This window comes from Pistacia vera, unplaced genomic scaffold (genome assembly GCF_008641045.1).
Source record: "Pistacia vera cultivar Batoury unplaced genomic scaffold, PisVer_v2 Contig506, whole genome shotgun sequence".
In the NCBI taxonomy this organism is placed as follows: Eukaryota; Viridiplantae; Streptophyta; class Magnoliopsida; order Sapindales; family Anacardiaceae; genus Pistacia; species Pistacia vera.
The window spans coordinates 512,043-584,110 of NW_022196342.1; the positions used below are offsets into that span (position 1 = coordinate 512,043).

Here is a 72,068-nt window from a genome sequence, read left to right on the forward strand (position 1 = left end):
GTTAATTAAAAATGTCAAATTGATCAAACGGGTCAAATGTTTTTAAGTCTAAACTCGAACATGGCCCATTGAAACAAGTTACCAACGGCCTAAACCATTAAGCCATTGTTTTCCTATCCAAATAATGACTTAATGACACTTTTCTATCCACAGACTTTTAATTACAATTTATTAACCAAATTTATTCTGACGACAAACAAAGAGAAACTCAGTCTTGGTTGTTGGAAATTTTGAAGAAGGGGTCGATGGTGTTGGTGGTGCAAGGTTGGATTTTGGTGGTTGGGATTGATCGAAATTTGACTTGAGAAGGGCGACACACAAACCTTGATCGCTTGATTTTTGGTGATTGATGGGCAGTGGGTGTAGGGTTTTGAGAGGTTTTGGTGAGTGATGATCGAGAAAGAGAATGTGTAGTGTAGGGTTGTAACGATGTCGGAATGAAACGGAATATAAATTTGGATAGTAAACAATAATTCAAAATATAAGAACTTACAATTACATTATCATCAAAAGTATCCCTTACTTTTCAAAATTAATCACAAGCTATCCGTTAATATATATATATATATATATATAAATATATATATATATATAATATATATATTATATATATATATATATATATATATATTATATTGTCAGCTCCCTCCCAGGTATTCCCTATCCCGTTGGATCTGGGTGCTCCGGGGACTCAGGATCTCGAGAAGAGGGAGAATTATTTATTTATTTTGAAAACAATTTATAAAAATCCATTCATAGACTTTAATGACGTAGTACAACTTAAGTATAATTATGAAAGTGTAAACATTAGAAATCAGTTTACATAAAAACACTGTATCAGAGTGTTCTAACATGTGCCACAATCATGCCGATAAACATGCGTCTGCGGCAAACCGAAAGCGTATAGTATGTGTCTCACGTACCCTAATGCAAACCTGAGAGGAAAACATAAAACAGTGAGCTAGGAAGCCTAGTAAGTGTGGAATACAATTTATAAATAAAAAAACTTCAATCTTAAACTTGCATGAGAGAACACTTGCACATCACGTATCACCTAACCATTCCCTTAGCAAAAACCACACCTTCCTTTTATTATTTCCGGACACGATGAATTCTTGATTTGTATCCTTGTACAAACTTCCCCATTTTCCATGGATCATCGAATTATTTTCACGACAACGATATGCCCATCATCAAGCTGAGTAGGCATTTCCCAACACAAAACCACCTTACTCACCCGAATGCCACCAAATGTCCACAATTTCACCCAGCCTATACCCACGGATAATCATAATTCCACCCCAACCTCTACCGTTAGATATTCATAAATTCCACCCAGCTATACCTGCTCTATTAAGGTTGAGTGTGCTCTCGTTGGAGAAGGTGATACATAGAATAACGTGAAGGTGAGTGAAGTCGCCCAAAGAGGGAAAGGGCTACCGTCTGGTCAGTGTAGATAGAGTAAAAGCCGTCGTGGATGGTCGGCTCTTGAAGGGGGTGAAATGTTAAGATCCCACATCGTGATCTCACACCCACCAAGTGTGGTACTTAAGCCTAGGGGCTCTCCCACTATCAGGCCGTATTTTGGGTTGGACTCTCATTTGGGCTTGAGTTCTAACGTAAAAGATTTCAATATATAACTATTATAGAATATGTTCTATAAATGGATTCAGGTTATAAAAGAAGGAAATCAGAGAAGAAAGAAAAAATTTATGGGCCATTCTTCTCAATGAAGGCTTTATGTAAGCAAAAATTTTTGGGCATGTTGGTTCATGGATTGGATGGCAAAGAATGGAGTGTGATTGAGACAGAAAAGAAATGAGAATGAACTAAAATTACATTATTTGTTAGTGATTGTTTGGGCAAAAACCGTACGGACCTCGTTACGCCTAATAACAAAATAAACATATTACAGCCCAATGCCTAGCCCAATGCCTTAGCCCAATTTTGTGTGGGCCTACGCTTAAATTATCTTGTCGATTGACCATCCTATGAGATGACCCAATTTGTGAGAGAACATTCTATGGGCCAACTCGTTCTACGAGCTAGACCACACCATGAGTCGCCCTCTCTATGAGTAGGCTACTTTATGAGTTGGGCCTCTTTACGAGCAGGGCACTCTACAAACTGGGCAACTTACTCTTTGGGCCACTCCAAGGGTTGGGTTTTTCTATAAGATTAAGCTAGATCAGGCTCTAACCCTTAGCCACTTTCATCCAAATAGGAATCAAAATCCTATCACCTTCCTAGTTCATTCAAGATCCAGTATCTTACATGAATTAGTACTCTTGAACTGATAGAGGCAAGAAACAAAACTTCTCCTAATTCAGACTCTCATACCAAGTAGGACTCAAGTCCTACCAGGACTCAAGCTCTCTTGAGCTCCTATATAACAAAGGTCAAGCCTCTCATTATGCATGCAAAAGATGCTATAGCTTTAGCTCAAATTCTGCTCTCAAGAATCGTCGTCTTTCCTCGCGTAAAGCTGAGTTCCGACTAACTTTAAGTTGTGCTCCGACCACTTGTGTTAGTACTACCCTATCACAGTACGGCAAACCCTTTCTCGCTCTCAGCTCTCACTAAAATGCCTTCAACTATGCTAACTTGAGCATCAGAGTGCCTAGACAGACACCACACCAGTGTCCACCAAGCTTTCATGTTCGTTCTTTCTTTTGTGCAAGTCATACGATATCAGTGGCTCGCTTCTCACAAGATCCATCCCTTCCGAATCAACCATAGATTTTGCCGTCTACAGTGACTGGTGCAAAAAATGTGTAGAGATTACCCTACCCGACAAGACAGTCCAGTGAGACTTCGCATTAGGAATAGCATATCCAGTGGTGTATAAATGATGAAGATAGATGATCAATGATTATAAATAATAGATAGAATTGATAAAAAATATCTTAAAGGAAAATTTGGACATAACTTACCATCGGAGAAGGCAACAATCTGAATTGTGGCATTATTCAAACATCCTGCTAATAGGACTAAAAAGTTGTACCATAACTCTAGATATAGACAATAACAAGCCAAAATTATTTATACTAGCATTTAGAAGTAAACTATTAAAATAATATAAGATTTACTTTGTATGAATGAAACTAATATATGCACATATGTACTTACCATATCATCACACCTGATGACGACAATGAGAGTTTACTGCAGGAATCAAATCAGAAAAAGCAGCTAATATGAATCCTCTCCATGTATTTGAGCACCAACGCCGAAATAAAAAACTCTCAAATATCACTAACCAAGTTGTTATTATTTGGGCAGCCATTGCACCATAATCTCCAAGTTCAGTGTGGCGACGAATAGCCATGATAAACGAACATGAAAAGTGATAGAGGACAGATATATAGCCATCCCATAATCATGTTTTTGAGCTGCAATTGTAAAAATGTTGGATTGTAAACAAAAACGTATGCATAGATGATCGATAGAATCAAAGGGAAATATCTCTGCTTTATTTGATACGTCCTCTTCCTGACCAAGTGTTTAAATCGGTGTTGCGAAGATAAACACAGGCAGTGTTAGTATATATATTAGTATCTTATAATATCCCTAGAATATTGTTAGTATATATTTAGTATCTTATATATCCCTAGAATATATAATTATTCCCGTAATTAAGCATAATTCTTGTATTATGCTGGGTATAATCTTTCCATATAGTGTATTTCCTTATTAACTGGCCTTCTCCACTAATATAGAGGCCTCCTTTGTATAGTTTTGACACATAGAAATATACAATCATATGATTCCTCAAAACTCTCTTTACTTCAACATGGTATCAGAGCCACTCTTTATCATCCTGTTCGTGCAAGCCGTTTCATTGATGTCCTTCGCACAACCTTGGCTTCCCCACTGACAATTTTCTCGATACGCTTTCGCATCGCCTCCTGAATATTCTGCATGTCTGACCACGCGCTAGGACTGTAAACGAGCCGAGCTGGCTCATGAGCCGGCTTGGCTTGACTCGGTAAAAGCTTGTTTAGAGCTCGACTCGATAAGGCTCGGTTCGACTCGACTCGAACTTGGTTTGTAATCGAGTCGAGTCCGAATACAGTGAAGCTTGACTCTGCGCTCGCGAGCCTGGTCCGGCTCAAGTAAGCACTGTACACCTACGCAGGTGCTTTGGTGATTTTAAACTATTAGGTATTAAACTGATATTTCCAGTGAAAAAAGTTTAAAAAATGACAGTATCCCCCCAAAGTGCAAATTTGAAATACACGATACACCAAAATAGGCGTCAATTTTAGCTCCCAATCCCAAATCGCAAACAAAGACCCCCAAATCCCAAACGTGAACCAGACACTTTGAAATTGGTAATCTCCGTCGCCATCTCTGATCTCGGCAACCGAAAAAGGAGGCCAAACACTCTGAACTTCCAGGTTTGTTTGCTGTGCCCCGTTGCCATCCCTAATTGTCTTACTCTGTGCCGTTAAAATTGTTGCCATTAGGAATAAAGATTTCTGTCCAGGTTATTTGCATCGAGGGGATTTGATTTGTGGGGCTTTGAGGAGTTTTTGTTTCTAGGGTTTTTTGTTATGGCGAGAAAATGTGCGAAATGGGAATGATTTATTGTTCTGATATTGTATTTTGAGGTTATTTGGAGACAGAAAGCTCATAAATGAAAGTTTAGGTATTTGGAGGGTGATATTCTGTGTTGGTTAGATTTGTGTTGGCTTTGTCGTGTGTTTGGAGAAGATGATGATGTGTGTCTCTGTTGCTGAGGATAAAAAATTGTGCAAGAATTTATTAACTCATTTATATTTATTTTTGATGCAAATGCACCCTGGGTAAAGCTTTAGGTTTCTGTTTATCAGCCTAGTTGGATCAGTTTCCAGTTTTGCGAAAACCAGAACAACATGAATTTTGTTTTAGAATTATTTAGGAAAGGATACGCATAGGAACAACATGATTTGGCTATCATTAAACCTCTTTCCTTGATGTGCATTTGTTGATGTGCATCCATCCATTGATTTGATGTGCATTTGTTTCATTTCACTTCACGCTTAATAGTGGTAATGCTTGGTTCATGATACACACGAGAGTATGTAATAATTATGGGAGTTTGGTAGACATAACTTTACTTTTTAATAATTGATAAATATGTTTGGATTTGTAAATCACCTTCAACTTATGTAAAATATATGAGTTGGATTGGGTTCGCTTGATTGGTTATATTTAGAATAAGTGTATATGTGAGAGAATGATGCGAAAAGAATTATGGGTAATTTTAAGTATGCTATTTTATTTCTTTCATCAGATTAAATTTATAGTAAAGCCCACATGGAGGGTAGCTTAATGTTGATGTTTATTAATAAAGCCAGCATTTAAGAGTGGTGGTGGTTGGTGTTTAAAGGAAAGAGGTTTAATGATGGCCATATCATGTTGTTGCCTTTCCTCTTTCACCAACTTCTACTATTCTGCCCTTTTCTTTACCTTTTCCTTTTTCAAAGTTGTCCAGCAAGAAGCTAACATATAGTTACAAATTTTTTATCTATTTTTTTGTAAAAAGGACTAAAAAAGAGATCATAAAATGTTACATTTCATAAGAAAATACCTCCCCAAAGCCCCCTTCCCAATCATATTAATAACTCAAAATCATCAGCACCCATTTTATGCCTCTGAAGGCGCATGTATTCTGTTTCCTTCTTCTCAAGAACTTAAGAAGGTTGAATATTTGTGAATGATTGTGGTGTTATTAATTAGACTTGTAACAAAATGATTTCTTAAGCATATGAAATTAGTTTAATGCTTTTCAAAAGTTATTTGCCTGGTTCTGATAATAGAGATTGGATAAAATTTTGAAACAAATCTCTAGGTTTAGAAGGAAGGCTGGGGCTTGCATTTCTGAATCAAATGACAACCCTTTTTAAGCTGCCTTTTTACAACAAGAATAGAGCAGTGTTAGGACTCTAAGTACTAGGATTTTTTGTTGGATGTGCCATTAGGAATAAAGATTTCTTGTCCAGTTATTTTTCCAGTTTTTGAGTTGTTTTAATTCAATTAGGGTCAACTAGGTAATTTACCTCACTCCTATTTCAACATGGAAAAGGAGAATGGGTATGAACAAATGTTTGGACTCCAAAGTTAATTCTAACCCATTAAAAATATAATAGATTTTTATTTTTTTTTTTCAAATGATATTATATTTCATTATAATTATTAACTTTATGATATGTCTAACGATAGTGGTTATTCATTTTCAATTGTAGGTATGGCATTGGGAGACAGTTCCTCAAGCACCCTACATTGGATGACATCGACGATTGTGTTAAGGTAAAAGTAGTCGATCGGCGTAACATTATGAAGCACAGGTGGTACAGAGCAAAGTGTGAGTAGCCCAGAAAATATTGAGAGTGACCGTCCACTAGAGACGAAGAAGAGCGAAGACATCAGTTGTGTGGTCGAATTTATAGAGGTGGTTCTCCGTAGTGGTATGGAAGAAAGAGTGCATTCATTGTAAAACAAAGTTGAAAATGACTGCCAGTGAAGACAACACAATTCAACAGCATTTGAAAAGGTGTGCAAGAGAACAACTCACTTGAGGCAACAACAAATAAATTTCCCCCCTTCCAATTCTCATGGTGGCTCTAATCTCCTGCCTGTCTACGGGGCCAATTCAGTATGCTGAAGATGAGGGAGTTTATTGCACATTGGTGCTGATGCTAAGCATCCATTTTCTATTGTGGAGGAGAGGGGTTGACAACATGATGAAATACGGGATTTCTGAATGGACTCCGATATCGTAATACTTGTAAGAATGATTGTATGAGAGTGTTTGAAAGTGAGAGGCAGTAGAAGTTACTGACCCTATTGAAGGGTGTTAGGAAGATAAGTCTAACCACAAATCTATGGCATTCAGGCAACCAGAGGATGGAATACATGGTTTTGATTGGGCATTGGATTGATGATAATTGGAAATTTAATAGACGGGTGTTGAACTTATTCATTCCTTCCTCCCCGTTCTGGTGTGCCATTGCTGATGCAATTTTCAAGTGTTTGATGGACTAGGAATGAAGCTAAGGTCCACACGATATCGGTGGATAATGCTTCAAGCAATGATGTTGTAGTAAAAGTGTTGAAAGATAATTTCCAAGCTGCGGGGAAGCTCATATATGGGGGCAGATGTTTCATGTGAGGTGTTGTGCACATATCTTGAACCTGGTTGTTCAAGATGGTCTTTATCAGACTAGACACATTGAGGACATCTGTGATACCGTGATGTATATCAATTCATGGAGAGGACTAAAGGTGTTTGCAGAGATTGTTCAGCAGCGCCGATTGCCATTTCGCAAACTTATTCTTGATTGCCAAACGTGATGGAATTCAACATATGATATGTTGACAACGGCAATGAAATTAGGCATGTTTTCCCTTGTTGAAAGAGAGGGATTTGAGTTATCATTATTGTCTCAAGGAGGAGGATTGGGATGAAGTTGAGAAAATTTGTTCTATTTTGAAAGTGTTTAATGATGCATCGAATCTGATATCGGGGAGTGATTATCCGACATCAAACTGTTTCCAAAACATGTTTGTACAATAAAATTATGTTGGACAGTAAGAGTCAAGATGGAGATGGTTTATTAGACCATGATTGGAAAATGAAAGAAAAGTTTGACAAATATTGGGGAGAATGTAATCTATTGATGGGTGTGGTGTATTTAGACCCCAGACTGAAGATGAGGGAATTGAATGGGCGTTCCCTAAGATGTATCCTCAGCCTGAATCACGGAAAATATGGATGTTGTTCGAGATGCCTTGCATGAGGTATATAGGGAGTATGTTGATGCCAGTAAAGATTGACAGCTGCCCGCGCGCTCTACTCTACAGGGGTGCAGTTCAAGAGGTTGGTGAGGGGTTAGGGGCAGCGGCAGAGAGGCGGATGATTGAGATGATTTTTGTGAGTTTCTGGATGTGGTTGAGACGTGTGAGCCAATCAGTTAGACTGTTACCTGGGAGAGGGATGCCATAAATGTGTTGGGGACGCTACGATGTTTGATGCTTTGACCTGGTGGAAGGCTAATTCAACAAAGTTCCCTATCTTGTCTACCATGGCTCGTGATATTAGCCATTCCTATTACTACGGTTGCTTCTAAGTTTGCTTTCAGCGCTAGCAGTAGGGTTATTAAACAGTACCGATCGTCGTTGGCCCAACACGGTGGAGTGCTCTTATGTGGATGTGATGGAGCAAGATATTGAATGGGGTGAAGAAAGGAGTAAAGTAGGTTACATACTTATATTGAATATTGTTTTTATTAAATTTAGTTATTACTTTATATTTATACTAACTAAACTTCAATTACTCCTCTTTGTCATTTTCAGGAAGTGCAGCAACCGTTGGAGATCAACCTTCCTATCCCGTAAGTTCTTGGATTCAATGCATGGTTTGGCTATGGTAGGAGGCATGCATAGGTAAAACTTTTATCCTTTGTTTTGTTTCATGATTATACATATTTTTTCTTGTCATAGTTACCTTAAAAAATACTTACTAAATTGACATTTTCTACAAGCAGGGGAAATTGTGGTTTCGTCAAGACATGCCTATTGAGCACTATTGGTGGATAGTGATTTGATGGTGGACTGTATTTGTACTCTTAGGAATGTTATTCTATATATTCAGAACTGTTTTTTGATTTTGTAAGGTATAGGCATTTTGTAATGTTCGAAACTGTCATGGTTAATTCAACATTGGATGTAAATATGAAAGTTTTACGCAGGAAGATTGCTGTAAAAAGGGGAACTTAGCTCGATCAAACCAGGATAAATGGTGGTTTGATCGAGCCTTATCGAGCTCGAGCTTGATAACGAGCTTGCGAGCCTCTTATTGAGCTCGAGCTCGATAAGGTTTGCGAGCCGGCTTGAGCTCGACTCGAACTCGACTGAGCTCAAGTTTGAGTCCCAATTCTGAGGCGCCAGGCTTAGCTCGAGCTCGACACTGTGTAAACGAGCCGAGCTCGATAAGCCAAAAGCTCAGCTCGGCTCGGCTCAGCGTTTACAGTCCTACCACGCACCACACATCTCCAGAAATTTCAAGCCTGTTGCAGCCAACTTCAAGCCCATCCAAGTAAGCCTTCCCACCATTTTCTTTCTTCTATAAATCAGCCCATTCGGTTCAAAGTCCAGCCCAAGTCCACCCGTTGACTTGTTGACCGTTGACCCAAAAAAAAAAAAAAAGGTATGTCTCACTCCTCTCCCAACCTTGATACCATTGTTCGTCCTATTGATAACATTTTAGATGGCTCAAATTATATATGTGGGCTCAAAATATGGAAGTATTTCTTAAAGGACGAAAATTGTGGCGTAATGTTTCTGGTGAAATTCTTGCCCCCAAGCAACAAGATGGTGAGAGTCTCTGATAAGTTTGCATGTCGGCTTGAAGATTGGCATAGTATTCATTATAAAATATTGTCTTGGTTTATTAATACTTCTATTTCATCCATCTGTAGCCTGCTTCCCAAGCTGGTAATGCTCAAGCTGCTTGGGATTTTCTTCCTAACGATACAACTGCACTCATGATGCTTCGTTGCAGTTCCAACTTGAGACTAAGCTTTATCAGATGCGTCAGGAATCAGGTCAGTCTAGTCCATTACTGATTTCTATTCTCAAGTTGATAATCTTTGGGAACATTTGTCTGCTGCAGATCATCACTCAAATTTTCTGATGACATGCGTTGTTTGCAACCTACCGTGATCGTTTGTAAGTTTATGCATTTTATGATGACACTTCGTGAGGATTTTGAATCTACTCGGGACTCTCTTTTGCATCCACACCTCTTCCCACTCTTGAGATTGCAATGCTAACTATTTCCGAAGAAAATCGTCATTCAACCATGAAGATGCAAACTCTAGATTCGTTGTTGCTACCATCCCTTAGACTACCTTTGGATCTTCTCTAGCCTCGGTGTTTCCCTTTTATTCCTCAAAGACTGTCTTCTCCAAATACTGCAAACATCCAGGTCACTCTGTTACGGAATGTCAAAAATTAAAGAACAAAATCAATCTCGGGCCCCTTGTTGCAAGCTGCTGCCGTGGCTCCAACTACTCCTTCTACTTTTGAGTCTGCTTTTGAGTCTGCATTGAGCCTTCTTCAGTGTCCACTACTCTCATTGCTACTAACATTGGCGCATTAATTCATCAGTTTTATCCCAGTCTTCTAGTACTTTTTTTGTCACCTTAGGTGCATCTCATTGGTTTTTTTATTCTGCATGTTGTAATCACATGACCTCAGATTCTACATTTTTTCACAAAAATATACTTTGTCACCCAATCCTATCATATATACTGTTGATGGTTCTCATTTATCTGTTAGTCAATTGGGTCTATTTCTCCTCCACCTTATCTGTTGACAACACCTATATTGTTCCCAAGCTATCCTTAAATCTCCTTTCAGTTTGTCAACTTTGTGAATTAGGTCTTCAGCTTACCTTTTCTAATGCTGGTGTGATGTGTAGGATCCACAAATGGGTCAACATGGGACAAGCCGTAAGATTGGACATCTGTTCGAGCTCACTTCTTTGCAGCTTCCTCCATCTGTCTCGCTCCATTGTTGCTCCTGCCATCTCTTCCAATTATGGCATTCTGGCTAGGTCATGCTCTATACCTCGTGTTTGTCTTTTGGCCTCCCAAGGTCACCTAGGTTCTATAGGTTTTAAGTCTTTTGATTGTGTTTCCTGTCAACTTGGCAAACAAACTCATTTATCTTTAATATAAGTGACTCTTTTTCGACATCACCTTTTGATTTGATTCACTCTGATATTGGGGTCCTACCCCACTCCTACTGAGGGGGATCTTGTTATTTTGTTATCTTTGTTGATGACTATTGTCGTTATACATGGCTATACTTGTTACAGCATCGATCTGAGTTTGTTCGTGTTTACCAAACTTTTCACAAAATGGTACAAACTCAATTTTCTCGCACCATTAAAGTTTTTCGTTCAGATAATGCCATGGAATACAATGACAAAACTCTCATTGAGTTCCTAAATCAACAAGGCACAGTGTCACATCGTTCTTGTCCCTATACCTCTCAACAAATGGTCAGCCGAATGAAAACATCGTCATATCCTTGATACTGTAAGAGCTCTTTTACTTTCTGCTTCTTTACCTAAAAAGTTTGGGGTGAAGCTACTCTTACTGCTGTGTACACATCAATCAGGTAACCTCACCTATGTCCACAACAAATCTCCTTATGAGCTTCTCTATGGTATGGTTCCTAACTATTACTTTGTGTCTTTGGTTATGCCTGTGTTACTCTTCCTCCTCATGAACGGACCAAACTGGAACCCCATTCTCGGTTATGCTGTTTTCTTGGTCATGGCTTAACTAAAAAGGTTATTGTGTTATGATCCTATCTCCAAAAGTTTTCGAGTCTCTCGTCATGGAGTTTTGGGAACACAACCATTTACTAGCATATCCACGTTCTCCTCTTCCTCCTCTAACCACTCACTCATATTCACTAGTCCCTCATTGCTCTATTTTCGACTCTTCTGCAGAGATTCGAGCTTCTCAGACAGTTCTTCCACTGCTGCCCAATCTCATTGATGCGTTTGATGGACCACCTACCACACCACCCATTCCTTAGTCTTCTCCACTCCCTAAACCTCGTCATTCCAGTCAGGTAGTGTTCCTCCTACTCATCTTCGTGATTATCACTATTTCTCTGTCCTTGCCACCTCCAAGAACCTTGCAATTATCGTGAGGTCGTATTGACCCTCTTGGCAGCAAGCTATGTCTGATGATTGAATGCTCTTGTCAAACCACATACTTGGGATCTGGTGGACTTGCCTCATGGTAAAGCTGTAGTGGGATACAAGGGAGTTATAAAATCAAGACTCGAGTAGATGGATTAGTTGAATGCTACAAGGCCAACTTGTTGCTAAGGGGTTCACCTAAGTAGGGATGTGACTATGAGGAGATTTGCTCTGTTGCTAGACTTACATCTGTCAGATCTTTACTGTAGTTGCTACTGTCGCGGTTGGGAACTTTTTCAAATGGATGTTATAAAACGCCTTCCTTAACGGTGATCTTACTGAAGAGTTTACAGCAGCCTCACACCTAGCTATAAGCATCCTCCACATAAAGTTTTTCGTCTTCGTCGCGCACTTTATGGGCTTAAAGACGCTCCTCGAGCTTGGTTTGAGAAATTTCAGTCAGTGGTTTCTCAACAAGGCTTTCTTTCTAGCCCAAATGATTCTGCACTCTTTCTTCGTATTTGGGGGCAGGTACTATCCTCTTCTTCTCTATTTAGATGACATGATTTTACTGGTGATGATATTGCTGGTATTCGAGATCTTCAAACTTTTCTTAGTCAAATTTAAGATGAAGGATTTGGGACATCTTAACTACTTCCTTAGCCTTGAAGTTACTTCAAATCATGATGGATATTATCTCACTCAAGCAAAATATGCCTCTGATTTACTTTCCAAAGCTGGGTTGACAACAGCAAGATAGCCACTGTCCACTTGAGTATAATACTAAGCTTTTGGCCACTGACAGTTCTCCACTTGCAGATGCAACTCTTTATCGACAGTTAGTTGGCAGCTCATTTATCTTACTGTCACCAAGCCTAACATTTCATATGATGTTCATCTGGTCAATCAATTTATGGTGCACCTCGATCTACCCATTTTGTTGCGGTTCTTTGAATTCTACGCTACATCAAGGGTACTCTGTTTCATGGTCTGCACTTCTCCCACTCCTCTCTAGAGCTACATGCCTATTCTGATGCAGATTGGGCTGGTGATCCTACTGATCGTCGCTCTACCACTGGTATTGTTTCTTACTTGGTACTTCTTTGATTTCATGTGCAGTAAGAAATAGGTCTGTGCCCATTCTAGCACTGAGGCTGAGTATCGCGCTCTTGCTGATACGACATCTGAACTTTTGTAGTTACGTTGGCTTCTGAAAGATATGGGTGTTCCTCAATCAATAAGTTCTCCTCTTCACTGTGATAATCGTAATGCCATCCAGATTGCGCATAATGTGTGTTTCATGAACGTACTAATATATTCAGATTGATTGTCAGTTCATCCGCCATCATCTTCAGCAGGGTATCCTCCAGTTACATTCAGTTTCTTCTGAAGATAATCTTGCTGATATTTTATGAAATCCCATCACCTGGTCGACTTGGTGATTCTTGTTTCTAAATCCAGTGACTTCGCCACCAAGAGTTTGAGGGGGATGCTAGTATTATATTAGTATCTTATAATATCCCGAATAGTGTTAGTATATATATTAGTATCTTATAATACCCTAGAATATATGATTATTCATGTAATTAAGCTATAATTTCCTATAATTATGCTAGGTTAGAATCTTTCCATATAGTGTATTTCCTTATTAACTTTGGACCTCTCCACTATAGAGGGTCTCCTTTGTATAGTTTTGACACACAGAAATATACAATCATATGATTCTTCAAAATCTCTTATTTCAACCGCAGCAATATTGTAACAGTAGTGAGTGATGATCCATGATCTTTGCAAGTAAATTCCAACATGTGTTATGTTTTGCCCAAGCGCTTGCCCGCACATTGTCGAATTGGCGTTGACATGCTGACTCATGACATGAAGTTAAGGTCTGACTACTAAAAATGATACAAAAATCAAGTAAATTTGTGTTATAAGAAATACTTTACCAGTATCCCATTAGCGAATCGGACTATGAGTTCTGATGAGTGCATAAGGTGCGAGTTCAAGTTTGCCAATACGTCCGATAAATGCCTGTGTCACCACAAGCTTCCATATTGAGTCACCCTTGCTAACATTGCAGGAAAAACCACCTTCCCTATCTTTTTTATTCCATTCAAACTCTTCCTTTCAAATCGCTTACTTCTTGTTTCCGGTGCAAGAAGGCTTGTAGAAATTAAAACATGAAGGATACTTTATTAGTTTCGTTTTAGAGGATCAACTAATTTTTCCAAGGGTCTATAGTATATGTTTCTTTTTTATTTGTTTAGATTCAAAAAATTATATTTTCTAAAATTCAGACCGAACATAGCGATCGTGATATATTTTCCTTATTTTTAATTCATGCCATAATTAATCTGCCATGAAATGGGAAGCTGTGTGTTTATGTCTTTCCAGACGCACTTAACAAGTTTTTATCGAAGACTAAATAATACTATATCACCATTGTAACGACCATTCAAAGATCTGCAGATGATTACATCTAAAGCGGGTGAAATATGTGCATGTGCGTTTATATAAACAGTTTTTTATCACCTGGAAGTTTAGCAAAGTACTGACTTCATTATTTTATGTATTGATAGCACATACAGAAAATATATGCAGAGAATCAGAACCCAAAGGAGAGATCCAGGGTGATAGAAGAAGAGTACTTTAGTTTTTTTTTTTTTTTTTTAACTTGACTAGGAACCATTATGTGGCTTCATGCTAATTAATGCAAAGCTTTAGAAATTAAGAAATAAAAAATGGTCTCCTTGTCATAGATGCCTGCTCATTCTGGGAAGATTTAAAAACAAAGATGGGAAAAACAGAAAAAAAAAATCATAGAAGTACAACTCATTGAGATCTTCTGCATTAAGCATAAACATATGAGAGACTGACGTTTTGAACTAGTTGAAATCTCTCATGGACATGCGCTCACCTTAAAATTTCAAACGAATAAAAAAGAGAACCAATCTACAAATAACCATTCTCTCTCTTCCTTACAGCTCTATTAGGGGAAAAAAAATAACTTTAGATATGTTTCAGATATCACGCTATCCATACCAACTCACATATTTATAAGTATTTTTTCTCTTATTAATTTTTATTATGAATATGACTAATATTTAATTTTAAAAAATTACGTGATAATAATTTATTAATAGTATGGGTGACGTAAACCTCTATAATATCAAGGTTAGATAGTGTAAAAAGGCAATATGAAGCTTTGAAAAAAAAATTACAACTAATTATTTCTCTATTTCCCTATATTTTTCTCTTCTTTCCTTTTTTTATTTTTATTTTTTTTGTTTCAAAACGTTAAATTAGGTTTCTTGAAATACAGATTGACCACAAAATGGAACAACCAAAAAGCTGATATAATACCTATCTCCATTGTTGGAGGGTAAAGAGGGAGTCCCCAAATGTCAGTTTAAATGATTTCCAAGGTTTCTTGGTTCTGTTAAGAGGTCTTGAAGATATTTTCAAGAATTTTTGGAGTATGGAAAGAACAGAGAAGAAAAACAAATCAAAGAAAATTTGAGGATTTTTCATTAGAAAATGCGCACTACTGTGGGTTTTTTTTTTTTTTTTTTTAATTGTTGGATACAAAAGGCACTGTTTTTACATTAGTTCTATTTTACAATTCAACCCAGAACAAACTACGACTAGGGTGTAATTGAGCCGAGCCGAGTATGTAGGTGCTCGGCTCGGCTTGATTGCTACAGTATTGAACTCGACTTCGAGGTCAAGCCTGGCAAACTTGAGGAATTGAAATCGAACTCGAGTTGACACCATAAAAGGGTACTAAGCTCCAAGCTTGGACAGATGCTCAGTAAGCATTGTTTGTCAAGCGCTAATCGAGACCTTCATATAGACAAAAAAAAAATACAAATATTGAAACAACACAGAATAAATTGAACACTAAAACCAAAATTAATTGAAAAAATCAAATTACATTGAAATAATCCAAATAGAATTGAACCACTAACCAAAATTAACTGAAAAAAAAAAAAAAATCAAATTACATTGAACAATCCAGAATAGAATGAACACCACAAGTCAGAACCAAAATTAACTGAAAAACAAAGAAATAATCACTAATCAGTTCATAATCAAGCTTACCTAAAGTCACAGAGCTAAAACCGAAGCAAGAATCTAATATGGAATGATAAAAATTATTCAGGCGAAAACACGAAAAACCCAGAGAATCATGAACACATTTCCAACCAGAAATCACAACCAAAATTGACCTGACAAGTCAAAAAGTTTGTATTTATTAATTATTATGACCATAAAAAGATCACTCAAAGTCTCAAACAGAATATCTCAAGCAATCACTCAAAGATTGTAGAAGTTTGTTTTCATAGTAATGAGACGAGACCAAGCAGAGGGTGCAGCAACCAGTGAACGGCAAGGCGAATAAGAGGGCAACAATGAAGGAGACGGCAAACTGCAAACAACAAAGGAGAGCATAGCAGCATAGTAGTGAACAACTTTGACTTGGTCAAGTTGATATTCTCCGAGTGACGCCATAAAAAGAGTCAAACAAGGTTGTAAATTGGAGGAAAGGTTGTTGGAGCTTTTAAGAGGGAGGTCGGTGAATCTTTTGTTGGTGGCAGTCAGTCCCACCGATTAGGCACGCTCAAGCCTACTGATTTATAAAGGGGTATCCTCCATTCAATAAGGCCTTATTGGGTGAGGAGTCAAGCCCACCTGAAATTCTATCGGTATCCAGAGCCCAGGTTTAGTTGAGCTGAGTGCTTGACAGCGGGTGAGGAGTTAGAGCCGACAACTACCTCCAATACATGTATGACCCAACATATGGGCTTGACCGTGAGGGGAGTGTGGAGTCCCATACCGACTAGGCACGCTCAAGCCTACTGATTATAAGAGGGGTAATCCTCACATTCAATAAGGTCTTATGGATGAGGAGTTAGGCCCACCCTCAAATTCTATAATTGTATTTGACTTGAGGGATGTGGGAGCTAGATAAAGGTGGCGGTAGATGGTGTGAGTGGCTAGGTGTGGCTAGTCACACAGTTGTGAGGCTTTGCGACGTGAAGGAGAATAGTGTTGGGGCGACGGCTTTGCGCAAAGACTAGTGGGTTTGGGTTTTAGAGTTTTTTAGGGTGTGTTCGTCAATTTTAAAAACTATAAATTACATCGCCTCCTATTAGTTCAAATATACCCTCAAGCTCCCTAAAGCTCACGAGCCTGGCGAGCCAAGCATTGGCTATTGAACTCGGCTTGTCTGTGAGCCAGCCAATTAAGCTTGAGCTCGACTCGGTTATACCTGTACTTACAACTATACTCAGATGATCTCAACTTTGCTATAAAGTCCAGAATTCAGATTGTCTTTGCTTAATATTTCCCCTTAACTAAACACTTCTTCATCCTAAATTTCTACTCCATTATCACATACACCTTGTCACTTGTTGTTCTCATCTCACATTCCCCTTAAAATAAACACTTTCTGTTTCTACCTATTCTTACAACCTACAACTTGATTTATTGTCTTTAACTATAGTTTTTTACAGTCCAATCTTCCTCACACAAACAACTACAACTTCTCAGCTCACCTTAATCTTTACAACTGCATTAATCAACTCAACTGCAATCATTCATAACAACAACAATTCCAGTTTGTCATCTTCATTTTGCAGAACTCACATAAAACCTATGTTGTATTACACCAACTCAACTACAACTTTTACAGGACAACTGTTACAGTAACTACAATTCCGGTTCACAAACTTCATTTTGCATAAGTCACTAACACCTTACTGCTACATTACACCAGCTCAGCTACAACTTTCACACTAACTACAATTTCAATTCACACAACTTCATTGCTCAAAAACACTACAAATTCTCAATTCATTGGGTGAACTAGAAATTGTAAAGTGTGAAAGTTGTAGTTGAGCTGTGCAATGTAGTAGTAATCGGTGTTATGTGAGTTGTGCAAAAGAAGTTTGTGAACTGGAATGTATTTGTTGTAAAAGTGTCCCATCTTTTTCTTCTGATCTCCCCCTCATCCTTCTGTCTTCATGCCTCCCATTCTGGCACCATTGGCCTCCTCCGACACTCCACTAGCATCCATCCTCCATACACCAAAACCCCCATGATTTCCACCTAATTGCTCCCACTATCATAGTGTCGCTATGTTTAGGATATTCATTATTTTCAAGCCGAATTCCAACCAATTTCGACGCCCAAAATCCCACCTCTACACCCTCAGCATCACTGGCCCCATCACCTCGATGTCTAGTAGCTCGGCGAACGTTGTTCGTCGTAAAAGCCAAACTTTAGTCGTCCTTGAGCAATCGATCAGATTGTCGCACGACCTCACCACGCCACAATTGCTACAACTACTAGCCCCTCATCTCCCTACCTCCATACACCAAATCCAGCCATCATCACTCACCATCGGTGCCCACATCCATGTGCACGATGTATTTGTATTTTTCTAGGTTTTTCTTTTGATTTCGTTGATTGATGTTTGGTGTGTGAGGAAGTTTAATTGTTTAGTTGCGAGTGATGAATATTGTAATTTGGGTGATTTCGTTTGCGATTTTTCTGGGTTTTTTTTTTTCTTTGATTTCATTGATTGATGTTTGGTTGTGTAATGAAGTTTGATTGTTTGGTCGAGGTGTGAGAATCCTGTCGATTGGGTGAGAAATCTGACAGGGATCCATGAACAATTGATGGCGACACATTGGCAATGGTGGTCATTCATAGAGGATGAATGTGATCTGGGATTTGAACAATCATTTTACCATTAATCGTATATTAAACAATTTTTTTGTTAATTTAAAGGTAAGAATATGAAATATATTACGAAACAGGGTTGAGAATTTGTCATTTGCTAAACCTTGAGTGGAACACATGTCGTTTGGTCTAAGTTCTCGTCAACACAGTGATCCATAAAAATTAAGATGTAAACAACGTCTTTGATGGAACATGTCTCACTTACCTCATTTCCACTCACTAATTCATTTGAAACACGAACATTAATTATTAAGTAACCATCAGTATTAAAATGTACGATGATAGATAATTCAAACATTCCCTAGGCCTGACAACTTTAACATGTATGTTTCAAAGCACAAAATGTCTATTATGCCCTTCTTTCGTTTAATTAACGGTCAAATCTTTAACGATGTCCAGTTTTGGTATTAAATTGTAGTTTACAATTCAAGGGGTGGGAATGTATTTCACAAAACCTAGGTGGGCAATCGATTTTGGCCTAAATAAAAGTATATGAGAGTTATAAATAATGTAAATAAAGCATATGCTCTGAAGAATTTCTAAATTGATTGATTAAAGCCAATTGTTGTCAAGCTGTTTAAGATAGAGAAATTCATTCTATTGAATAATTTTACTATAAAATTATCAAATTCCTGAAGCTTTTTCAATATAGTGAAATATATTTGCCGTAGTGATCTAGTTTCTATTCATTTGCTGGAGAGAATTGAATCATAGTAGAGAAGACAAAAACAATAGACGTTTTAGGGTTTATTTCTTATTCTTATTCATTAAGAAAATGTAGAATCGTCATTAACAGTTAGAGACTTAGGGTTACATGTAATGCATGCTAATAAATACATACTTTTAACCTAGGTTTTGCATATCTTAGAAGAGCAAAGAACATGTTCCCACCAAGGTAAAGCAAAATGGTAAGTCCCCACCCTTGGTTTCCTAAATTCATTACCACCCTTATATCAACACCGTTAATAATTTTGAACTCTAATGAAATATGAAAATGAGATTACCAAACTGCCCTTAAATAAATTAATAAATTGCCTTTTAACACCAATCTTCTCTTCTTCCTTTATTTTTTCTCTCTTCTCCTTTCCTTTCTTTCTTCTCTTCTTCTTCTTTTTTTTTCTCCGTTTCCTTTCTTTTTCTCTCCTTCTCTCCCATGGTTGCTTGGCCCTCGCGTGGGTTTGGGTTGCCGCATGAGGGCCTCGTCACGATTGAATTTTGCAAAGCGGCGGCCTAATTTGGACTTGGTGACTAGAAAAGAGATTGTTGATTGGATTGTTAAGGGGGTTCTCAGAAATATGAATTTTGTGTGTTTGGGCTTGATATGGATGGTTCTATTCGTGGTTTCTCACCAAGATTTTCCTTTGAAACATATATTACCTCATTTAATGGTTTGATGGTTTCATTGAGATGAAATTAGGGTATGTGCTAGGGATTCATCACTGTTTTGATGGATATTGATATTTGGCCACTGTGATAGTGTTTTGTTCATATTCTAGCTTTTGTGATTGCAAATTGACATTGATGTCAAGAGTAACAGTGATTTGATGAGAGGAGAGAGAAAGAAAGAAAGGAAGGAGTTTTACAGGAAAGAACATGAGGTTCGAAGAGAGAAAGTGAAAGAAATTTAAGATGGGGAGGGGTACTTGTAGAGAATTTGGACGTGGAGGGCTAATTTGAAATTTTTATTTCATTTTGGATTATGTTGTAAAATGATATTTGACCCTTCGCTGTCATATTAAACGATTTATCCATTTAAGGGTGAGAATTGGAATTTATAAAACTAGGGGTGGAAAACCACGATTTGCGGAAACTTGGGTGGGAACATGCGTTTTACTCTATCTTAGAATTCTAGAAAGTAGTTTGGAGAAAGGCTTTCATATAGCCGTCATTGTGCTGAAGGGGAGAAACTTAGAGATTAATTCTATGTATTTTTTTAATGAAAAGTATTTCATAGAAGTTCTCTAGATGATCAAAACATGAGGATTTACATCGGTAATTAAATCATTGATTCTTTGCAAGAAAAGGCTTGTTTACAAGCGGGAAAAAGTTTAAAGACAAAAAGGAAGTAATTTTTAAAGGTGTAAAAATTATTTACAAAAGGACCTTATCTTTTATAAATTTGGAATCTTGACACAATAAATCTTAGAGTAATGTACACTACACCATTTTTTTACACCATTTAAAATATCATGATGTGGCATATGCTACAACATACAAATTCTACTATAACTATTAAAAATTTGTGTGATTGTAACATATGCCACATCATGCTTAATGAATTGTGTAAAAGAGTAATGTAAGGTAACATTCTCAAAATCTTAATATCACTTGGTGACATAATAGACTGACAAGTGCCGAAACAACCGAATACAAATTCACTCAATTTTAGGTGTATTATGAATCAATAATCTTAATGTCATTTGCCGTTGAGGGAGTATAAATAAAATTATCCCTTTTCAATCCAAACAAAGTAGAAATGTTTGGTTCTCATGAATAAGGAGTGGAGGAAGGTTAATCACTATTTAAGGTGGTGTAAAAGAGCAAATGAAGATCTAATATCAGGTCATCCGATTTGCGAGTCCTCGTGATTGTTATAGGGATGATTGGTAGAGTTTATATCCAGTTTGTAGGTTTCAAGGACCTAAAGACTCGATCGCTACATGCAAATTAACCGCAACACCTCCGACTATTAAAAAAAAAAAAAAGAAAAAAAAAAAAAAAACAGGGAGAGAAGAGTAATTGAGGGAACAAAAATGCGGTGCCTCAACCTATTTGCTTCGTTTCACGTGGCAGCAATTTTCCTCTCACAGACTGGATCTGTATTTGACGCTCTCAAGTTGCGCTGAGCCCGGAAACGTGTGGAGGAACATTGACTTGTTTATTTACATGACATGTTCAAGTCCAAATCATTAATAGAGCTGATGGACGGGGTACAAAATCCAGGATCCCAAAGTCAACAATGTAAATAATTGAGTGTTAAGCTCATATGTATAATGGATAATCAACAAATCTAGTAAACTAATACTAAACAGCCTATTTTAAGCGTTGTCTTCAGAAAAGTGACTACAAATTTTACCATAAATCAACAACTGGAGCCTCTTAACATTTTGTTCTGTTAACCAAAAACAACTAACTTACGAAACACAGGTTAGGTGGGGTACTTTCAACATCTTGTTTCAATTGTAGTAAACCCTATTCTTACAATATTGTAACTCCCATTTGATTCCTCCAAAGGTCTTTTGACATATATTGAGTCGTTCTGATGCTTTTGTACCTGGAAGAAACCGAATAACATTAACTCATTAAAAGTCCTTGTTAATGCTGTTAGTATTTGATTACCAAGAATTTAATAATGCCAGAAAAGAAGTAATAACCAAGTATTATGAGTTCTTTTTGCTGTTAGAATACTTATTTAAATTACAAATAAATAAATTGTTCTGCCACCTTTAACACACTTTTACTGCTATCTATTTAATCCCTTTAAAGTGCAACCAAATAGCAAAAAAAAATTAAAATTAATCAGAATATTAAAACCTTTGTTATCTTTGAAAGCACTTTTAATGCTTCCCGATTGATTTCTTCTCCACTCACCATCGTCAACTTTCATCTATTTTGTTCTCCATTCGGTAAACACAGTTTACGTTTTCTTTCACAATTTCGTCAGTACATTTCTAATTATTATATATATCATATATATATATATATCATAGATATATATATATATCTATAGTATATATGAACTATATAGTTATATTTATTAATTTTATTAAAAATCGTCGAAATTTCTTCTTTGTTGCTTATCATTTGCAGAAAACCTACACATTTATTCATGTATTTAGAAATTTATTAGAATTGGTTTTTTTTTTTTTTTCTTTGGTGCGGTAATTTACCTGCTCTATTCCAAAGCAGTTGTGAGTATGTATGCCAAGAGACAGTGTTGAATCACAACCCCCACAATCATCCATCCAGATACCCTGTCAATGATCAAAACCACCTTCTCAGGCCATATATCAACTATCCAAAGTTCACAATCATTTAAGTGAAATATTGTAGCATCTCTCATATGGACTTAATATAAGAGCAATTTGAAAAAGATTAAGAGAGCTTCTTACCTTATTTTCGATTAGCTACGACCCCAAGAGAACTCCTACAGTCACGCCAATAAAAATAATAGTACAAATGTTAATCTGAAGACCATAGTTTGGCGGCCGAACCTATAGGCCCCTACATTAACAAATAAACAGAATGCTTGAAAAAATTGGAATACATTACTGAAAAACAGCTTCAGAGACGCACCAAGGCGTCGGAAGAGCAACACGAGGTGCCACTAATACATACATTTACCGACAACGTTTTGGGTGTCGTTTCCAGAAGGGAGGAGAAGGTCAGGAATCGTTATTGTGTACACAACAAATTATTATAGAACATACCTGTTATATGCCTGACAACCGTTTAACAAAACCGAGAAGCCAGATGGGGAGCGACTGAAACGGTTTCTGCGACTAGTTCTCACTTCGTGAAATATGTAGCCAATTGATTACCCACATATAACCATTATCCAAAAAAATACCCATCAAAACTTGCAGTGTTTCAAGTTGACTTGAGGAAAACGTTGCCGCCCCCTTAGCATTTACCTCCCAATTCCTTTGAAAAACGAACACTGAATATCAAGTAACCCATCCATATAAGTACATTTAATAAGGCTTGACTAACGGGATTTATATTGAAGCCTCACCACAGCTACCAACGAACGCCCATACATAGCATTAGTTCCAAGCTATGATTTGACGCTAAATTAACAGTCACACTTGATTTAGTATATTCATCATATTAATTTATATATTAACACAAGTAAACATACATGGAACGAGTATAGCACAGTCATTCCAAACTCAATGCGTTTTCTAATGTGCAATTTCATGGGAAACATACTTTGAAAATTAAAAAATTTGTATAACTTCATAATTTGTAATTGAATATATGGAAAAATAACTACCATATGGAGAAGGCAAAATCTCAATTGTGGCATTTTTCAGATTATCCGCAGTTAGGACTTATACAGCGTTGTACCATAATTGCTAAGCTATTGCGCATAAAATGCAAACAGTCATATAAGGTTGTAGATATATATTTTTGAGACATTTTTTGTTGAGAAATTAAATTGTGCATATATATTGTTGTTACTAAAACCATATCATCAACTGAGGATGGAGAGTCTTACTGCGGGAGACAATCAGGGAAAGCAGCTAATGCTAAATCCCTCTCCTGAGCAGGGACCAGCGCGAAGGCTGTACAAGAACAGTGCGATGTCACTAACCACACTTGCTAACTGGCACCCATTGCGCCAGAAATCCCCCAATGTTCAATTGGTGACGAAATCCATGAAAGAAAAGAACATAGTCAAATGGGGCGGCGGATCAAGCCATCCAATATGCATATTATTTGTGCTGGATTGTCAAAACTGGTTGCATGTTGAAACATAAAGGCCTAAGAGTAGATGATAGGTATGAACCCGAGGGGAGATCATTTCGCTGTTTACTTGCTAATCTCTTCCTGACCAAATTGGTTTGAATTATAGGCGAGTTATGGAGAAGATAAACCAGGCGTCAATAAGTAGTCAGTAGTAAGTGATGATCCATGATCTTTGCACAGCTAAATTCCCAACACTGTGGTATGTTTTAGCCCCATGCTTGTCCAGCACTGTCGAATTCGCGCTTGAACATGCCTACGACTACAACCTGAAAAATAATGTTAATATTAGCGTACAATAACTGAGGTTGTTCCATCTTTGGAGTATGTCAATGCTGTACAAAGCAAGCTTGTACTTTATAAAGATTAGAGGCAGGAGAGAGCAGGAGAGCATACTAAAATAGCACATTATATTACAGGTGTTATTATATGGCCATCAAATACCACTGAACTGGGACTAGATTCCTAAAAAGAATATTAGCATGAGGGCATGAGCTCAAGCTCAGGATGGACTTTTACTGGGTTCTGAGGAAATAAGAGGTAATCTCAAGTAAAAACCGAACTGGCCCAGAAACAGAAACTACCTAGGAAAAGCAGAGACACTGTAAGAAAAGTGCTAGTGTTCATCTCACTAAAAGAGTATTCAATCCCAAAGGGTTCAAAATTACAACGAAGATTACGTTAAAAAATGGTAGTAAGCTTTAAGAAACTGAGATGATAAACGAGCGAGGAAAACTTACCAGCTCCAATAACACAAATCGACAGCAATGATTGGTCTGAGTTCATAAGCTGCGAGCTCAAGTTCCCCCAATAGTCCATACTACCTGATGTCACTACAAACATTACATATTGACCAATCCTTGATTAACATTGAGGGAAAAAGACAGCTTCCATATCTTTTTACATTTCCAACCATTTATCAATTCTTCTTTTCAAATCGTTTATATCTTTGTTCAGATCCAAAGAGGCTTTCTTCATGATCCTGTGTGCACGAAATAAAACATAACGTTCAAAAACCAAGGTTGAATATGAAACTAAATAAAAGCCAACGATAGACAGCGAGAGAAGAAGCTACTGAGTTTATCAATTTACTTGAATAGTGATCGCTTATGGGGGCTCATTTCCGTCCCTCTGTGCGCGGGGATCATGAACTGAGAAAATGTAACGTTAACGGTCAAAACACACAAGTTGAATATGCAATAATCCCCCCAAAAGCCAAAACGAATGAACAGCGAGAGAAGAAGCTTTAATGAGTATCAATTTCCTTTGAAAGTTGATCGCTTAATGGGGGCTTCTTTCAGTCCCTCTGGGCGCGGACTCGGTAACTGAGGGAAAATAACGACAAAACTCACGAAAAAGAGGACAAAGAAAATTTTGGAGAGGTTCATGCATCACGTAGATATCAAAAATATTAGTTGAGGCAGTTGAGTTGACAGAAAGGTATGAGTGGTTGTATGAACCTCTAAATATTCCATGACATTTTTTAATAAGCTTTTGCTGCATGTGTCTCCAAGACGAAACCGTGGGAAACGTAGAAAAGTAGTAAATATTTCTGCAGATTCATTAATGGCTAGGCTGTTGGATATGATATGTGACATGACCTTTAAAAAGTAATAATGTTATAATTTAATTGAGTAATTATTTAACTATAATGTAATGCTTAATTAATGTTTATAATGTAATGTTTATAAGGTAATTTTATAATTAATTAAATTTCTAATCATTTAATTAAGTATTGTGCTAATATTTATGTAGTAAATTAGTAATTATTAATGTTTATAATATAATATCATAACTCATAATCAATTAAGTAATTATTTAATTATGTAATGTTATAATTAATTATGTGATTATACGATAATGTAATATTATAGTGAATTAAGTAATCAGATTATAAATCTTTAATGTAATATTATAATTAATTAAATTTTTAATCATTTAATTAAGTAATGTAATAAATAATAATGTAATAAATTGCTAATGTTTATAATGTAATGTTATAAATTTATAACTAATTAAGTAATTATTTAACTATGTAATACTATAATTAATTAAGTGATCATAATATAATGTAATGTAATAATGTTATAATTTAATTTAGTAATTATTTAACTATAATATAATATTTAATTAATTAAATTTCTAATCATTTAATTAAGTAATCATTTGTTTATAATATAATGTCATAATCAATTAAATAATTATCTAATTATGTAATGTTATAATTAATTATGTAATCAACTAATCACATTATAATAAAATATTGAAATATTAAAATAAATTAAATAATCATACTATAAATCTTTAATATAATATTATAATTAATTTGTTTATAATAGAATATTATAATTAATTAAGTAATCATTTAATTATAATGTAATGTTACAATTAATTACGTAATCATACTATATTTATAATGTAATGTTGTAATTAATTAAATTTTTATTAATTTAATTAAGTATTATGCTAAATTACTAATGTTTATGTAATAAATTAGTAATTACTAATATTTATAATATAATGTCATAATCAATTAAGTAATCATTTAATTATGTAATGCACTAATGCAATAATTTTATAATTAATTATGTAATCATACTATAATGTAATGCTATAGTGAATTAAGTAATTATACTATAAATCTTTAATGTAATATTATAATTAATTAATTTTTTACTCATTTAATTAAGTTTTTACTAATGTTTATAATGAAATGTTATAATTGATTAAGTAATTATACTATAAATCTATAATGTAATGCTATAATTAATTAAATTTCTAATTATTTAATTAAGTAATATACTAAATATTATAACTTATAAGTTAATTAATTAAGTACTAATCAATTAATGTAATACTATAATTAATTATACTATAAATTAATTAAGTAATGTTATAAAATTATAATTAATTAAATAATCATTTAACTATAATGTAATGTTGTAAACTTATAGTTGATTAAGTATGATATTTAACTAGTAATTAAATTTATTAATATTTATCAATCTATCATATATAATTAATTGCTAATTTACTATAAATATATTTAGAACTTGATAATTGAAGTAAATAACTAAATATATTATTATTCAATCAAATATATTATTTTATTCAAAAATAGTTCTTTTAATAACATTAAAAATTTAAAACACTTTTAATTGGACCATAATTCCAATTATTCACTTAATTAATGAAAACTTTAATATTAATATATTAAATTTTTTAATATGGTATAATTTATATGTAATAAGTATAATTATATTAGTATATTTATTTAATTAGGTTATTCTAAAAATTTAATTTTTTCTATTTTAAATTTTTTTATATGTAAAATAATGAAACCCCCCATTATTCACATTTCACAAATATTTCATTGCAGTTTAGGTTCCAAAATAGGTTTCAAACAGGTTTCAAAACAGTTTCCAAAACAGGTTCCAAACAGGTTTCAAAATCGGTTCTAAACCGGGTACCCGTTACAGGTTCCAAACAGGGTACCCTTTTTAGATTCTTTTTCCAGGTTCCAGTTCCGGTTCCTCCACACACAAGAACCGGAATCGGAACCGCACAGTGTCAGTTCCAAAAAATTGGAACCGGAACCTACCCGCACAGTGTTGGTTTCGGGTAGGTTCTGGTTTCGGTTCCGGTTCTACCCCCAGGTTCTGATTCTACCTGCTACTCGTGCTCACCTCTAAATTATTACTTGACAACCAAATATGGTAATCTAAGTAATATAAGATGATATTACCTCAATAATGTAAAATAACCCACAACCAAACACACCCTTAAGGTATTGCAAACATTAAAATGTTGGGTAATATTAAATTTTTTTAGCAAATGTTTGGTTGATTCAAGGAACAAGATAAATTAGTTGTGACATATTTGGTAGATTATGTTGCACAACAGCAAAATGAAGATGACGATTTCACCCTTTCGAGGTAGATCCATTGGATTATGCAACTTGTCTGAGTTGGGGAATTTTCCCACATTTTGAAGTTTTGAATTTGGGGTTGGAGACTTGTATATAGACTTGACAATCAGGTCGTGTTAAAATGGTTTTGTATTATGTGGTATTTGTGTCAAGTTAAATTTTCCTAAGCCAAACTTGATCCGTTAGTTTATTGGGTCAAAGTATGAAAACCCAAACTGAAACATTATTTATCGTGTTCATTAATACTATACTCACAAACCATTCTCACTAACTTTTTATCACAAACACGGTATGTCAACTTACAATTGGTTAGCTCGCATAGGTCCCACCTACCCAATAATGGGTTCCACCTAACCAAGTCAATTACGAGCTGCCACATCAACGTTTGTGAGAGAAAATTGTGAGAAGTGTTTGTCAACCTATCTTTATTCTTATCATGTTACCTAAACCTGACCCATAAAAACCAGACCCAAATGTTATTAATTAAACAATGAAATATAATATGATTAATAAATAATTGTGTACAAAAATATTAACCCCCTGTTTGGTACACTTTTCAAACTCTATCATATCCTACTGCCCTATTCAATCCAGTGAAATACATATTTGTTTTAATATTGACTATTCAATTCAAAATCCAATTATATTATATTCAACTCAAAACATTTAATAATTACCTTTCTTAATAAAAGTTTATAAATTAACAAAAACACCCCCACCCACCCAACTACTGCTGGCAGTCGGTCACCATCGTTGGACAGTGGCCAGAAATCATCGGAATGGCACACGACATGCTGGATCTAGTCGGTCATGTGTCGACTGGCTGTTGCCAGCCAGATCCACCATGGATCTAACCGGAAACGGCCAAAGATTTGGCTGTTGACAACGACCATATCTTGGCCATCATTTGGCCATCATTGATGGCCAAGATATGGTTATCGTCAATGGCAAGATCTTTGCCCGTAGATCTAGCTGTTTTCGACCAGATCGGGGCACGACCAACCAGATCCAGTCAGTCGTGCACCATTTAGGTGACTTTCGACCACCGTCTGGCGATAGTGGCCGGCTATCAGCAATAGTTGGGTGGGTGGGGTGTTTCTATTAATTTATAAAATTTTACTGTGGGCGAGGTGGGCCGCGGGGAGGAGGGGGATGGGGGGGTGTTTAGTTAAATTAACATATGCAGGGGGTTAAAAAATAATATAAAAATTTTCAAAAGATATTTCAAAAAATGTACCAATCACATTCTTAGAATCTTATCTTATTTAATTAAATCTTATTCAGAATAGAATGTCATTCTAAAAACTTAAACAAATGGAGCCTTAGGCTCCATTTGTTAATTTAACTATAAATTTTTTGAATCCCGGTCATCATACTCAAATTCAATATAGGTAATATTGCTTTTCTAATTTGGTTATAAATTTATAAAATTTAACAATAAGATGTGATGTGTCATACTTTATTAATATTTGTAAAAACATGAAACACTATATTGAAATTTGAGAATGAACCATTACATCACTGAAAATTCAATGATGTAATGAAACATACAATCTCGTACATTGTTAGTAATTTATTTTTCAGTGATGTAATGTTTCCTTCTCAAATTTGAATATAGTGTTTCATGTTGTTGCTAAAGTTTGATCACTGAAACCAAATACAAATATTAATAAAGTATGACACATCACATCACATCTTATTGTTAAATTTTATAAATTTATAACCAAATTAGAAAAGCAATATTACTTATATTGAATTTGAGTATAATGACCGGGATACAAAAAAATGAGACTTTTCTTTTAGGTTGAAGAATAATAAAAATCAGGAATAATAGTAGAGCAATAAGGTTAATTTTTAAAAAATGAAATATATAATCAAAATATCACTTCTTATTTATTACACTTTTTAAAATACTTCATTACTAAAATATGGTTAATTAAAAATGTCAAATTGATCAAACGGGTCAAATGTTTTTTAAGTCTAAACTCGAACATGGCCCATTATGAAACAAGTTACCAACGGCTAAACCATTAAGCCATTGTTTTCCTATCCAAATAATGACTTAATGACACTTTTCTATCCACAGACTTTTAAATTACAATTTTATTACCCAAATTTATATTCTGACGACAAACAAAGAGTAAACTCAGTCTTGGTTGTTGGAAATTTTGAAGAAGGGAGGTCGATGAGTGTTTTGGTGGTGCAAGGTTGGATTTTGGTGGTTGGGATTGATCGAAATTTGACTTGAGAAGGGCGACTACACAAACCTTGATCGCTTGATTTTTGGTGATTGATGGGGTCAGTGGGTGTAGGGTTTTGAGAGGTTTTGGTGAGTGATGATCGAGAAAGAGAATGATGGTAGTGTAGGGTTGTAACGATGTCGGAATCGGAAACGGAATATAAATTTGGATAGTAAACTAATAATTCAAAATATAAGAACTTACAATTTACATTATTCATCAAAAAGTATCCCTTACTTTTCATAAATTAATCACAAGCTATCCCGTTATTATATATATATATATATATATATATATATATAATATATATATTATATATATATATATATATAATATATAATATATATTTCACGCTCCCTCCCAGGTATTCCCTATCCCGTTGGATCTGGGTGCTCCGAGGGACTCAGGATCTCGAGAAGAGGGAGAATTATTTATTTATTTTTTGAAAACAATTTATAAAAATCCATTCATAGACTTTAATGACTGTAGTACAACTTAAAGTATAATTATGAAAGTGTAAACATTAGAAATCAGTTTACATAAAAACACTGTATCAGAGTGTTCTAACATGTGCACACATCATGCCGATAAACATGCGTCTGCGGCAAACCGAAAGCGTATAGTATGTGTCTCACGTACCCTATATGCAAACCTGAGAGGAAAATCATAAAACAGTGAGCTAGGAAGCCTAGTAAGTGGATAATACAATTTATAAATAAAAATAACTTCAATCTTAAACTTGCATGAGAGAACACTTGCACATCACGTATCACCTAACCATTCCCTTAGCAAAACCACACCTTCCTTTTTATTATTTCCGGACACGATGAATTCTTGATTTGTATCCTTGTACAAACTTCCCCATTTTCCATGGATCATCGAATTATTTTCACGACAATCGATATGCCCATCATCAAAGCTGAGTAGGCATTTCCCAACACAAAACCCACTCTTACTCACACGAATGCCACCAAATGTCCACAATTTCCACCCAGCCTATACCCACCGGATAATCATAAATTCCACCCCAACCTCTACCCGTTAGATATTCATAAATTCCACCCCAGCCTATACCTGCTCTATTAAGGTGTAGTGTGCTCTCGTTGAGAGAAGGTGATACATAGAATAACTGATAGGTGAGTGAAGTCGCCCAAAGAGGGAAAGGGCTACCGTCTGGTCAGTGTAGATAGAGTAAAAGCCGTCGTGGATGTCGGCTCTTGAAGGGGGTGAAATGTTAAGATCCCACATCGTGATCTCACACCCACCAAGTGTGGTACTTAAGCCTAGGGGCTCTCCCACCTATCAGGCCGGTATTTTGGGTTGGACTCTCATTTGGGCTTGAGTTCTAACGTAAAATGATTTCAATATATAACTATTATAGAATATGTTCTATAAAATGGATTCAGGTTATAAAAGAAGGAAAATCAGAGAAGAAAGAAAAAATTTATGGGCCATTCTTCTCAATGAAGGCTTTATGTAAGCAAAAATTTTTGGGCATGTTGGTTCATGGATTGGATGGCAAAAGGAATGGAGTGTGATTGAGACAGAAAAGAAAATGAGAATGAACTAAAATTACATTATTTGTTAGTGATTGTTTGGGCAAAAACCGTACTGGACCTCGTTACGCCTAATAACAAAATAAACATATTACAGCCCAATGCCTTAGCCCAATGCCTTAGCCCAATTTTGGTTGGGCCTACGCTTAAATTTATCTTGTCGATTGACCATCCTATGAGATGACCCAATTTGTGAGATAGAACATTCTATGGGCCAACTCGTTCTACGAGCTAGACCACACCATGAGTCAGCCCTCTCTATGAGCTAGGCTACTTTATGAGTTGGGCCTCTTTACGAGCAGGGCCACTCTACAAACTGGGCCAACTTACTCTTTGGGCCACTCCAAGGGTTGGGTTTTTCTATAAGATTAAGCTAGATCAGGCTCTAACCCCTTAGCCCACTTTCATCCCAAAATAGGAATCAAAATCCTATCACCTTCCTAGTTCATTCAAGATCCAGTATCTTACATGAATTAGTACTCTTGAACTGATAGAGGCAAGAAACAAAACTTCCTTCCTAATTCAGACTCTCATACCAAGTAGGACTCAAGTCCTACCAGGACTCAAGCTCTCTTGAGCTCCTATATAAACAAAGGTCAAGCCTCTCATTATGCATGCAAAAGATCGCCTATAGCTTTAGCTCCTAAATTCTTGCTCTCAAGAATCGTCGTCTTTCCTCGCCGTAAAGCTGAGTTCCGACTAACTTTAAAGTTGTGCTCCGACCACTTTGTGTTAGTACTACCCTATCCACAGTACGGCAAACCCTTTCTCGCTCTCAGCTCTCACTAAACATGCCTTCAACTATGCTAACTTGAGCATCAGAGTGCCTATGACAGACACCACACCAGTGTCCACCAAGCTTTCATGTTCGTTCTTTCTTTTGTGCAAGTCTATACGATTATCAGTGGCTCGCTTCTCACAAGATCCATCCCTTCCGAATCAACCATAGATTTTGCCGTCTACAGTGACTGGTGCAAAAAATGTGTAGAGATTACCCTACCCGACAAGACATTGTTCCAGTGAGACTTCTGCATTAGGAATATGCATATCCAGTGGTGTATAAATGATGAAGATAGATGATCAATGATCTAATAATAATAGATAGAATTGATAAAAAATTACTTAAAAGGAAAATTTGGACATAACTTACCATACGGAGAAGGCAACAATCTGAATTGTGGCATTATTCAAACATCCTGCTAATAGGACTAAAACAGCATTGTACCATAACTCTAAGCTATAGACAATAACAAGCCAAAATATTTATTTATACTAGCATTTAGAAGTAAACTAATTAAAATAATATAAGATTTACTTTGTATGAATGAAACTAATATATGCACATATGTACTTACCATATCATCACACCTGATGACGACAATGAGAGTTTACTGCAGGAATCAAATCAGAAAAAGCAGCTAATATGAATCCTCTCCATGTATTTGAGCACCAACCGCCGAAAATATAAACAAACTCTCCAAATATCACTAACCAAGTTGTTATTATTTGGGCAGCCATTGCACCATAATCTCCAAGTTCAGTGTGGCGACGAATAGCCATGATAAACGAACATGAAAAGTGAATGAGATGACAGATATATAGCCATCCAATAATCATGTTTTTGAGCTGCAATTGTAAAAATTGTTGGATTGTAAACATAAAAACGTATGCATAGATGATCGATATGAATCAAAGGGAAATATCTTCTGCTTTATTTGATACGTCCTCTTCCTGACCAAGTAGTTTAAATATCGGTGTTGCGAAGATAAACACAGGCAGTGTTAGTATATATATTAGTATCTTATAATATCCCTAGAATATTGTTAGTATATATATTAGTATCTTATAATATCCCTAGAATATATAATTATTCCCGTAATTAAGCTATAATTTCCTGTAATTATGCTGGGTTATAATCTTTCCATATAGTGTATTTCCTTATTAACTTTGGCCTTCTCCACTATATATAGAGGCCTCCTTTGTATAGTTTTGACACATAGAAATATACAATCATATGATTCCTCAAAACTCTCTTTACTTCAACATGGTATCAGAGCCACTACTCTGATCATCCTGTTCGTGCAAGCCGTTTCATTGATGTTTCCTTCTGCACCAACCTTGGCTTTCCCTACACTGACAATTTTCTCGATACGCTTTCGCATGCGCCTCCTGAATATTCTGCATGTCTGACCACGCGCTAGGACTGTAAACGAGCCGAGCTGGCTCATGAGCCGGCTTGGCTTGACTCGGTAAAAGCTTGTTTAGAGCTCGACTCGATAAGGCTCGGTTCGACTCGACTCGAACTTGGTTTGTTAATCGAGTCGAGTCCGAATACAGTGAAGCTTGACTCGTGCGCTCGCGAGCCTGGTCCGGCTCAAGTAAGCACTGTACACCTACGCAAGGTGCTTTGGTGATTTTTTAAACTATTAGGTATTAAACTGATATTTTCCAGTGAAAAAAGTTTAAAAAAATGACAGTATCCCCCCCAAAGTGCAAATTTGAAATAACACGATACACCAAAATAGAGCGTCAATTTTAGCTCCCAATCCCAAATCGCAAACAAAGACCCCCAAATCCCAAATCGTGAACCAGACACTTTGAAATTGGTAATCTCCGTCGCCATCTCTGATCTCGGCAACCGAAAAAGGAGGCCAAACACTCTGAAACTTCCAGGTTTGTTTGCTGTGCCCCGTTGCCATCCCTAATTGTCTTTACTCTGTGCCGTTAAAATTGTTGCCATTAGGAATAAAGATTTCTTGTCCAGGTTATTTGCATCGAGGGGATTTGATTTGTGGGGCTTTGAGGAGTTTTTGTTTCTAGGGTTTTTTGTTATGGCGAGAAAATGTGCGAAATGGGAATGATTTATTGTTCTGATATTTGTATTTTGAGGTTATTTGGAGACATGAAAGCCTCATTAAATGAAAGTTTAGGTAATTTGGAGTGGTGATATTCTGTGTTGGTTAAGTATTTGTGTTGGCTTTGTCGTGTGTTTGGAGAAGATGATGATGTGTTGTCTCTGTTGCTGAGGATAAAAAATTGTGCAAGAATTTATTAACTCATTTATATTTATTTTTGATGCAAATGCACCCCTGGGTAAAGCTTTAGGTTTCTGTTTATCAGCCTAGTTGGATCAGTTTCCAGTTTTGCGAAAACCAGAACAACATGAAATTTTGTTTTAGAATTATTTAGGAAAGGATACAGCATTAGGAAACAACATGATTTGGCTATCATTAAACCTCTTTCCTTGATGTGCATTTGTTTGATGTGCATCCATCCATTGATTTGATGTGCATTTGTTTCATTTCACTTCACGCGTTTAATAGTGGTAATGCTTGGTTCATGATACACACGAGAGTATGTAATTAATTATGGGAGTTTGGTAGACATAACTTTACTTTTTTAATAATTGATAAATAGTTTTGGATTTGTAAATCACCTTCAACTTATGTAAAATATATAGAGTTGGATTGGGTTCGCTTGATTGGTTATATTTAGAATAAGTGTATATGTGAGAGAATGATGCGAAAAGAATTATGGGTAATTTTAAGTATGCTATTTTATTCTTTCATCAGATTAAATTTATAGTAAAAGCCCACATGGAGGGTAGCTTAAATGTTGATGTTTATTAATTAAAGCCAGCATTTACAAGAGTTGGTGGTTGGTGTTTAAAGGAAAGAGGTTTAATGATGGCCATATCATGTTGTTGCCTTTCCTCTTTTCACCAATCTTCTACTATTCTGCCCTTTTCTTTACCTTTTCCTTTTTCAAAGTTGTCCAGCAAGAAGCTAACATATAGTTACAAATTTTTATTTATCTATTTTTTTGTTAATAAAGGACTAAAAAAAGAGATCATAAAATGTTACATTTCATAAGAAAATACCTCCCCAAATGCCCCCTTCCCAATCATTATTAATAACTCAAAATCATCAGCACCCATTTTATGCCTCTGAAGGCGCATGTATTCTGTTTCCTTCTTCTCCAAGAACTTAAGAAGGTTGAATAATTTGTGAATGATTGTGGTGTTATTAATTAGACTTTGTAACAAAATGATTTCTTAAGCATATGAAATTAGTTTAATGCTTTTCAAAAGTTATTTGCCTGGTTCTGATAATAGAGATTGGATAAAATTTTGAAACAAAATCTCTAGGTTTAGAAGGAAGGCTGGGGCTTGCATTTCTGAATCAAATGACAACCCTTTTTAAGCTGCCTTTTTACAACAAGAATAGAGCATGTGTTAGGACTCTAAGTACTAGGATTTTTTGTTGGATGTTGCCATTAGGAATAAAGATTTCTTGTCCAGGTTATTTTTCCAGTTTTACTTGAGTTGTTTTTAATTCAATTAGGGTCAACTAGGTAATTTACCTCACTCCTATTTCAACATGGAAAAGGAGAATTGGGTATGAACAAATGTTTGGACTCCAAAGTATAATTCTAACCCATTAAAAATATAATAGATTTTTTATTTTTTTTTTTCAAAAATGAATATATATTATTTCAATTATATATTATTTTAACTTTATGATATTGTCTAACGATAGTGGTTAATTCATTTTTCAATTGTAGGTATGGCATTGGGAGACAGTTCCTCAAGCACCCCTACATTGGATGACATCGACGATTGTGTTAAGGTAAAAGTAGTCGATCGGCGTAACATTTATGGAAGCACAGGTGGTACAGAGCAAAGTGTGAGTAGCCCAGAAAATATTGAGAGTGACCGTCCACTAGAGACGAAGAAGAGAGCGAAGACATCAGTTGTGTGGTCAGAATTTATAGAGGTGGTTCTCCGTAGTGGTATAAGGAAGAAAGAGTGCATTCATTGTAAAACAAAGTTGAAAATGACTGCCAGTGAAGCACAACACAATTCAACAGACATTTGAAAAGGTGTGCAAAGAGAACAACTCACTTGAGGCAACAACAAATAAATTTCCCCCCTTCCAATTCTCATGGTGGCTCTAATCTCCTGCCTGCTCTACGGGGCCAATTCAGTATGCTGAAGATGAGGGAGTTTATTGCACATTGGGTGCTGATGCATAAGCATCCATTTTCTATTGTGGAGGAAGAGGGGTTGAACAACATGATGAAATACGGGATTTCTGAATGGACTCCGATATCCCGTAATACTTGTAAGAATGATTGTATGAGAGTGTTTGAAAGTGAGAGGCAGAAGTTACTGACCCTATTGAAGGGTGTTAGGAAGATAAGTCTAACCACAAATCTATGGCATTCAGGCAACCAGAGGATGGAATACATGGTTTTGATTGGGCATTGGATTGATGATAATTGGAAATTTAATAGACGGGTGTTGAACTTTATTCATTTCCTTCCTCCCCGTTCTGGTGTTGCCATTGCTGATGCAATTTTCAAGTGTTTGATGGACTAGGGAATTGAAGCTAAGGTCCACACGATATCGGTGGATAATGCTTCAAGCAATGATGTTGTAGTAAAAGTGTTGAAAGATAATTTCCAAGCTGCGGGGAAGCTCATATATGGGGGCAAGATGTTTCATGTGAGGTGTTGTGCACATATCTTGAACCTGGTTGTTCAAGATGGTCTTTATCAGACTAGACACATTATTGAGGACATCTGTGATACCGTGATGTATATCAATTCATCGGAGAGTAGACTAAAGGTGTTTGCAGAGATTGTTCAGCAGCGCCGATTGCCATTTCGCAAACTTATTCTTGATTGCCAAACGTGATGGAATTCAACATATGATATGTTGACAACGGCAATGAAATTTAGGCATGTTTTCCCTTGTTTGAAAGAGAGGGATTTGAGTTATCATTATTGTCTCAAGGAGGAGGATTGGGATGAAGTTGAGAAAATTTGTTCTATTTTGAAAGTGTTTAATGATGCATCGAATCTGATATCGGGGAGTGATTATCCGACATCAAACTTGTTTCCAAAACATGTTTGTACAATAAAAATTATGTTGGACAGTAAGAGTCAAGATGGAGATGAGTTTATATAGACCATGATTTGGAAAATGAAAGAAAAGTTTGACAAATATTGGGGAGAATGTAATCTATTGATGGGTGTGGCTGCTATTTTAGACCCCAGACTGAAGATGAGGGTAATTGAATGGGCGTTCCCTAAGATGTATCCTCAGCCTGAATCACGGGAAAATATGGATGTTGTTCGAGATGCCTTGCATGAGGTATATAGGGAGTATGTTGATGCCAGTAAAGCATTGACAGCTGCCCGCGCTTCTACATCTACAAGGGGTGCAGTTCAAGAGGTTGGTGAGGGGTTAGGGGCAGCGGCAGAGATGGCGGATGATTGAGATGATTTTTGTGAGTTTCTGGATGTGGTTGAGACGGTTGAGCCAATCAGAGTTAGACTGTTACCTGGGAGAGGGATGCCATAAATGTGTTGGGGACGCTACGATGTTTGATGCTTTGACCTGGTGGAAGGCTAATTCAACAAAGTTCCCTATCTTGTCTACCATGGCTCGTGACATATTAGCCATTCCTATTACTACGGTTGCTTCTAAGTTTGCTTTCAGCGCTAGCAGTAGGGTTATTAACACGTACCGATCGTCGTTGGCTCCCAACACGGTGGAGATGCTCTTATGTGGATGTGATTGGAGCAAGATATTGAATGGGGTGAAGAAAGGATGTAAAGTAGGTTACATACTTATATTGAATATTGTTTTTATTAAATTTAGTTATTACTTTATATTTATACTAACTAAACTTCAATTACTCCTCCTTTGTCATTTTCAGGAAGTGCAGCAACCGTTGGAGATCAACCTTCCTATCCCGTAAGTTCTTGGGATTCAATGCATGGTTTGGCTATGGTAGGAGGCATGCATAGGTAAAACTTTTATTCCTTTTGCTTTTGTTTCATGATTATACATATTTTTTTCTTGTCATAGTTACCTTAAAAAATACTTACTAAATTGAACATTTTCTACAAGCAGGGGGAAATTGTGGTTTTCGTCAAAGACATGCCTATTGCAGACTATTGGTGGATAGTGATTTTGATTGGTGGACTGTATTTGTACTCTTAGGAATGTTATTTCTATATATTCAGAACTGTTTTTTGATTTTGTAAGGTAATAGGCATTTTGTAATGTTCGAAACTGTCATGGTTAATTCAACATTGGATGTAAATATGAAATGTTTTACGCAGGAAGATTGCTGTAAAAAAGGGGAACTTAGCTCGATCAAACCAGGATAAATGGTGGTTTGATCGAGCCTTATCGAGCTCGAGCTTGATAACGAGCTTGCGAGCCTCTTATTGAGCTCGAGCTCGATAAGGTTTGCGAGCCGGCTTGAGCTCGACTCGAACTCGACTGAGCTCAAGTTTGAGTCCCAATTCTGAGGCTCGCCAGGCTTGAGCTCGAGCTCGACACTGTTGTAAACGAGCCGAGCTCGATAAGCCAAAAGCTCAGCTCGGCTCGGCTCAGCTCGTTTACAGTCCTACCACGCACCACACATCTCCAGCAGAAATTTCAAGCCTGTTGCAGCCAACTTCAAGCCCAATCCAAGTAAGCCTTCCCAGCCCATTTTTCTTTCTTCTATAAATCAGCCCATTCGGTTCAAAGTCCAGCCCAAGTCCACCCGTTGACTTGTTGACCGTTGACCCAAAAAAAAAAAAAAAAGGTATGTCTCACTCCTCTCCCAACCTTGATACCATTGTTCGTCCTATTGATAACATTTTAGATGGCTCAAATTATAATATGTGGGCTCAAAATATGGAAGTATTTCTTAAAGGACGAAAATTGTGGCGTAATGTTTCTGGTGAAATTCTTGCCCCCAAGCAACAAGATGGTGAGAGTCTTGATAAGTTTGCATGTCGGCTTGAAGATTGGCATAGTATTCATTATAAAATATTGTCTTGGTTTATTAATACTTCTATTTCATCCATCTGTAGCCTGCTTCCCAAGCTTGGTAATGCTCAAGCTGCTTGGGATTTTCTTCCTAAACGATACAACTGCACTCATGATGCTTCGTTGCAGTTCCAACTTGAGACTAAGCTTTATCAGATGCGTCAGGAATCAGGTCAGTCTAGTCCATTACTGATTTCTATTCTCAAGTTGATAATCTTTGGGAACATTTGTCTGCTGCAGATCCTCACCTCAAATGTTCTGATGACATTGCGTTGTTTGCAACCTACCGTGATCGTTGTAAGTTTATGCATTTTATGATGACACTTCGTGAGGATTTTGAATCTACTCGGGACTCTCTTTTGCATCGCACACCTCTTCCCACTCTTGAGATTGCAATTGCTAAACTTATTTCCGAAGAAAATCGTCATTCAACCATGAAGATGCAAACTCTAGATTCAGTTGTTGCTACCATCCCTTAGACTACCTTTGGATCTTCTCTAGCCTCGGGTCGTTTCCCTTTTTATTCCTCAAAGACTGTCTTCTCCAAATACTGCAAACATCCAGGTCACTCTGTTACGGAATGTCAAAAATTAAAGAACAAAAATCAATCTCGGGCCCCCTTGTTGCAAGCTGCTGCCGTGGCTCCAACTACTCCTTCTACTTTTGAGTCTGCTTTTGAGTCTGCTATTGAGCCTTCTTCAGTGTCCACTACTCTCATTGCTACTAACATTGAGGCATTAATTCATCAGGTTTTATCCCAGTCTTCTAGTACTTTTTTTGTCACCTTAGGTGCATCTCATTGGTTTTTTTATTCTGCATGTTGTAATCACATGACCTCAGATTCTACCATTTTTTCACAAAAATATACTTTGTCACCCAATCCTATCATATATACTGTTGATGGTTCTCATTTATCTGTTAGTCAAATTGGGTCTATTTCCTCCCCTACCTTATCTGTTGACAACACCTATATTGTTCCCAAGCTATCCTTAAATCTCCTTTCAGTTTGTCAACTTTGTGAATTAGGTCTTCAGCTTACCTTTTCTAATGCTGGTGTTGATGTGTAGGATCCACAAATGGGTCAACTCATTGGGACAAGCCGTAAGATTGGACATCTGTTCGAGCTCACTTCTTTGCAGCTTCCATCCCATCTGTCTCGCTCCATTGTTGCTCCTGCCATCTCTTCCCAATTATGGCATTCTCGGCTAGGTCATGCCTCTATACCTCGTGTTTGTCTTTTGGCCTCCCAAGGTCACCTAGGTTCTATAGGTTTTAAGTCTTTTGATTGTGTTTCCTGTCAACTTGGCAAACAAACTCATTTATCTTTTAATATAAGTGACTCTTTTTCGACATCACCTTTTGATTTGATTCACTCTGATATTTGGGGTCCTACCCCCACTCCTACTGAGGGGGGATCTTGTTATTTTGTTATCTTTGTTGATGACTATTGTCGTTATACATGGCTATACTTGTTACAGCATCGATCTGAGTTTGTTCGTGTTTACCAAACTTTTCACAAAATGGTACAAACTCAATTTTCTCGCACCATTAAAGTTTTTCGTTCAGATAATGCCATGGAATACAATGACAAAACTCTCATTGAGTTCCTAAATCAACAAGGCACAGTGTCACATCGTTCTTGTCCCTATACCTCTCAACAAAATGGTCATGCCGAATGAAAACATCGTCATATCCTTGATACTGTAAGAGCTCTTTTACTTTCTGCTTCTTTACCTAAAAAGTTTTGGGGTGAAGCTACTCTTACTGCTGTGTACACAATCAATCAGGTACCCTCACCTATAGTCCACAACAAATCTCCTTATGAGCTTCTCTATGGTATGGTTCCTAACTATTACTTTGTGTCTTTGGTTATGCCTGTTTTGTTACTCTTCCTCCTCATGAACGGACCAAACTGGAACCCCATTCTCGGTTATGCTGTTTTCTTGGTCATGGCTTAACTAAAAAAGGTTATTGTTGTTATGATCCTATCTCCAAAAGTTTTCGAGTCTCTCGTCATGTGGAGTTTTGGGAACACAAACCATTTACTAGCATATCCACGTTCTCCTCTTCCTCCTCTAACCACTCACTCATATTCACTAGTCCCTCTATTGCTCTATTTTCTGACTCTTCTGCAGAGATTCTGAGCTTCTCAGACAGTTCTTCCACTGCTGCACCCAATCTCATTGATGCGTTTGATGGACCACCTACCACACCACCCATTCCTTAGTCTTCTCCACTCCCTAAACCTCGTCATTCCAGTCAGGTAAGTGTTCCTCCTACTCATCTTCGTGATTATCACTATTTCTCTGTCCTTGCCACCCTCCAAGAACCTTGCAATTATCGTGAGGCTCGTATTGACCCTCTTTGGCAGCAAGCTATGTCTGATGAATTGAATGCTCTTGTCAAACCACATACTTGGGATCTGGTGGACTTGCCTCATGGTAAAGCTGTAGTGGGATACAAGTGGAGTTATAAAATCAAGACTCGAGTAGATGGATTAGTTGAATGCTACAAGGCCCAACTTGTTGCTAAGGGGTTCACCTAAGAGTATGGGATTGACTATGAGGAGATTTTTGCTCATGTTGCTAGACTTACATCTGTCAGATCTTTACTTGTAGTTGCTACTGTCCGGCGTTGGGAACTTTTTCAAATGGATGTTAAAAACGCCTTCCTTAACGGTGATCTTACTGAAGAAGTTTACATGCAGCCTCCACCTAGCTATAAGCATCCTCCACATAAAGTTTTTCGTCTTCGTCGCGCACTTTATGGGCTTAAACAGGCTCCTCGAGCTTGGTTTGAGAAATTTCAGTCAGTGGTTTCTCAACAAGGCTTTCTTTCTAGCCCAAATGATTCTGCACTCTTTCTTCGTACTATTGGGGCAGGTACTATCCTTCTTCTTCTCTATGTAGATGACATGATTATTACTGGTGATGATATTGCTGGTATTCGAGATCTTCAAACTTTTCTTAGTCAGAATTTTAAGATGAAGGATTTGGGACATCTTAACTACTTCCTTAGCCTTGAAGTTACTTCAAATCATGATGGATATTATCTCACTCAAGCAAAATATGCCTCTGATTTACTTTCCAAAGCTGGGTTGACAAACAGCAAGATAGCCACTAGTCCACTTGAGTATAATACTAAGCTTTTGGCCACTGACAGTTCTCCACTTGCAGATGCAACTCTTTATCGACAGTTAGTTGGCAGTCTCATTTATCTTACTGTCACCAAGCCTAACATTTCATATGATGTTCATCTGGTCAATCAATTTATGGGTGCACCTCGATCTACCCATTTTGTTGCGGTTCTTTGAATTCTACGCTACATCAAGGGTACTCTGTTTCATGGTCTGCACTTCTCATCCCACTCCTCTCTAGAGCTACATGCCTATTCTGATGCAGATTGGGCTGGTGATCCTACTGATCGTCGCTCTACCACTGGTTATTGTTTCTTACTTGGTACTTCTTTGATTTCATGGTGCAGTAAGAAATAGTCTGTTGTTGCCCATTCTAGCACTGAGGCTGAGTATCGCGCTCTTGCTGATACGACATCTGAACTTTTGTAGTTACGTTGGCTTCTGAAAGATATGGGTGTTCCTCAATCAATAAGTTCTCCTCTTCACTGTGATAATCGTAATGCCATCCAGATTGCGCATAATGATGTGTTTCATGAACGTACTAAATATATTCAGATTGATTGTCAGTTCATCCGCCATCATCTTCAGCAGGGTATCCTCCAGTTACATTCAGTTTCTTCTGAAGATAATCTTGCTGATATTTTTATGAAATCCCATCCACCTGGTCGACTTGGTGATCTTGTTTCTAAATTCCAGTTGACTTCGCCACCAAGAGTTTGAGGGGGGATGCTAGTATATATATTAGTATCTTATAATATCCCTAGAATATTGTTAGTATATATATTAGTATCTTATAATATCCCTAGAATATATGATTATTCATGTAATTAAGCTATAATTTCCTATAATTATGCTAGGTTAGAATCTTTCCATATAGTGTATTTCCTTATTAACTTTGGACCTCTCCACTATATATAGAGGTCTCCTTTGTATAGTTTTGACACACAGAAATATACAATCATATGATTCTTCAAAACTCTCTTTATTTCAACCGGCAGCAATATTGTAACAGTAGTGAAGTTGATGATCCATGATCTTTGCAAGTAAATTCCCAACATGTGGTATTGTTTTGCCCAAGCGCTTGCCCGCACATTGTCGAATTGGCGTTTGACATGCCTGACTATGACATGAAAGTTAAGGTCTGACTTACTAAAAATGATACAAAAAATCAAAGTAAATTTTGTTATAAGAAATACTTTACCAGTATCCCATTAGCGAATCGGACTATGATGTTCTGAATGAGTGCATAAGGTGCGAGTTCAAGTTTGCCAATACGTCCGATAAATGCCTGTGTCACCACAAGCATTCCATATTGAGTCACCCTTGCTAACATTGCAGGAAAAACCACCTTCCCTATCTTTTTTTATTCCATTCAAACTCTTCCTTTCAAATCGCTTATATCTTTTGTTTCCGGTGCAAGAAGGCTTGTAGAAATTAAAACATGAAGGATACTTTATTAGTTTCGTTTTAGAGGATCAACTAATTTTTCCAAGTGGTCCTATAGTATATGTTTTCTTTTTTATTTGTTTAGATCTCAAAAAATTATATTTTCATAAATTCAGACCGAACAATAGCGATCGTGAATATATTTTCCTTATTTTTAATTCATGCCATAATTAATCTGCCATGAAACATGGGAAGCTGTGTGTTTATGTCTTTCCAGACGCACTTAACAAGTTTTTATCGAAGACTAAAATAATACTATATCACCATTGTAACGACCATTCAAAGATCTGCAGATGATTTACATCTAAAGCGGGTGAAATATAGTGCATGTGCGTTTATATAAACAGTTTTTTTATCACCTTGGAAGTTTAGCAAAGTACTGACTTCATTATTTTATGTATTTGAAGCACATACAGAAACATAAATATGCAGAGAATCAGAACCCAAAGGAGAGATCCAGGGTGATAGAAGAAGAGTACTTTAGTTTTTTTTTTTTTTTTTTTAACTTGACTAGGAACCATTTATGTGGCTTCATGCTAATTAATGCAAAAGCTTTAGAAATTAAGAAATAAAAAATGGTCTCCTTGTCATAGATGCCTGCTCATTCTCTGGGAAGATTTAAAAACAAAGATGGGACAAACAGAAAAAAAAAAATCATTAGAAGTACAACTCATTGAGATCTTCTGCATTAAGCATAAACATATGAAGAGACTGACAGTTTTGAACTAGTTGAAATCTCTCATGGACATGCGCTCACCTCAAAAATTTCAAACGAATAAAAAAGAGACCAATCATACAAATAACCATTCTCTCTCTTCCTTTACAGCTCTTTTAGGGGAAAAAAAAGAACTTTAGAATATTTTCAGATATCACGCTATCCATACCACCAATCAACATATTTATAAGTATTTTTTCTCTTATTAATTTTTATTATGAATATGACTAATATTTATTATTTTAAAAAATTACGTGATAATAATTTATTTATTAACAGTATGGGTGACGTAAAACCTCTATAATATCAAAATGTTAGATAGTGTAAAAAGAGCTAATATGAAGCTTTGAAAAAAAAAATTACAACAAATTATTTCTCTATTTCCCTATCATTTTTCTCTTCTTTCCTTTTTTATTTATTTATTTATTTTTTGTTTCCAAAACCTTTAAATTAGGTTTCTTGGAATACAAGATTGACCACAAAATGGAACAACCAAAAAAGCTGATATAATACCTGTCTCTATTGTTGGAGGGTAAAGAGGGAGGTCCCCAAATGTCAGTTTAAATGATTTCCAAAGGTTTCTCGGTTCTTGTTTAAGAGGTCTTGAAGGTATTCTCAAGAATTTTAGAGTATAGAACGAACAGAGAAGAAAAACAAATCAAAGAAAATTTGAGGATTTTTCATTAGAAAATGCGCACTACTGTTGGGTTTTTTTTTTTTTTTTTTTTAAATTGTTGGATACAAAAGGCACTGTTTTTACATTAGTTTCTAATTTTACAATTCAACCCAGAACAAACTTACGACTAGGGGTGTAATTGAGCCGAGCCGAGTATGTAGGTGCTCGAGCTCGGCTTGATTGCTACAGTATTGAACTCGACTTCGAGGTCAAGCCTGGTCAAACTTGAGGAATTGAAATCGAACTCGAGCTTGACACCATAAAGGGGTACTCAAGCTCAAGCTTGACAGATGCTCAAGTAAAGCAATTGTTTGTCAAGCGCTAATCGAGACCTTCATAATCGAACAAAAAAAAAAATCAAATTACATTGAAACAATCCAGAATAAAATTGAACACTAAAACCAAAATTAATTGAAAAAAATCAAATTACATTGAAATAATCCAAAATAGAATTGAACACTACAACCAAAATTAACTGAAAAAAAAAAAAAAATCAAATTACATTGAAACAATCCAGAATAGAATTGAACACCACAAGTCTAGAACCAAAATTAACTGAAAGAACAAAGAAATAATCACTAATCAGTTCATAATCAAAAGCTTACCTACAAGTCACAGAGCTAAAACCGAAGCAAGAATCTAAATTATGGAATGATAAAAATTATTCAAGGCGAAAACAACGAAAACCCAGAGAATCATGAACACATTTCCAAACCAGAAATCACAACCCAAAATCTGACCTTGACAAGTCAAAAAGTTTGTATTTATTAATTATTATGACCATAAAAAGATCACTCAAAGTCTCAAACAGAATATCTCAAGCAATCACTCAAACAGATTGTAGAGTTTGTTTTCATAGTATATGAGACGAGACCAAGCAGAAGGGTGACCAGCAAAGTGAACGGCAAATGGCGAATAAGAGGGCAAACAATGAAGGAGACGGCAAACTGCAAACAACAAAGGAGAGCCATAGCAGCATAGTAGTGAACAACTTTGACTTGGTCAAGTTGAATATTCTCCGAGTGACGCCATAACAGAGTCAAAACAAGGTTGTAAATTGGAGGAATAGGTTGTTGGAGCTTTTAAAGAGGGGAGGTCGGTGAATCTTTTGTTGGTGGCAGTCGAGTCCCACACCGATTAGGCACGCTCAAGCCTACTGATTTATAAAAGGGGGTAATCCTCCCATTCAATAAGGCCTTATTGGGTGAGGAGTCAAGCCCACCTGAAATTCTATCATGGTATCAGAGCCCAGGTTTAGTTGAGCTGAGTGCTTGACCAGCGGGTGAGGAGTTAGAGCCGACAACTACCTCCAATAACATGTATGACCCAACATATGGGCTTGACCGTGAGGAGGAGTGTTGGAGTCCCATACCGACTAGGCACGCTCAAGCCTACTGATTTATAAGAGGGGGTAATCCTCACATTCAATAAGGTCTTATAGGATGAGGAGTTAGGCCCACCTCAAATTCTATAATTGTAATTTGACTTGAGGGATGATGGGAGCTAGATAAAGGTGGCGGTAGATGGTGGAGTGGCTAGGTGTGGCTAGTCACACAGTTGTGAGGCTTTGCGACGTGAAGGAGAATAGTGTTGGGGCGACGGCTTTGCGCAAAAGACTAGTGGGTTTGGGTTTTAGAGTTTTTTAGGGTGTGTTCGTCAATTTTAAAAACTATAAATTACATCGCCTCCTATTAGTTCAAATATACCCTCAAGCTCCCTAAAGCTCACGAGCCTGGCGAGCCAAGCATTGGCTATTCGAACTCGGCTTGTCTGTTGAGCCAAGCCACTTAAGCTTGAGCTCGACTCGGCTTATACCTGTACTTACAACTATACTCAGATGACTCTCCAACTTTGCATATAAAGTCCAGAATTCAGATATTGTCCTTTGCTTAATATTTCCCCTTAAACTAAACACTTCTTCATCCTAAATTTCTACTCCATTATTCACATACACCTTGTCAACTTGTTGTTCTCATCTCAGCATTTCCCCTTAAAATAAACACTTTCTGTTTCTACCTCTTCTTACAACCTACAACTTGACTTTATTGTCTTTAACTTATAGTTTTTTACAGTCCAAACTTCCTCACACAAAACAACTACAACTTCTCAGCTCACATTAACTCTTACAACTGCATTACATCAACTCAACTGCAATCATTCATAACAACAACAATTCCAGTTTGTCAATCTTCATTTTGCATAGCTCACATAAAACCTTATTGTTGTATTACACCAACTCAACTACAACTTTTACAGGACAACTGTTACAGTAACTACAATTCCGGTTCACAAACTTCATTTTGCATAAGTCACATAACACCTTACTGCTACATTACACCAGCTCAGCTACAACTTTCACACTAACTACAATTTCAATTCACCAACTTCATTGCTCAAAACAACTACAACTTCTCAACTTCATTGGTGAACTAGAATTGTAATAGGTGTGAAAGTTGTAGTTGAGCTGGTGCAATGTAGTAGTAATCGGTGTTATGTGAGTTGTGCAAAATGAAGTTTGTGAACTGGAATTGTATTTGTTGTAAAAGTTGTCCCATCTTTTTCTTCTTGATCTCCCCCTCATCCTTCTGTCTTCATGCCCTCCCATTCTGGCACCATTGGCCTCCTCCGACACTACCACTAGCATCCCATCCTCCATACACCAAAACCCCCATGATTTCCACCTAATTGCTCCCACTAATCACTAGTCGTCGCTATGTTTAGGATTATTCATTATTTTCAAGCCGAATTCCAACCAATTTCGACGCCCAAAATCCCACCTCTCACCACCCTCAGCATCACTGGCCCCCATCACCTCGATGTCTAGTAGCTCGTCGAACGTTGTTCGTCGTAAAAGCCAAACTTTAGTCGTCCTTGAGCAATCGATCATGATTGTCGCACGACCTCACCACGCACACATTGCTACAACTACCTAGCCCCTCATCTCCCTACCTCCATACACCCAAATCCAGCCATCATCACTCACCATCGGTGCCCCACCATCCACCTGTGCACGACTGCTATTTGTGATTTTTCTAGGTTCTTTCTTTTGATTTCGTTGATTGATTGTTTGGTTGTGTGAGGAAGTTTAATTGTTTAGTTGAGAGTGATGAATATTGTCAATTTGGGTGATTTCGTTTGCGATTTTTCTGGGTTTTTTTTTTTCTTTTGATTTCATTGATTGATTGTTTGGTTGTGTAATGAAGTTTGATTGTTTGGTCGAGGGTGATGAATCCTGTCGATTTGGGTGAGAAATCTGACAGGGATCCATGAACAATTGATGGCGACCACATTGGCAATGGTGGTCATTCATAGAGGATGAATGTGATCTGGGATTTGGAACAATCATTTTACCATTTAATCGTTATATTAAACAATTTTTTTTGTTAATTTAAAGGTAAGAATATGAAATATATATACGAAACAGGGTTGAGAATTTGTCATTTTGCTAAACCTTGAGTGGAAACATGTCGTTTGGTCTAAGTTCTCGTCAACACAGTGTCATCCATAAAAATTAAGATGTAAACAACGTCTTTGATGGAACATGTCTCAACCTTAGCATTTCCACTCACTAATTCATTTGAAACACGAACATTAATTATTAAGTAACCATCAGTATTTAAAAATGTACGATATAGATAATTCACAACATTCCCCTAGGCCTGACAACTTTAACATGTTAAGGTTTCAAAGCACTAAAATGTCTATTATGCCCTTCTTTCGTTTATATTTAACGGTCAAATCTTTAACGATGTCAAGTTTTGGGTATTAAATTGTAGTTTACAATTCAAGGGGTGGGAATGTAATTTCACAAAACCTAGGGTGGGCAATCGAATTTTGGCCTAAATAAAAGTATATGTAGAGTTATAAATAATGTAAATAAAGCATATGCTCTAGAAGAATTTCTAAAATTGATTGATTAAAGCCAATTGTTGTCAAGCTGTTTAAGTATAGAGAAATTCATTCTATTGAATAATTTTACTATAAATTATCAAATTCCTGAAGCTTTTTCACTATAGTGAAAATATATTTGCCGTAGTGAATCTTAGTTTTCTATTCATTTGCTGGAGAGAATTGAACTCATCGTAGAGAAGACAAAAAACAATAGACGTTTTAGGGTTTATTTCTTATTCTTATTCATTAAGAAAATGTTAGAATCGTCATTAAACATGTTAGAGACTTAGGGTTACATGTAATGCATGCTAATAAATACATACTTTTAACCTAGGTTTTGCATATCTTAGAAGAGCAAAGAACATGTTCCCACCCAAGGTAAAGCAAAATGGTAAGTCCCCACCCTTGGTTTCCTAAATTTCATATTCCCACCCTTATATCAACACCGTTACTAATTTTTGAACTCTAATGAAATATAGAAAATGATATTACCAAACTGCCCTTAAAATAAATTAATAAATTGCCTTTTTAACCACCAATCTTCTCTTCTTCCTTTATTTTTTCTTCTCTTCTCTTTCCTTTCTTTCTTCTCTTCTTCCTTTCTTTTTTTTTCTCCAGTCTTTCCTTTCTTTCTTCTCTCCTTCTCTCCATGGTTGCTTGGCCCTCGCGTGGGTTTGGGTTGCCGCATGAGGGCCTCGTCACGATTGAATTTTGGCCAAATCGCGGCGGCCTAATTTGGACTTGGTGACTAGAAAAGAGATTGTTGATTGGATTGTTAAGGTGGGTTCTCAGAAATATGAATTTTGTGTTGTTTGGGCTTTGATATGGATGGTTAATATTCGTGGTTTCTCCAACAATGATTCTTCCTTTGAAACATTATATTACCTCATTTTAATGTGTTTGATGGTTTCATTGAGATGAAATTATGGGTATGTGCTAGGGATTCATCACTGTTTTGATGGATATTGATATTTGGGCCAATGTTGATAGTGTTTTGTTCCTATTCTAGCTTTTGTGATTGCAAATTGACATTGATGTCAAGAGTAACAGTGATTTGATGAGAAGGAGAGAAGAAAGAAAGAAAGGAAGGAGTTTACAGGAAAGAAATGAAGGTTCAGAAGAGAGAAAGTGAAAGAAATTTAAGATGGGGAGGGTACTTGTAGAGAAATTTGAGACGTGGAGGTTTATTTGAAATTTTTATTTTCATTTTGGATTTGATGTTGTACAAATGACTATTTGACCCTTCGACTGTCATATTAAACGATTTATATCCATTTAAGGGTGAGAAATTGGAATTTATAAAACTAGGGGTGGAAACCACAGATTTGCGAAACCTTGGGTGGGAACATGTCGTTTACTCTATCTTAGAATTCTAGAAAGTAGTTTGGAGAAAGGCTTTCATATAGCCGTCATTGTGCTGAAGGGGGAGAAACTTAGAGATTAATTCTATGTTATTTTCTAATGAAAAGTATTTCATAAGAAGTTCTCTAGATGATCAAAACATAGGATTTACATCGGTAATTAAATCAATTGATTCTTTGCAAGAAAAGGCTCGTGTTTAAAGCGGGAAAAAGTTTAAAGACAAAAAGGAAGTAATTTTTTAAAGGGTAAAAATTCATTTACACAATGGACCCTTATCTTTCTTATAAATTTGGAATCTTGACACAATAAAATCTTAGAGTAATGCTACACTTACACCATTTTTTTACACCATTTTATAAATATCATGATGTGGCATATGCTACAACCATACAAATTCTATTATAATATTAAAAATTTGTGTGATTGTAACATATGCCACATCATGATATAATGAAAATTGTGTAAAAGAGTAATGTAAGTGTAACATTACTCAAAATCTTAATATCACTTGGTGACTATAATAGACTGACAAGTGCGAGAAACACCGAATACAAATAATCACCTCAATTTTAGGTGTATATTATGAATCAAATTAATCTTAATGTCATTTGCCTGTTTGAGTGAGTATAAATAAAATTATACCTTTTCAATCAAAACAAAAGTAGAAATGTTTGAGTTCTCATGAATAAGGAAGTGGAGGAAGGTTAATCACTATTTAATGGTGGTAAAAGAGCAAATGAAGATCTAATTTACATGGTCATCCGAGTTTGAGTCCTCGTGATTGTTAATAGGGATGATTGTTAGAGTTTATATCCAGTTAGTAGTTTCAAGGACCTAAGAGACTAGTCGAGATACATGCAAATTAACCCGAACACCTCCGACTATTAAAAAAAAAAAAAAAAAAAAAAAAAAAAAACAGAGTGAAGGAAGGTTAATTGAGGAAACAAAAATCTCGGGGCCTCACCTATTTCTTCGTTTCCACTTGGCAGCAATTTCCTCTCACAGACTGGATATGTATTTGAAGCTCTGCAAGTTGCATGAGACCAGAAACGTGGAGGAACATTGACTTAATTTATTTACATGACATGTCAAGTCCAATCATTAATAGAGCTGATGACTGATGTACAAAATACAGGATGCCAAAGTCATCAATGTAAATAAATTGAGTGTTAAGCTCTTAAAATATATATATATGATTAATGTAATAATAATCTAGATAAACTAAGACGTAAACAGCCTCTTTTAAGCTTTGTCCTTCAAAACAAGCTAACTAAAATTAATTTTACCATAAATCAAAACTGAGCCTCTTATACATTTTTTTCTTTTAACCAAACACAACTACCTTACAGAAACACAGGTTAGGTGGGCTACTTTAAACATCCTTGTTTAAAATTGTAGTAAAACCCTATTCATTAACAATATTGTAATCACCATTTGATTCCTCCAAAGGTCTTTTGAATCTATTGAGTCGTTCTGATGCTTTGTTCACCTGGAGAAAGAAATAACATTAATCATAAAATCTTTTTAAGTGTTGTTAGTTATTTAGATTACCAAAAAGATATTATAATAATGACAGAAAAGAGTGTAATAAACAAGTATTATGAGTTTCTTTTTGCTGTTAGAATACTTTTTAAAATTACAAAAAATAAATTGTTCTGCCACTTTAAACAACTTTTACTGCTATTATTTTAATCCCCCCTTAAATTGCAACCAAATAGCAAAAAAAATTAAAATTAAATCAAATTAAGAACCTTTTTATCTTTTGAAAGCACTTTTAATGCTTCCCTATTTGATTCTTTTCATCACCAATCTAACTTTCATCATATTTTGTCTCTCTCGTTAAAACAGTTTAGTTTTCTTTCACAATTTCGTCAGTAATTTCTTTTATATTTATATATATATATATAATATATATATAATATAATATATTAATATATATAATATAATTATATTGTTTTTTTTAACAAATTCGTCGATAATTCTTCTTGTTTTTGTCTAATCATTTGCCAGAAAACCTACACATTTATTCATTATTTAGAAAGTTATTAGAATTGAGTTTTTTTTTTTTTTTTTTTGGTGAGTTAATCTTACCGCTCATTCCAATCAGTTGTTAGGGTTATGTAGCCAGAGCAAGTGATTGAATCACAACACCCACAATCATCCAATCCATTACCCTGTCAATGAATCAACAACTTTCTTAGCATATTATCAACATCCAAGTAAACCATCATTTTAAAGGTGAAGATATTGTAGAATTCTCTCATATGGACTTAATAGTAAGAGCAATTTGAAAAAGATAAGAGAGCTTCTTACCTTTATTTTCAGATTAGCTACATACCAAGAAGAACTCCTACAGGCACGCCAAAAAATAATAGCTAAAAATGTTAATATAGCAACCATAGTTTGGCGGCCGGAACCTATAGTAGCCCCTACATTAACAAATTAAACAGAATGCTTAGAAAAAATTGGAAATACCATTACTGAAAACCTATCTTCAGAGACGCACAGCACGTCGGAGAAGACAACACAGCGTCACTAACTACATCATTTACCGACACACGTTTTTGGTGTCGTTCCAGGCTGGGAAAGAAGGTCAGGAAATCAGTTATTGTTGTACTAAATCAAATTTTATAGAACATACCTGTTAATATTGCCTCCCACCGTTTAAAAAACCGAGAAAGCCAGTAGGGCAAGAGACTTGAAACGGTTTCTGCTACTAGTTCTCACTTGTAAATATGTAGCCAATTCTATTACCAAACACTAAACACATTATCCAAAAAAATACTCCATCAAAATTGCAGTAGTTAAGTTGACTTTGATGGAAAACGTTGCCGCCTTAGCATTTCCACTCCCCAATTCATTTGAAACACGAACACTGTAATTATCAAGTAACCATCAATTAAGTACGAGTTTAAAAGCTATGATAACTGGGATTTTAGTAATTGAAGCCTCCCCCACAAGCTACACGAAGCCCATACATAGCATTAGTTCCCAAGCTATGATATTGACGCTACAAATTAAGTCAACTTGATTTAGTATAATTTCATCATATTAATTATATCTTAACACAAGTAAACATCAATGGAACGAGTACTATATCAGTCATATCCCAAACTCAATGCGTTTTCTAATGTGGCAATTTCATGAACATTACTTGAAAATTAAAAATTTGTATAACATTCAGAATTTGTAATTGAATATATGGAAATACTTACCATATGGAGAGGCAGAAATCTCAATTGTGGCATTTTTCAGATATCCTGCCAGTAGGACTATAACAGCGTTGTACCATAATCTAAGCTATTGAGCATAAATGCAAAAACATCATATAAGGGTTTAGATATATATATTTATTGAGATTTATTTGTATGAAGAATTAAATTTTGATGCATATATATATACTAACCATATCATCAATCCTGAGGATATTGAGAGTCTTACTGCGGGAGACAAATCAGTGAAAGCAGCTAATGTAAATCCTCTCCATGTATCAGGGCACAGCCGCCGAGATGTACAAGAACAGTGCGATTGTCACTAACCAACTTGCTATATCATGGCACCCATTGCGCCAGAAATCCCCAAGTTCAATTTGGTGACGAAGATCCATGAAAGAAGAACATGAAGTGCAAATGAGGCGGCGGATAGCCATCCAATTATAATTTTTGTGCTGGGATTGTAAAAACTGTTGCATGTTAAACATAAAGGCATAAGATTAGATATAGGTATGACCAGGGGAGAGATTTCCTGCTTTACTTGCTATATCTTCTTCCTGACCAATTGGTTTGAATATAGAGTAGAAGATAAACACAGGCGTCAATAATGTAGCAGTAGTAAAGTTAGATCCAGGATCTTTGCAAGTAAATTCCCAACATGTGGTATTGTTTTGCCCCAAATGCTTGTCCAGACATAGTCGAATTCGCGCTTGACATGCCTACCTACAACATGAAATTAATGTTAATATTAGTTACCATAACTGAGTTGTTCATCTTTTGAGAATGTCAATGCATGTACAAAGAAAAGCTTGTACTTTTATAAGATTTAAGAGAGAGGAGAGAGCAGAGAGAGCATACTAAAATAAGCACATTAATTATAAGTTGATGATTATGGCATCAATAACCACTTGACTGTGGGAACTAGATTCCTAAAGATATTTAGGCATGAGGATGAGCTCAGCTCAGATGGAATTTTACTGGGGTTATCTGAGAAATAAGTAAGGTAATCTCAAGTAAAACCGAACTGGCCCAGAAACAGAAAACTGACCTGGAAAAGCAGAGAAACTGATAAGATAAAGTGCTAGTGTTCATCTCACTAAAAGAGTATTCAATCCAAAGTGTTCAAAATTACAACGAAGAATTACGTTAAAAAATGGTAGGTAAGCTTTAAGAAACGGATATGATAAAGAGCGAGAAAACTTTACCAGATCCCATAAACAAATCGAACAGCAATGATTTGTATGAGTTCATAAGCTGCGAGCTCAAGTTCCCCATATGTCCATAATACCTGTGTCCTACAACATTCCATATTGACCAATCCTTGATAACATTGCAGGAAAAGCCAGCTTCCATATCTTTTTCCATTCCACCCATACTCTTCCTTTCAAATCGTTTATCTTTTTGTTTCCGATCCAAGAAGGCTCTCTTCCATCTGATCCTGTTTGCAGAAATTAAAACATTAACGGTCAAACACCAAGGTTGAATATGAAATGAATCAAAGCCAAACGATAGCACGCGAGAGAAGCTTACTGAGTTTATCAATTTACTTGAATAGTGATCGCTTATGGGGCTCATTTCAGTCCCTCTGTGCGCGGACTCATTAACTGAGAAAATGTAACGTTAACGGTCAAACACCAAGGTTGAATATGAATAATCAAAAGCCAAACGATAGACAGCGAGAGAAGAAGCTTGAGTTTATCAATTACTTGAATAGTGATCGCTTATGGGGGCTTCATTTCAGTCCCTCTGTGCGCGGACTCGTTAACTGAGAAAATGTAACGACAAAACTCACGAAAAATGAGAAAAAGAAAATCATTTTGGGTAGGTTCATGCATCACTTAGATATCAAATATGTTGAGTCAGTTGAGTTGACAGACAGGTATGAGCTGGTGTATGAACTCATATATACATGACATTTTTATAATCGCTTTTTCTGCATGTTGTCTCCAAGAAACCGTGGGAAACGTAAAAAAGTAATATTTCGGCAGATTCATTAATGGCTTAGGCTTTGGATAATGATATGTACATTGACATTAAAAAGAGTTTTGAAACCAATAGGATAGATGTTGACTTTGGTTGACGTGGAAATTAGTAAAATCATTGCTTCCGTTTAGTTGATAATTTTATGTTTTTGAAAAAAATTTGAAAAATAAAAAAAAATTGAATTGAACGGGTATTATGATATAGGATTTACAAATTATAAAATACCTCTTTGTTTATTTTTTTACAAAACACCCTTTATAATAAACATAAAAGTTAACAAAAAACCTCAATCCACCCTCAAATACGGACAGCCGCCACCACTATCGGAGGGTGGCCGGAGTCGCCGTAACAAAAACATTAAAAATATTTAGGAGTATTTAATTAAATTAACAAATTTAGGGGTTTAAAAAATGTTGAATAAAGTTGAATAATATTGTGAGTTTTTGGGTATTTTACTGTTTAACTTTTTTGGGAAACTAAAAGTAGTATTCCCAAAATACGAAGCCTAATATTTTCCTTGAATAGTAGAGAACTTAGTCAACTTAACACTTGTCGGAAGAATGTGATCATTCATCAACCTCTATATCAATTGAATATTAAAAGAATAAATTATTTGCAACCCCTGTCTATGGCTTAGTTAAATTAAAATTTCCCTTCATTTTGGTTTTCTGTTTTTTTGTAATATGTTTGTTTATGGGCAAAAAGGTAGTTTAGTGTATCGAAATTTGTCACTTGATGAATAACATTAGGTTAGAATATGTGAAAGATAAGATGGGTTTCGTGCATTTCTATCTTTACAACTTTACTCAATTATATTTGTTGGTTTTTTGTATTTCTTCGCTCAAGGAATTGATCAAATTATATTCTACTTTCAAGTAATTAATCCTCTTTCACTTGATTTATATACATGTTATGTGGTGAATTCATGAGGCATGAATTTATGCCATGTGTCCAATGACTAAGCTATTGGAGCATAAATTCTTGCCATGTGTCTTATGATTGTGCATCTGTCTTAGACGCGTGGCACACCATAAAAGAGATTACTTCATTTGTAAGATTTTCATATGTTGCTTCAACAATAAAGTTTACAGAGGTTGGTGGTTTAGGGCTAAGTTGTTTTTCAAGTCGTTTGTCACTCCATGAGAGGGTAGTTTCACCATTAAGTATCTAGGAAGGGCAGTTTGTCAAGCCACATGTCATGCTATGAAATGGTTACTTCATGAGCAAATTCACCTATGTAACACTATAAAAAGAGGTCTCTCACCCTAAAGAAGGGGTTTGGAATTCCATTTCCTTCAATAGCTAAAAGCAATTGCTCATTTGAGAGCAAATAATAGCTTTTGCACACAGCAAAAAATACACAAGAAAAGTAATAAGACAGTAAATTTAGGATTTGCATTTTGCATCCGAATCACTTTAAAAATTCATTTTATCTACTTTTTATTTATTTACTCGCATTATTATTGCCATTTTTTCATTGGTTCAGCATCATATTCTTATTCTCTTATAGACCCTTGTACAAACTTCCCCGAAGGCTCTTGTACTTCTTGTTGGTGCGAGAAACCGCAACAACAATACAGTATATGTCTATTGCTTGGAAATTGGATGCAATGTTCTTAACAGTTGGTTTAAATTTATTGTATGTATAACATGTTTGATTTTGTGTCTATTTTATAGTAATTTTTTTCTCAACTTTGAATTAAAGTTAAAACTAAGGTTTTCCTTTGATTGGTATGATTAAATGGTGGGATATGGCTCACTTTGTTTTTCTACTTCGACGTTGACGTTATAATTCCTTATATAATACACGAAACTTTAAAAAGATAAATATTTCAATTGTATAACGTGTATATATTCCACCACATGGTTAAACACACAAGAAACACATGTTTTACACATATCTTATAGTAATGGAAGAAAGTTTTTGAATTCCTTGTGCTTGGCTAAGTGGGTGGCATCTACCTGTATATAAAGCGCTGAGTTTCATCTGATAAGTCTGTACACACATCTGAGGGAATGGTTAATAAAGTGCTGCTTTTGAACCCTTATAAATCTGCTCTATTACATTGTAGTCCCATCCAGTTTATATTTCTTATAATTACAACATTACAATTACAACACGTTATAAAGTTTATATTTCTTACAAATTACAACACTACAATTACAATGCCCCTAAAGAGATAAAAAGGCCCCAAAAGAGGTCCATGCCCCTTAAGAGGCACATGTCTTAAAAAAGACAAAAGCTCTAAAAGAGACCTATGCCTTTGAGGAGGTGCAAGTCATGGCAAACACAAAAACCACTAGAAGTGGCACATGCCCAAAAATATTATCTTAGAAATAAATCTAAGAAGTTGGTCTGGTGGTCAAGAAGATTTATTCTCTTCATCGATTTTCTAGGTTCGAACTTTGGAGTCACCTATCATATTTGTGACTTATCTTAGAATATTAAGTTTGTAAGGTATTCAATGAGCATCGATGATTCGTCGAGATGCGTACAAGCTGACTTGGACACCCGATCATCAAAGAAAAAAAAATTACCTTAGAAATAGCATATGTGCCAAAGTGACATATAAAATTATTGAAATTTTTATAAATTTTGCATAAACAAGAAAAATATGGAATCGTGAAAAAATGATCGATGATAATATATTCTTGTTTGCGGTAGCTACCCAAATTATGAATAGTGATTATGAACCACATTAAGTCATTGAGTGTAGATATATAAAGACATGATTGGCCTAAATAGGAAAAAAAAAACAATTCATGCACAATTGACTTCTCTAAAAAATTATAAAAGTATTTAGATTTGTAGTTTAGGCGCCTAAAGACATAAAACTTGTGAGATACGAATGGGTATTCACAAAAATATAATGTTAAAAATGAGATTGTTAGACATAAGATCAAACTCGTGGCTAAGGTTCCTAAAATATTGAATTTAATTTTAAAAATTATGATTATATTTTAAAAAAATAAACTATAAAAATATTTAAATATATAAATAGTAAAAATAATAAATTTAAAAAATATTACTTTGTATTTAGAGAATGTCACAACCAACATTATTGGATAAATACACCCATGATGAAGGGGTGTGAGAAGTGGAAACTGCCTTTGGCAGTTTCTCACGAACCGTTCCCATATAAAAGGAAGGTTTTTTCTTTTAGAAAAGGTTACTCACTAAAACTCACCAAAACGCAAAGGAAAAGTACGCTCTCTCTCTCTAGAATTTGGAAAAGAGAAATACACTTCGTAGTTTTCTTCCAGATTAACTTTATTGCTTCAGAGATAAGGAAAAGAGGTATTTATGCTGTGTTAATTCATTGTAGTTCATTTATATATAAATGTGATTGCAATGGTGACTATGATCTTATGATTATGTTAGGATATATGTTATTCTATGTTATTTCCAACATTGGTATCAGAGCCGTGGTTCATATTATTTTAAATTCATACTGTTAATGTTGAAGCATGTTATTGGTTTGTCAAATGCAGTTCTGAATTTTTCAAATTTTGTACGTAAAAAGTTGTCATTTTGGTAATGATAATTAAACCATTAAATTCCTTATGAAATTATGAAGAAAATGGTTTTTGAATCATAAAAAATGGAGTTAAAATGACTTAGATATGCCTCTTGAAGTTTCGGGTTTCGTATGGGTTGATTTCCGGGTCGGGTACCCAATTGCAGACTCGGACAGAGGTTGAAGACGACAAGAACCGACATGTCGTTTTTCCTGTTTGACTTTTTTTTTTTTGAAAAAAATTCAAATAGGCGTGGGTGGTGAGACTTGAACCCAAGTCTCCATGATTGAAGCCCAATACCCTAACCACTGGGCTAATTTTGTTTTTGTGTTAACTACATTCACAAACCCAATATATTCCTATCCGGCCCAACCCATAACCAAAATAAAAAATTGGGCCGAAAACTAGTCTCTGAAAGAGAAGGTAAGTTAGTTTTATGACCTCTCAGGTACCACCCAATCGATTTCGCGCCTCGGTTCCATCTATGCAACCTCTCCAAACCCTAGAGCCCAAACCCGTGGCCTCAGATAAAAGTTCGCGTCAACTATGTTCGTCGGTGGTCGATGATTTGGTCTTGACCCATAGAGAAAAAGATTTGCCAGTGAAGCCCCGCTCGGCCGAACCCTCATTAGATCAAGGTGTCCAAGCGACAGAAAGCCCATCCCAACAAGAACCACCCATCTTAGCCATCCCACCTCACCTCCAGTCAACCATCCCTACACCAAACACATTCAGCTCGGCTCACCCTCGCGGGTCGAACGGCCACCCACATCAAACCACTCGCTCGAGTCCATCCATCTCGACAGACTGAGCAAGTACCAAACAACCCCCCTGACTATCCATGTAGGGCGAAACACTCGATCAGTTACAATGGGAGTCATCCAACCGGAGGAAATGAACGGTGATCCAAGCTACCAGGCGATACATGAAGGAATGATCCACTAGACAACACCACGCGGAATGACCCAACAAAATTTGCCGAATGTAATGGCCGACCGAATCAAACGGGATGACCTCGTGGTATCACCCTCCCCCATGAAACAGATTATGGCCAAGAGGCTAGCTGATGTAGAGGCAGTGATGAGGCGCATACCAGGGATGTCGATCCCCACTAATAAGAGCAGGCCCCACTGCTACGCCGATTCGCCTTTTGTAAATGTGATCGCCTTAGTCGACATGCCCCACAAATTTACCATCCATGGCATAAAGCCCTATGATGGCACGACCGACCCAGATGATCACATAGCCTCGTACAAGCAGAGAATGTTCACTGTTTCGATACCCCAAGCGCTGAGGGAAGCTTGCATGTGTAAGAGTTTCGGTTCAAGCTTGTCAGATCCAGCACTTCAGTGGTACACAAATCTCCCGAACGATTCCATCGACTCATTCGCACAGCTCACCGACACCTTTGTAGAGCAGTTCGCTAGTAGCAAAAAACTCGAGAAACTATCGGCTGACCTATACAGAGTATACCAAAGAAGGGGGAACCACTAAGAAAGTATGTCGGTAGATTCAATAAGGGGAAAATTTCCATCCCTTCTTGTAACCCCGAGACAGCCGTAGATGCCTTCAGGAAGGGTCTCCTCCCGGATGGAGAGTTATACAAAGAGCTGATGAAGCTTGGCTGCACCACGATGGAGAACGCCTTGGCCAGAGCAGTGATTCAGATAAGGTGGGAAGAAGATGAGATGAATCGGACAGTACACGCTAGGTATGACCCAAGGCGGAATGATAGAAGGCTAGAATTTAAGTCAATTGAACATATCACCAGCCCCTTCCTTGTAACCAAAACAGAGTAAGAAAACCATATGACTGTTAGCCACCTAGAGTCGACAACAGACAGGTCGGACCGAGCAGATACAGAATACCAGAATACAACTTCAACGTTGAACCAGCCCAAGTGGTGACGATTATGAAAGGAATGAGATCTAATGTTAAGTGGCCAAGCAAGCTCAATGCCGAAGCAAGGAGAGACACGACCAAGTGGTGCTAGTTCCACGGCGACCATGGACATGACACACCAAACTGTATTGCCCTGCGTTTGGAGGTCGCCACATTATTGAAAATGGGACACCTCCGAGATTTGCTGACAGATAAAGGGAAACACACCATCAACCAGAAAAGCACTAAAGAAACATCTCCACCCCCACGAGAGCCCACACCAAAAGGATTCTGCTTACTCATCTCTAGGGGGTCAGTTACTCATCAGCTAAATGATACGCTAGGGCCAGCAGCCACCATGAGATCCAATCCATCCACCTGGTTTCTCAGTCAGACTCCCATTAGGTAATTCAGTTTGAAGACGATGAGCTAATCACCCTGGCCGCCCCTTATCATGATGCTCTAATCGTCCATCTTCAGATCGCCAAAATCCTTGTTAAGAGGGTATTTACAGACGGGGGGTCATCAACGAACATCATGTTCCTTGCAGCAGTGAAGGCTATGGGTTTGGAAGAAAAAAACATCAACAGAAGGCATACCCTACTGGTTGGTTTTAGTTCTGAGCAAAAGTACATCATCGGAGAGATCGTCCTTCCTATCTATGCTAGTGGAGTAACAAATAGACTGCCTTCCTAGTGATCGACGCCCTTCACCCTACAATGTCATCTTGGGTTGACCATGGATCCACGACATGCGAGCAGTTCCATCCACTTTCCACCAAACAATTAGGTTTCCTACCAAATGGGGAGTACGAGAAATCAAGGGCAACCCGAAAGCTTCCAGAGATTGTTATAAGAATGCCTTCAAGGGCAAGGGTAACACTCATAGCAATTACAATCCCATCCAACCCCTCCGATCGAGCCAGATCAACCATTTATGGAAGAGTTAGGTAAAATGTAGATGCACCCGAATGATCTTGAGAGAAAGACATAGATAAGTTCCCGCCTAGGGCCCGAAACAAGAGAGAAGCTGATAGAATTCCTCAGACATAATCAAAACTGTTTCGCCTGGTCTCACGCCGACATGACAGGAATAAGTCTAGAGGCCATGGTCCACCACCTCAAAGTAGATCCGGATCACCAACCAGTGAAGTAGAAGAAGAGGAAATTTGCACCAAAGTGTAACCGGATCATCAATGAAGAGGTTGAAAAGCTATTGAGCAACGATATGATCAGAGAGGTCTACTACCCAGAATGGCTGGCAAACATCGTGGTTGTAAAGAAAAAGAATAGAAAGTGGAGAGTCTGCATCGACTTCACGGATTTAAACAAAGCATGCCCTAAGGATTCCTTCCCGCATATCAATATGATGGTTGATGCGACTGTAAGCCACAAGCTCCTTAGTTTCATGGATGCTTTCTCAGGTTACAACCAAATCTTGATGCACCCGGATGACTAAGAGAAGACAGCCTTCATCACGGAGAGGGGAACCTATTGCTACAAAGTGATGCCATTCGGTCTGAAGAACGCCAGGGCTACCTATCAGCGGCTAGTCAACAGGATGTTTGCCAAACACCTCGAGGACACTATAGAGGTTTACATCGACAACATGCTCGTTAAGTCCCTAATAGTTGAACAGCACCTTGACCACCTTAGCTAGACGCTCGTCGTCCTAAGGAAGTATAACATAAAGTTGAATCCTGCCAAATGCTCATTCGGCGTCTTGTCAGGTAAATTCTTGGGCTATATGGTAACTCAGCGAGGGATAGAAGCCAGCCTCGACCAAATCAGAGCGATCCTTAGTATATCATCCCCAACTTGCATAAAAGACATCCAGCACCTTGCAGGACGAGTAGCTGCCTTGAGCCGTTTTATCTCCAGATCCGTCGACAAGTGCCACCTTTTCTTCCATGCACTTAAGAAGTCCAACAAGTTCGAGTGGACCCCCTCTTGCGAAGAAGCCTTACAACAATTGAAAAGGTACCTGACCTCCCCTCCGCTTCTTTCCAAGCTTGTGGATGGGGAAAAGCTTTACACCTATTTGGCGGTCTCAAAGACAGCAATATCAGCAATGTTAGTTCAGGAAGAGGATACGAAGCAGCTACCGGTCTACAATGTAAGCAAGAGACTCCTCGAAGCAGAAACACGATACAGTCAGCTGGAGAAATTGGTCCTCGCACTAATCCATGCGTCCAGGAAGCTCAGGCCGTACTTTCAGTGCCACTCTATAGTCGTACTCACCTCCTTCCCACTCAAGAAGATACTGCACAAACCAGAGCTATTAGGCCGACTCACACAATGGACATTGGAGCTTAGTAAGTTCGACATATCATACCAGCCTCGCACTACCGTTAAGTCCCAAGCATTGGCAGACTTCATTGCTGATTTCACCCCGAGCACAACCATGCGAGCAGAGGAAGAAATATTATGCATGGACAGTGGATCATCCTCCAAGTGGACTCTTTCAGTGGATGGATCAAGTAACGTGAATGGAAACAGACTCCGGTTAGTACTGACTACACTAGAAGGAGACGTCATCCAGCGGGCAATACGGTGTGGGTTCAAGTGCACAAATAACGAAGCTAAATATGAGGCTCTCATCGTTTGAGTCTCCCTAGCCAAAGAAATAGGAACGAAGAGACTGAAAGTGAAGTCCGACTCCCAGCTCACAGTCAACCAGTCGCAAGGTACTTACCAGGCATGCAACTCGAAGATGACGACATACTTGAACCTGGTCAAAGAACTACAGGCCCAATTCGAAGAGTTCTCCATCGCCCAGGTCCCAAGAGTGGATAACTCTCACGTTGACAGCCTTGCCAACCTCGGCTCAACACTCCAATGTTCTTCCTAGTCATCCATCCCTCTGTTATTCCTGCAATGGCCAGCCAACTGGAAGGAGCAACCACCAAACAAGTCGCCTAAGGAACCAATAGATATTGAGCTAGTCGATTACTGGATGACCCTGATAGTGAAGTACTTAGAGCACAACGAACTCCCAGTTGACAAGAGCGAAGCACGCCGACTGAAAGCAAGAGTTGCCAGATTCACCATCTATGAGGGCCAACTCCTCAGGAAATCATTCTCAAGTCCCTATCTCAAGTGCACCAACCTAGAGGACGCCGAATGTGTTCTTGCCGAACTCCATGAAGGTGAATGTGGAAACCATACTGGGGGACACAGCCTTGCACACCGGGTGATCACCGCTGGATACTATTGGCCAACCATACGCACTGATTGGGCTCTTTATGTTAAAAAGTGCGACAGTTGTCAAAGATTCGCTCATGTCTCACACCTCCCACCCGAGCGACTCCACTCCATCCTCACATCTTGGCCCTTCATGAAGTGGGGAATGGATATAATGGGGAAATTACCGACCGCACCTGGGTAATGAGTCTTCATATTAGTTGTGACGGATTACTTCACTAAGTGGATCAAAGTCGAAGCTTTCGCACAAGTCAGGGATAGAGAGGTAAAAGCTTTTATCTAAAAACATGTCATTTGTAGTTTCAGGATACTAAAGGAAATCGTCACCGACAATGGATCCTAGTTTATCAGTTCAGGCTTCAGGGATTTCTGCGACATGTGGGGGATCAAGCTTAGCTTCTCCACCCCCCGCAACCCCCAATCCAACGGCTAGGCCGAGTCATCAAATAAAACCATCATGCAGACCCTGAAAAAGCAATTGCAAAAAGCGAAGGGTGTTTGGGCAGATGAGCTACCTGGAGTCCTTTGGTCCTATCGAACTACAACTCGCTCGTTAACAGGCGAAACCCCATTCTCCCTCGTATACGGTTTTGAAGTAGTCATTGATAAGAGTGTAATTTATATATTTTTATTCCTTCCATATTATGTTTTTTGTCATGTTTTATGCCTATTTGAGTTGATTAGAGTTTATTTTTTGAGTTTGGCATAGTTGGATAGACTTTAGGAAATAAGTGATAAAAGATTAGGAAATTCCATATTTTTGTTATTCTGACCAGTGCTATGTTTTTCAGGTTTTTCATGGAGTCAGAGTTTTCGATTGCAACAGTGTTCTTCAGAAAATATAAAGTTGACAAATCAAGCTTTCCAGAAAGGTATTATGGGTGAGAATCCGAGTTCGTTTGGGTCTTCATTAGTTGTTGCAAAACCGGACCTGGAATCCTAGTCGTGGAAGGATTTCCTGGCTGAGTATTGAATCTTCGAACAGGCCTAACTGGAGCGTCAAATATCGAAAGCGGGTGATTCAAAAGCCCAGATTCATCTACACATCCGGGACTACAATGTTTATGAAGTGACTGAGCCTAGAAAAGATCTTTTACATTGCGAGAATCCTGGTGCAAGCTGGAGACAAATTCTGGAATCCATATCTGATAAGATTTTGTCAAATCTGGAAGTCTATATTTTAGGAAACGTCTAGGAAAGATTTTCCATGATTCCTGGGGTAGAATTAGGAGAAAAACATGTTATTTATTCATGGGCTATTAGGTTAAATGGGGGAGAAGAGAGACAGCAGTAGTTTTTAGTTTTTTTTTTTTGTTTTCTTTTACTTTCTACGTCAAGATGTGAGGCTGATCTTTCTTCTTCAGTTCAAGGGGATTTTGAAGCCTAAATTCATGTCATTGGTGTAGCCTAACTTCAGTAACATTGTTCTTAATCTTGTTTTTATTGGAATTGTTTATGTTATTCTGTTTTAATTGTTTATAATTTTCTGTTTGGGTGATTTAGTAATGGCCTGCTGAATTATTTCATCAGAATTTTATCTGTTAGAATTAGGAATTGTGATCCGTAATTGTCCTTTTTCTATTCAAAGAGTGACACATGATGATAGCAGATTATGGACAAGTTTTCGGTCTATTGTCTTGAATAACATAACCTAAGTTAAATAATCCGAGCTTGCGTGATTGTTGCTTAGATTGATCTATTCTCCTAATTCTTAAGGCTGCCATTGAATTAAATTTAGAGAGCTTGTTCTAGGTTGTTCAAGGGTTAGTATCTAATCGAAGAGCTTGTTTCAGTAGTGACAAACTAAGGGAGAATTCGGGTAACAAAGCTTGTTGTTTCCTAGGGTCAGTAGTTCCATAATAACGAGATAGAATAGTGTTACGGTTAGTTCATGTCCAATGCATGTTTAGGTGGATCTTGAACCGAGAACTGATTGTTTTTAACTTGATATCTTATTCCATTAGAGATTTCTCTGTTTTACTTTAGTTTGCCTTGACTACAACCCCTTTTTCATTACTATTGTCATGTTTACTGTTTAGCGTTTTATTTTATTTTTCTGTTGTTTTCATTGTTTTAGAACATAGGAATTAATCGAACCATTTCCTGTGGGATCGACCATTGCTTACCCTTTATGCAATTCAGTAGTTAGGTTAGGAAGGTTATTAATTTGGAGCATTCGGCACGCTACCAGTCATCCCAGCCAAAGTATCAGTTTCATCCAGCAGGCTCCAATGGGCGGATGAGGAAATCAATAGTCGGAACCTTTGCCAGAACTTGGACACTGTGGATGAGCTCCGCGAGCAGGCAAGCATCTGCAATGTTATCTACCAGCAACAGGCCGCCCGACACTATAACCGCAACGTCAGGATTAGAACTTTCAAAATCAACAATGGGGTCCTCCACAAGGTCTTTCAAAACACTAGGAAGATCAATTATGGCAAACTCGGGCCCACTTGGGAGGGTCCTTACAAGATAATCAAAGAAGCGGGGAAGGGTGCCTACCGACTCCAGACTCCGAAAGGCAAAGACATCAACAACAGTTGGAATGCAGTCCACCTCAAACGCTACTACTTTTAGGTGAACTCATTCGTTTAAATGTTTGTTTCTTTTGTTTTTATTTTTAAAGGGATGAGTGGGCCTATCTACCCCCTCATAGACAGTCGGCCTTATGACCCCAATTTAATGAAGTATTGTTCAGAATTTCATATCTTTGGATCGACCTTACTCGATCAAATTATTTTTACACATTCGGATAGACTCGATCCACGGATTTACACCTTCGGATTGACCCTGCGCAATCCACGGAATTACACCTTCGGATCGACCTTGCCCGATCCACAGATTCACACCTTCGGATCGACCTTGCTCAATTCACGGATTCACACATTCGGATTGACCTGCTCGATCCACAGAATTACACCTTCGGATCGTCCTTACTTGATCCACGAAATCACACCTTCGGATCGGCCTGCTCGATCCACGGATTTAGACCGTCGACCAGCCTTGTCCGGTTCATAAAGCTACCCATCCAGACAACCAGACCGAATGAAGGGTTCTTACACCTCAAAAATAGATAAGTCATCGATCCAGCCTAGTAGAGAGTCTACGCGACTCAGCCACTGGACCGCACCAAAGTCACAACACAAGCATAAGAGTTCAACTCCCAGTGCATCTACGAACAAAGAAGCAATCAACGACTCATTCACCCATCAGGAAAACATCAATAACAGAACAACATGTTTTAACATATAAAAAGCCTCAGGCGGCTTAGTTCAGAAATACAATAAAAAGCACACACGCCAAGAAAGGGCATCGCAAGCCCCAAAATACACGAGCAAACAGAAATAAAGCTAAGTGTCGTCGATGCGAGTCATCTCTCCCATCTCCAACTCGGTCACCCCATCGCTAGCATTAGTACCCGTCCCTCCAGCCAGGTCATTCACATCCCCAGTAACCGATGGTCCCAGTTGACTAGCAAAATCGAGCATCTACTCATCAATCTGCTCCTCCGTATGCTCAGCTCCCTCCTCCAGCATCTCTTGCATGAGCTGGATGTCCTCATTCGGATTCTAGTGGGAAGTGTTCCCGGCTTTATACTGAGCATGAGCTCCCCCTGGGCCCTAATGATGGCATCATCAGCAATGGTGAGGCACTGCTCCTTGAGGGACTCAATCTTTGCTGTCTTCTCGGCTAACTCTCTCTTCAGCCTCTCCAACTCTCCCTCGGCTACTTTCAGACGCTGTTGACTCTCCTGCTCGGCCTTTTGGGTTGCTGCCTACCTTTGGCGCAAACTGGTGTTCGCCTTGGACACATCTTGTATCTTCTTCTCCTGCGCCACTACGGACTTTCACAGATGCAGACTACTAGTGAACGCCTGCACAGCAAAACATTGTCATCAGTACAAACCATGATGAACAAGATAAAATAGTACTGCCATACTTGAAAAGCGCGAGATACTCCCCAGTCAACCCTCATCAAGTTTAAACGGGTCTCATCCGTCGGGAACAGGAAAGAGTCAGCCAACTTGCTCATAGAAGCTGTGTCAGTGTAGGTTAACGCGGAAGTCAGAATATGGAAGGTAATCGTCTCAGTCTCTTCATCCAAGATCGCTGTCTGGGATGAACCGGCTTCGACGACGGGCTGACGGCTCGGCGGTGTCGCCACTACATCCTCCGCTTTCCTATCCTCTCTGGCCGAGCATTCCCTTTTTCTCTTCTTGCGACGTCGAGCGATGGACTCACTCGCACTTGGGATGGTCAGCTTCTTCATTAGTGTCTCTGCAAGCGCAAACTCTCCAATGGTTAGTGGGTTTAGCCGGGACTCACCATAAATAGTATGATTGCAGTATCGAGTCAGAAGCACATCTCAAGTCTGCTTCAACGAAGGGACAGGAATATCTCGTTGAATCGCCTTTATTTCCTAGAGATGGCTGGCCCTGAGGTTGGCCTCTACTAATACTATTCGCCAATCCCTCTACGCCTTCAGAATGGCTAGCACCTTTTGGGTCTGCACGTCCAAACCGTCTCCGCTCTGCTCGGCCTGGTTGTACTCAAGCTCTGCAAGCAAAAGACACAATAAGATTTAGTAATCAAAGTATAAAAAAAGACAAAGGTTCTCACCAGTGGCTCGCCAACTGCTCGGAATATTGCCCTGACCTCTCTCCCAAAGACAGCCTAACCCTGCACAAAGAAGTACCGATCTTTCTAGTTCTTGTCATTGGAATGGAGGTCGGTCACCAGGTGAGACCGATCATGCCTAAGGTTAATCAGATATCAACCCTTCTCTTTGTCGTTCTCCTTCAGAAAATACGAGTACAACAGCTCGTGCAACCCAAACATCACCTGGTTCCGCACACAGAGATTTTCCCGGGCCATAAGTAACCTCCAACCGTTCGGCATGATCTGCGATGGGGCAATCATGAAGTAGTTCAACACCTCCCAGACGAGGTAAGGAATAGGAAACCTTAGCCCATCATGAAACCACTTCTCATAAACACTAACCCAACTTTTTACCTCCCAATCAACCCGCTCGTATGACCATAGCGCCCGGATCTCCATCGAACCCGGAATGTGATACATAGTCTGGATTCGCCACATGTCGCTATCCTTGAGCACGGGCGGATAATCCCTAACCATGATCCCACTACCTTGTTGGCTTGGCTCCTCCTCAGAGTTACCGTTAGACGAGGGTGAACTACCAACACCTTCGGAGTCTTCCCCACTTTCCTCATGCCTGCCCGAACCACTCGGACCAGTAGCACTAGTCCCAGGGGCAGCTACAGTAACATTGGTCGATACACCCATCGGAACAGAGCCTTCGGGCATCATCACTATGGTCGGGGCACGTTCATACTCATTCCCAACATCTGCCCCAACCTCGCTCGGATTACTAGATTCCAAATCTGACATCTTGGCCCGTCCGACCTACTCGACCAACTAGTTGTTCTCAATAACTTAACCTTCCAAAATCCTAAGTGTCGGACCAACACTTGCCCTGTACATCCGACCGAACAGCAAAACAAAGAACCCCAGTTATTGCTCACCCTTCAGCACCGACCGACTTATCCCAACTAACTACCTATTTAACTTAAGAGACCTTAGAACACAGATCGTCCCTCCCTACCGACCGACCGACCGACTGAGTCGAAGACTCATCACTACCCTCGCTCGTCCTAAGTGACTGACCAATGCTCTAGCTCACCGTTCCCGTGAGTTTACTCACCCTGAGTCACCAACCCACCAATTCAAACACTAAAGCCGCCCACTCGGTTTGGACGACCGACCCTAATTCAAGTCCACTTCGCACGACCCTCTTCCACTCGGTCGGATGGACCGGATGACCTACCTATCCACTCAACCCGAGACCAACCTCACTTGATTTGGTCAGGCAGACCGACCGAGCCGAGTCAAAACAACACTTAGATATTTTTGTCTCCTCGGTTCTGTCCAAAACATTTGAAAATACCCAGAAATGGACCAAATCACCGGAAACCCACTAGAAAATTCAAAAATTCACGCCTATTTCTAAAAATCTATAATCTAAACCCCTCAAAGCCCACTCGACATCCCCCGAAACGTCAAAAAGTCTCAGCCTCTCTCCCAAAACCTCAACAAATCTCAACCCCTCCCAAAACCTCAGCAAAAACAAACAAACAAGCAAAACAAACGAAAGTTCAACCTAAAGGAATAGTGTTTACCGTAAACGATCCTGGAAACTGCAGAAGGAAACCATTGCTGCTCAAGAAATTGGAACAAAAAAAGAAGAAAAGAAAAGGAAAGAAATATTTTTTTTTTTTTTTGCAAAAAATGGAGGAAAAACGTGAATGGGAGACGAACAGTCTACCCCTCATTTTTCTAAGGGAAATCTAGGGAAGCAGACACGTGGCAACCCACGATTAGCCAACGGTTAGAGCAACTCTTCGTTTTCCCTCCTCCAAAACGATGGGCTGATAGCCGTCGTACAAGTGGCAGGCATCCACGACACCTAGGAAATCGCAACATCGTACAGAAGCCATGTTCAACTGCCCTGCCTTCCTAGCCAACTCAGTACGCGACTGCTTGAGTGGACCCAACAGGTTCCCATGTTTCACTGGTCCGAGAGATTCTCCTAACCGGTCGGATGGCTGGGAGAGATCTAGCTCATGTTCACACTCGAGACGATCAAGCCAAGAGGCCTTGCCTATTTGGTCTTTTGTAGCGGATGAGTAGGCAAAGTTTGCTCATTTTGTTGTCCCTCTAGGATCCAGTAGAGAGCCCCGTGGTATCACAAGTGCACGTCATACGATCCAGCAAGCCGGCCAAGTCCATTTCATCCATTTGATCACCCGAGTACCCCGACCGAACGAACCTTCAGTTTAAGGTCGCCTTTAACTCACTCGACCCGGCATACCGAGCCGATGCCTTTGTCATGGGATGCTAGCTCATTTCTTTAGTCGACAGGACACACCGAATGAACACATGAGCCCCAGAAGTCTCGTTCTCAGTCTCTTCGGCCCTTCACACCTACCGGGCACACCCTGTTGGGATGACTGCATATTCTGGATCGGTAGTGGATACCGAGCGACCCTTGACTATGAATCACCCGCATCAAGTTAGTCAGCTACACCGACAATCGGTCGCCCGGGTAGGGCGACCGAATTCGTCTCTTTCACTTCCTACTCTTTGACTTAAGAAAACCTTAACTTAGAGAGTAGGGGGTAAACTGTTATGGCCTAAAATCGTCCCTGGCCTAAATAGGAAAACGAGTCTAACAATGAGGAAAAGACCAGGCCCAATCCCGATACGGCCCAATCCAAAACTCACCAGATTAGGCCCATTTGATACGAAGTACAGTCGGCCCAAACCGTTTGGACACAAGCCTTATAGTCCCAGTTCACTTCCTGGATCTATGAACGAATCGAGAGCTTGTGGTCACCCACATATCACGTTCCTATCCGAGCACAGGTAAAGTAGCCCACTACAACCCCAACTCCTCCAAGGTCCATGTCAGAGTCATACCTGGACTCCTCTTCATGCCGGGATAATGGGACCAGAGGATTTATCCCGAGAGGGAACGGATTACTAC

At 37.7% G+C, this 72,068-nt stretch overlaps 2 pseudogenes; both read right to left on the bottom strand.

Annotated features, from left to right (window-relative positions):
• Positions 1-16,024: 16,024 nt before the first annotated feature.
• On the bottom strand, positions 16,025-48,263 carry LOC116105849 (annotated as a pseudogene).
• A 3,849-nt stretch (positions 48,264-52,112) lies between these two features.
• LOC116105850 lies at positions 52,113-55,351 on the bottom strand (annotated as a pseudogene).
• Between the last annotated feature and the right edge of the window lie 16,717 nt (positions 55,352-72,068).